Here is a 72,089-nt window from a genome sequence, read left to right on the forward strand (position 1 = left end):
AGCCTATATTTAAACCCTAGGTATGATTCCTAACCATTTGCTTAAGTAAATAAAATATGGATAAATAATCAATAAATCAAGCAAAGATGAACACTAAGATTTTTACGTGAAAAAACTCACAAACAGATAAAAAAAAATCACATATTCAAATTCAGATCAAACAAATCACTAATAAATCGTAACGGTTTACAAGCCTAACTTATAGATAATCCATCAATCCCCATGACTTTATCTGACACAATCTTGATTGCTAGACCCCACGATTCAATGATTCTCATGATTGATTTTCAATCTCGGTAACCCTCAAGATTGATCTTTTGTCTTAGTAACTCTTAAAGCGAATACTTTCATGTGTAGAAGATGTTCAAAAGTTCTATCAGTGAAAAATATTGTTTCTTAAAGAAAGCTTCTTCTTAAACTAATAATTGACGACCTCTAGGGTTAAAGGATCCTAACCCTTATATACCTTATGAAGATAAGACCAAATCCTTGTCAAATCAAGTCTCACGGATTCCTAGATTTTTTTTAAAATTCTCGACCCCATTCGAATGACCTAACTTGAGTCTTTATCTTTGAACAACTTTGAACGATAGTTAGGATGCATTCAAACGGCCAAAACTATGTCTATGTAAATTCAAACGACTTCGAATCACAGCTAAAGTATATTCAAACGACCAAAATTGTGCCTCTTTGACTTTGAACGTCTTCTAGGGCACGTTTGAATGCACTTCGAATGTCACGACTTATTTACTTCAAAGTTTGAAAATCTTCAAACCAATCTTACCAACACTTGTATATATATTTATATGTGTGTATAAAAATACTTAGAATATTTTGTACACATTTATCACACTTAAAAACCTAAGAGTAATTAATGTTGCTCTTATATTTAAATGATATTATTTTAGGTGGCATTTGGTTCATGCATAAGATACATTTATTCATGAATTATGATTCTATTAAATATATTCTACAACAAAACACTTACATATATATATTTTGATCAGACTTTGTATAAGGTAAGTCATGTAATAAATTATATATAAAATATTATCACAATTAGAGGGTGTAATAATATTATGCATATTTTCTAAGCAAGATTTCTATTACAATCATACTTATTCATACTTAGTAACTAAATATAAATTCTTGCATAAACTTATTCAAATAATTATAATGTTTTACAATTAAATAATAAAATATAAATAAATTTATAAATATACTTAATTTATATTTAAGATGTGTATATAAAGTTATTATTAAAAAACTTTATGCACTAATCAAACAAAATCTTAATGTACGAGACTCGCACAGGATAGGGAACAAGACGTATGCAGCTTTACATATCAGAGCCACATTCATCCAGGGGAAGCCATGGCCCCCAATAGCTATAATTATCTTCTCTTTTTTAAACTTAGAGCCTCTATTTATTAGAATTATACTTTATAACTTGAGACGGGCCCTACTAGTAATAAGTTGTGGCTCAGTCAGCCTTAGCCTTATTCGTTATCCCCATTTCTGGCATGTTATCAAGTCTTACTATCATACTGAGTGTTGCCATTAATCCCTTGTAAGATTATGCTGGTATTAATTACGGAAGAAAAAGGAATAAAAAGATTATGCTGGTATTAATTACGGAAGAAAAAAGATTAAAAAGATTATGCTGTTAGTTTGATTTTAGTAAATCTACTGCTGCCTACTTATGGGTAACTTTGGTCTGTCCTTTTGAATATTATGAGTTATGACCCACTGGTCAAAGTTCCAGGCTTTTTTCTTTTCTTTTCTTTTCTTTTTTTTTTTTTTTTTTTTTGACCATGTAAAGTTTTCTGTTCATGTACAAGATGTTAGCACAAATCACTCTGTGCTTCATACCTGAGAAATTCAAAAGGCAATGACTCTGTTGCTCCTCCAGCAGTTGCTCTCATTGTCTCATAAACCCCCTTATATTTCTCAGTTCCTCACCCTCTCGCTGTCATCATATTCGCTGTACTAAAAGGCAGGTGAAAAGCATACCCTTAATTAGATCTTTTTGCGTATGGTTTACTGTGCTCATCTTTACATGCTCTCAGCTAACCCTAGCTTTTGTCCACTCTTCCTCTTTTTGTGGGTGTCACATGGATGGTGGGAACTACCATTTGTACCCTTCTTTGGATGGCTTTCAAGTTTCAAGGGGGAGACACTGCTGACATCCCTCCATCTCTCTAACCTGGAACCTTGTTGACTAGAGAAAGAAGAAAATTTTACTCTTAAATGGGACTTCTTAAAAAGGAATGGCATCTTGGTTTGATCATGGCTTCCTAATCCTTGTCCCCTGTAGTTCTTTTCCAGCCACTTTGGGAACTGTGGATCTGCACCATCCCAGTAAGTTGACCATTTTTAGGTAAATAAAGTTGCAGGTGTGCATGTTTGTTGTATCTTTGTTTAGTTATATTTGAAAACATTTTTACGCAAATTAATCTACTCATAAACTCCATTATTTTGGCTCTGCACTCCTCTTTGTCATTTTATTCTAGAACACTTGTCTCGGGAATTGTGCACTCTAAAGAAAATATCCATCCCCTTTACCAAATTCCCAAAAGTAAATAATGTCCATATGTGATATTGCCAGCTACCCACTCGTATGTCATGATTTCCCTTGGATAATTGTGCTGGACAAAGTCAGTCAGTATGGTAGTAATCCAATGTTGACTAGCACTTCTGACCAACTTTTTTCAGGGTTAATTTATCACATTCACCTTTCTAATTCACATGGGGATGGTAATTAGAGCTCATAGAGGTCCACAAGCACGGACACCCAAACCCCTATAAAACCAATACTAGTCAATGAAAACAAAGACAGTGGAAAACACAAGATAAGTATTACATATAAAGATGTTTGATCACTGTTTGGGATAAATATCCAAGATTGCCTCAGTTTCAAACACCACCATAAAGTCAACACACATTCATAGGATCCCCCCCTTAATAAGAATTACCAAACAACAGTTAAAAGGAAAAGGTAGCACTAGCAACAACTCTAAAGAGTCTTTTTATCCTTTTACATCACTACACAACTATTGGTGTTCTCATCACTGAAAAGATGGGCACCATAGTCACCATTCTCTGACTGGTGGTTGTAATAGTAAGGACTTGGGTAGCAGGGGTAGTAACCAGTATAAGGGGTGATCTGAGGGGACCTATTATACATCACCTGAGGTTGCATGTATCTACTGTCATGCATCATCATGTTAGTGCTCAGTCCCCTTATGTTATTCATCATGGATGATGGATGGGTCTGGTACCCATGCATGTTCATCATCATGGGTTGTGGTTGTTGCTGTCCGCCTCCATATCCACCAGCATTTGATGGGAAGCTTGTGCCTGTGTACCCAGGGAAGGCATTTGCTGGAAATCCCCCACCATTGTTCCCTCCATGGCCATGAAGGCCCATCATGCCGTTGATGCCATTCACCCTTTTACCATCCCCTGCACTTTGGTTGCCAACCCCCAAATGTGCCCCATTGGGCATCTTACTGTTAGCTGCAACATTAATGCATTTCTGCTCTGACCCATTAGGATTCTTCATCTGGTTTTGGTTTCCTCCCACCTTCTTCCCAGCTCCTCCATTGTTGCCATTTCCACCAGCATTTCCATTGCCATTGCCATTCCCATTGTTTATTTTCTTAGCATTATTTGCCTGCCTTAGGAGATTCAATTGGTTCATCTTATTGTCGAGAAATCGCAGCTCATCATCTTCTTCTTCATCATCATAATCATCATCAAAGTCTTCCTCATCAGAACTCAATGGAGGAAGCTTGTTGTGCTGGCTTTTGAAGGCTTTGAGACCTTCCATGAGGCCTTGCTTGCCCTGGTCCTTGTTATTCTTGTTGCCATCTTTAATGGGTTGGGCTGGTTGCTTCTGTTGTTTTTGTTGGTTTGGCTTGTGTTGATTTTGGTTGCTGCTCTTCTGAGACCAGAGCTCTGCATGCTTGCCTGATCTGGCCAGCTTCCTGATCAGAGTCTCAGAGTCCACATTTCCAGTGACTTGCACCTTGTGGTGCTCAACATCTAGGCTTACTAAGTAGACGCCTGGATCAAAATAACAAAATTAAAATTTGTAAGAATGACAGATAAACTGAGATGGTAACATCACAAGGATAAGAAGTCAGTGATCAGATTTTTCTGCAATCTGCAAAGTTATGGATACCTTGACCTGATACAAGTTACAACTATAAGACTAGCTAAAATCAGTGGTCAGATTTATCTGCTGTCTCACTGAGTCTTATATATCTTCTGGCCGCAAATCTCAGAGGTGCTCAATGAGTTGAAAGGGAAATGTCCGTAGTTTAGGAAAGTAAGTAAAAAGGTGAAGTTTAGATACAACTTGGGAGGGTAATTCCACAAGAAAAGAAATCAGTGGTCAGATTTGTCTTCTGTCTCACTTACTCCTACACTCTTGGATGAAAATTTCAGTGTGGCCCAAAGCGCTGAAAAAGAAATGGGCATTATTCAGAAAAACAAAGAAGAAAACTATTAATTGGTTGGTTTTAGCCTTTGAAGGAAAAGTTAACCAGAAGGAAGAATGACACAAAGTAAAAAGGGGCTTCACAGGGCAGATGTTCCGCTTTGAAGAAGAGCCCTCAGGACCTTTCTATACAGATTAAGCTGCCAAAAAGCTGTATATAACATGCATGCAACTGAGCAAATTTCTTGCTTCTATGAAGTGCACACTAGCAAAGAGGGAGAAGTAGAAGGGGTTCTAAAAGACACAATTAAAGAGAAGGAAAACCATATCAAGCAAAGTCAATAAGACCCCACAAGAGGAGGAGAAATCAAGCTAGTTAAGTACCTTCGATTCTCTGGAGCAGCTTCTTTACTTTCAATTTGCAACCATCACAGTCTATGTTCACCTTGAGAATGTGGGTCTGCAAAGATACAAGTAGCTCTTTGAAGCTACATCATGAGATGGATGACCAGAGAGAGAGAAAGAGAGAGTGATACCTGGATCTTGAGGAGCTTAAAGTCTTCGTCTTTAGTCATGTCTGGTACTGTTTGCCGTTGCTGTTTGAAGGATCAAAAAGGAACAGGAACAAGTTTATCTCTCTGCACAGAGTAAGAGAGTGAGAGGACTAAGATAGAGATGGTAGTGAGGGAGACTAGAGTTTTATATGGGAGACCTCTCACCGGCATTAAAATCTACCTCCTCTCTGTCCCTCTATAAATCTCTTCCAACCCCCCACATTAGTGTGCTTTCCTCTCTTCTGCTCAAGTAGTAAATATATATGATATACTCACACTCCTTTCTTTCACTGCAGCCAGAATAGTAGAATAAACACCTCTTTATAGAGAGGAGAGTACTTTTGAATCCCAGTAAGAAAAGATACCATATATCCATCCAACGGCCAAAAGGGAAGACTTGGGATGTGAGAGAAGTTAAGAGAGAGAGAGAGAGAGAGAGAGAGAGAGAGAATGGTGGGGGGGACGATGATGTTGACGTTTAATACTGAGGAGAATTTAATAACGGGACAAGGCTAACAGCGACTTGACATGACATCTACCCTTTCCTCTTCTTCTTTGGTGTAGGCATAGGTTTATAGACTCGTACATCTTGCCATTTGCCACACGGTACTTCATCTACCCTTCACTATCTTTGCTTTGAGATGGAAATTTTGTAAAGGCTTTTAAGATCAATAAGAAGTGTTGCTACTCTATTTTGTTGGCACATGAATGCGCGTGCAATGGATTTGTTTCATGGACAATGCTTTCTACTATTTTTCATTTTAGAGAAATGTCAATATATTATGACGTTAGAGACACAATTACAGAGCTTAATATATGAAAATAGATCTAACTGAATATTTCTCAGGATGAAAGTCTCTATAAGAGCCAAAAAAAATATAAAAAATAGCCCAATTAAAAACCTTTTGATGGTTACACTGCTTTAGCATATGCTCAAGCTCTAACCGAAATGAGGACCATGGCAAGAAGGCTAGCACTAGGTGTAAACGTGCTGAGCTGAGCGAGTCAAATTTAGCTCAGGCTCGGCTGAAAATTAATTTTGAGCCTAGTTTGTTGTTCAGGTTTGGCTCAACTCAAATTGAGTCGAGCCCAAGTTTGAGCCAACTCGAGCTTGAGCCTAAGTTCGAGCTTGATTGGAGAAGGCGTCAGCGACGACGACAGCTTACCAAAAGAGGAGGAAGAGGTCGATGGAGGCAGCGGCTACGGCGACTTGCCAAGGGAGTTGGTGGTGGTGGTGGTGACGGCTTGCCAAAGGAGGAAGAGATGGAGGTAACGACTATGGTGAAAAAAACTCTAGACACAAGTATGTATCTAAATACTAGGCAATGATATCACTCGTTCGCTTAAGTAAAAGTCCGTAGAAATATTAAGAACGAAAGCAGAGATGAACGCCAAGATTTTAACGTGGAAAAATCCAAACGGGAAAAAATCACGAATTCAAACTCGGATCAAAACCAATCACTAGAATAGTAGCAGTTATAAGACTGACTCACAAAACAACCCCTCGATCCAAACGACTTTGTTCCTCTCAATCTTGCTCACTAGAACCCACGATTCACTACTTTCTCGTGATTGAATTCCAACCTCAGTAACCCTCAAGATTGATCTTTCGTCTAGATAACCCTTAAGACGAGAGATTAAGTTTTGTAGATAAGTGAAACCTTGTTGGTTGAAGAACCGATGTAACCTCAAGAAGTCTCCTTCAATAATGCTTCTTCAACCTCCCTCAAGATAGGGCATCACAATCCTTATATATGATCTCCAAGATAGAACCAAATCCAAGTTTTATCCGTACTCACGAAAATCCAATTTTATCAAACTTTGTTGGTGCGTTCGAATGCGGCCTAGGTGCGTTCGAACGGGATGACTTGAACTCAGGTGCGTTCGAACGGGTCCGAGTGCGTTCGAACGCGACAACTTGAATTCTTTAGGTTGCGTTCAAATGCGTTTGTGAACGCAGTACCCGCATTTGAACGCGTTTGTAAATATGGCTCTTTGTCTGTGTGAACGCAATACCTGCGTTCGAACGCGGTGTGAACTCGACGGCTTTTACTCCAATAATCTTGCAATTCTTCAAACCAGAGATATTCTAGACTTGTGTAAAGCTCATATACATGAAAAAATACACTTAGAATATTTTGTACACAATTGCCAACAAATAAAAACCTAACAATCTCCCCCTTTGGCAATTTGTGACAAAACACCTAGGTTACAAGATATTACAAAGACTTCAAATTGAGCAATCAACAAGGCTAGAATATTTTGCACATCAATCCCTGCAAATAAACATATACCAATCCAAGATCAAGTGAAAATAATTTGAAATGAATAAACAATCCAAACACAAGTTATCAATGGAGCATAAGTTCAAAAGTACTTAAACATACAAAGTTCACAATTTCTCTAAGCAAAGTTATAAGTAAGATTAGAAAGACAGAAAAACTCTAATAAACTCCCCCTATTGCCATGCTCCCCCTATACACCTAGACACCTAGACACTCTCCCCCTTTTTGCCACAAATACCAAAGACTAGGAACTTGGAGGAAACTGACGCTGAAGAATCGTCAACATAGAGTCAAGGGACAGTCCCCGATGAGCTTGCTCAGCTCGTAAATCATTCACGGCCGAATGCAGATCCTGCACTTGAGTATTAAGCTGACCAAAACGGTTAGAGTACTATGGTAACTCCCCCTCAGAGTGAGATGTGTCACCGTCAGAGCTATCATCAGAACTATCGAGGTGCGAGGAGCGACCAGCGGCGGAAGAGGACGGCTTGAGAGGAGACGACTGGTCGTGAGCTTGACTCCGCTTAAGAGTAATCCGATCCAACGGCTTGTGCAAAGTAAGAGAAGGTTCTAAAGCATCCACACGCACCCCACTCTGAGTGCACAAATTTGTAATAAAGATGTCAAATGGTAACCTCTCACGAGGTGCTTCTTTCTAAACAGCTGTGAGAATTGAATCATAGATCACCGCAGCCAAATCAATAGAAACTCCAGTTAATATTGCATGAAGAAGGAATGCACGATCCAGACTAATACTAGAATGTCGAGTCTTAAGGGTGACGTTGTACATACAAAATAGGTGAAGCATGCGAGCCACTGGTGTTAGCTTCGCATGAGGCATCATGTTTCCCTTCCAACGTTCCCCTTTGATTAGTGCAGTGCCAACATATTCATCGACATCAGGAAGTGGAGCAAACGTGGGGTACTGGAACTCACCATCAGGAAGACGAAGTTCAGCGCAAATAACATCTGAGTCCAAGTATACAGACACCCCACGAACAGTAGAACGAATACAGCGTTCTAAAACTGTGGCATTACAAAAAAATTCTTGAACAACTTCCACATAAGCAGTCCCGCTCATCCGACACACCAATAACCATCCTCGCTCAATAAATATCTGTTCTATCCCCAAAGTAGAAAATCAGAAATGACCACGGGTCGTTCACAGATAACAGGACGGGTGCAAAAATTATGTTTGTATCGCCCTGCAGCCGTTGAAGTAAAAAACTTTGGAGCCGAAGTAGGTGAGGAAGGCGGCCTAGGTTTCTTGGAAACTGTAGCTTTTCTAGGCATTCTTGAGAAAGAAACAAGATGCAAGTTCAATACATGCCCAAAGCAACCAAAAAACAATAGCAAGAAATCCAAAAAAAAATTCAAGAAACCATGAAGGCCCTAAATGAAATCCATCTTTCACTTGAAAACTCTAAGATATCACGTTCAATCACATAAGAAACATCAAGATAGTAACTTTAACGTGATCAAAACTCGAAAACGCACGAAATCAATCCAGATCAAAAGACTTAATTGAATAAAAAAATTGAAAAATTGATGCATGATCATACCTTGAAAAGGTGAAGAAAAACTCAGAAATTCGGCCGAAGGACGCTAGATCCGGAGGAGAACTACCCTCTAAAAGGGTTTGTAGTGAGAAATTTGATAAAAAATACCAAGATCTTGAAGATTTGAGAGGGAGAAAATGAAAGGTTTCTAGGGTTTGAAAGATGGAAGATGAAAATCCTTGGGTTTGGACGCAATATATAAAGAATCCTCGAGTGCGTTCGAACGCACCAGTCTGCGCGTTCGAACACACCAAGTCACGCGTTCGAACTCAAAAATTTGCGTTCGAATGCTCCTCCTTTTTTTTTAAGTAAAAAAATCTAAGAAAAAAATAAAAAATCTTTTTGAAGATGCACCTCTAAAAATTCAAAATAAATTCAAGACATAGAATATGACAATCGAATGAAATAAGTTATACACAGATCAATCAGATCATCAAAAGCATATTATAATCAATTCTAATGCATCACTCAAAATTAAATTAATCTTGATTGATCATAACAATATACATATGCAAGGTGAGCATAGATAACATGAAACATTCTTCTTAAATAAACTTTCCTATTTAAACAATGATACAACACAGTAGTCAAACCGACTTAGTATTTAAATTTTTACTTTTCGACTTATTCTCCATAACCAAACAAGAATTTTTCTTGTAATATTTTTTATACATAAACCATATAGGTGCAATGAAGGCTTTCACACATGAGTAGGTAGCCCTTTTCTTGTAGTACATATCGAACAATGTGCAATAAGATATTCACAAACATCAAAAAATTTATTTAATTTGCAAGCAATGTACTGAGTCAAACTGGACTCTAAATAAGATGGCTTTCACACAAACTCATTGTAGCTCTTTTCATTGATCTTTTATGAACACATTTGTGATGACTAAGCATGAGGTCAAACTGTGCAAATCAACGTCAATAGTGAGCTATTTAAAAAAAATTCACGATGTCATGCTCACTCAAGAATATACACACATTATGAGTGCATTAATTTCAATATAATTATCATAGAAGTCGAGAGAGTGAATAAATCAGAAATGATACAATATACTACAAGATGACAAAATTGACTATAATAACTCATAATCAAGAGAAAAATTATATTTATATGTCAAGAGTATATTATTGAATCTAGGAGTGCATCATATTTATATGGACAACCGTATTGTAGGGTGGCTGCTGGAGGTAGGAGGTGGCTAGGGTTTGGATGTTTGAAAGGGATCTACGGTTATGATCTACTCCTATAAAGATAAAGACAATCTAACGGCTAAGGTAAAAAGATAAGGACGAAAATAATAATTAGCTAAACTCAGATTTCTACCAATGATAATTATCAATACATATCCACCTTATTTATAGGAGTAAAATTCATAACGCATCGGATCCACATGCGGATCATCTAATTTATTTAAAATTCATAACAATAAGATAAAGCTAAGTAACTAACTTAACTCGACTTAACCCCGGTCAGATCATAATACTCCACTATTGGCTTTGCTAGCAAAAGCTAGCAGGGCCATGGTGGGGGAACATAACAAAGGAGGGTTACTATAACACCTTGCCCGGTGGCCATATGCCCGTTCACGTGCCAACACGGCATAATGATGCACGTGACTAGGTGGACGGGGTCACCACATAGAGATAAACTAGGTGGACGGGGTCACCACACAGAGATAAACATGTACTCAAGATAATTTATCTTAAAGATCATACTACAATCCACATAAATACATTAGCATATAAATATCCCAATTCATAGTAACAATACTAGACTATTACATAATTTAGCAAGACCAACACAAACCACAACAAACTATCAAATTAATACTAATACATGGGTAAAATATAATTCAACATGTATTAGATAAATCACCGTCTAATACAATGGAATGTAAATATATATAATATCTGTACAACTTAGTTTCTAAATAAGTTATCTTCTATACTATCTCACATCTAGCTCACGTGATATTTGCTCTAAAATATTTCTTCACGATGCCTCAAATAAAGAGAATCATGAGTTAAAGGCTTAGTGAATAAATCTTATCCTGAATCTTTGATGTCAAATGAAGAGTAAATCATATTACTAAATAATATAAATCAGAAATGAGCATCATGTCATGCATGAATATGTAAATATATCATCAATTATATATATATATATATATATATATATATATATATATAGTGATACAACCATACTATAACTTCCTCATATGTATCAATGATGCATGCCGACTAAGACCATGCTTTGATAATTCCAAATACAACCACAAGTGATGCATAATGACCACTCGATAATCAAATATATTAACATATGAAAGAATCAATGCATTTCTCATTATCTCAATCTTCAATATCATCTACGAATGACACAATCAAACTAGAGCATTATGCATGGCCCATATAGTTACAGACCATATTTGGACTAATCTGGAAGTAAAAAAATTAAAAAAATTTAAGTGATGGTAGCCTCACGAGATAGGGTCTAATGGCTATTGTTTCAAGCCGATTAGATGCCCAGATGAACATATATAATTAAAATAGTAAAGCAATGTCAGAATATGGCAAAACGATAAATATTCGATGTTACAACGGTCGTCGGAGGGTGGCGGACGACCAAGGGTGGTGGTGGACAGTCATAGGGTAGGGTGGCTGTTGGAGGTGATGGTGGCTATAAGTTGGAGATAGAATTTGAGTTTCTAACTTAAATCTACTCCTAGGAAAAGAAAGACGATCTAAAGGCTATGATAAAAATGGTAAACGTGAGAATAAAAAAATTACTAAACTCAATTAATTCCCAATGCTTGAATGCTTGGATGATTAAAGTCTAGCCCCTCTATATATAGAGGTTGGGTACAATGAGTTCTACTCAAACTAGGACTTGCCTTAGAGGCTTACGTAACTTAATTGAACTTACCTTAGAGATTTACATGACTTAATTGAACTTGCCTTAGTAGCTTATATGACTTAACAAAACTTGCTTTAAAGGCTTACATAAGAGATAAACACGAATCAATTAAAAAATAAATAGACTCGACGCATCAAGCCTAATGTCCTCATGATACGATCCGATCTGACCCAATTTGCATCACATACCTAGTACGGAGTCTTATTATCATGCCCGAAGGCTCAAAACTTACCCTATATTTTTATTCAATCGCCAATCTAAATATTAGGGTTCAAGAACTTATATAGGTTTGCACATAGACAAGAAAATCAAAGTCAATCCTAAACTTATGTTTTTCATAGAGCCGTTTGAATGCCCATAATAAGTTGGATCAATAGCAAATGTCATTTGAATGCGTACAACAAATGTCATTCTTACGTTTGGATCAATTCAGATCTGATTCGTAACAGTATTATCATAGTCGATGTTCCTTGATCGATGGTTAGCACGAGATCGAAGAAGATGAACGAGGAAAGAGCAACCATGGAAGATTATGAACACATCTCTAGATCGACTGGGTTTTCTTCGACACCATCACCACCACCGGCCCCGTCGACAACGAGCTACTGGCATGGGAAAAGGCATTATTCAAAGAACTTTCGACCAATTTGAAGGTGATGCAAACCTTCCTCACGGACTCAATCCAAGCCTTGATGGCCATTCTCCCAGCCCAACATGGCCACCCCGTGCTGCTAGCACCGTCGGCCATGGCAGAAATCGGCCAGCCACGGCGGCTAGAGGATTCCACTCGTGAGGGAGGTGGCAGAGAGTCCCAAACTACAGCCAAAACTCCCCCTCCAGCCGTGGTCGAGACCCTCCCACCACCACAAACACAAACCGCCACCAAAGCAATGCTAGAGGAGCAAGCCGAGGAGGGGACGAGGTCATCTTCTCCACCTGCAATGGAAGCTAGGTCGAAAGCCCTAGCTTTCCACTAACAATTTATCCAATTGCTCCCGACCCCCGCCGCCATGACCGGTCCCTTCCACGAGACTCCCGCACCCGAGTGAGGCCACTAGCAGCCACAATATAAAGTTAGAAGAGCACCGTTGACAACTCTCTTCGCTACAGCAAAATCGTGGCTCGTAGCCACGGGTTCAGCATTTCATCGATGACCGACGACCACGGTCGGCCTTGTAAAGCTAACTGACATCCAACGGTGGCCATCATTGTAGCTAGAGACCACCACATGGCCAAACCTGACGGCCACAATCGTGAGGAGTTTTCCCGAGCCAAGCCACATTAGGGACGCTTCGCTGAGTGTATCCATCGCTGGGGCTCCATGGTAGTAGGACTACAACCACCAACCATAGCTACTAGGGCCATGGGACCCGCCGGTTTGATGCACCATGGCAGCCACTGCTTTAATTGGAGCCTAATGCAAACTGGGTTAGATCGGATCACATCAAGGGAAATTGAATGGAATGAATATTGAGTTAAGTTAAGTTAAGTTTATTTACCTTGCATTACTTATCAACCTTATCTTTTACAATAGTTGCTAGATTGTCATTATCTTTCTAGAAGTATATCTAAGTTAGAAACCTTAATTCTACCTCCAACCCAAAGCCACCCTATCCTACAGCCGTCCACCACCACCCTAGGCCATCCGCCACCCTTCGACGACCGTCGCAACGTCAGATATTTCATATTATGTCCCGTTCTGACCTTGCTCCATTATTTTAGTTATATCTTTCCATCCAGACATCCGATTGACGTGAAACTAAATCCATTAAAACCCTATCTTGTGAGGTATACCATGTAAATTTTCATAATTATTCTACAGACAGATCATTCCAGATCTGGTCCGTAACATTGGTATTAGAGTCGACATTCCTTGAACAATTGTAAACACATGATCCAAAGCTAACCCAGGGGAGATCGCGGCCAAGGAGGACTAAGAACTCATCTTAATCCCTGTGGAGGTTTCCTCAGCACCACCAATAGTAGATAATGAGCCATTGGCGTGGGCGAAGGCATTTTTTAAAGATCTTTCTAACGAGGTCACTAGATCCATCACGGAGGCTATTCAAGCCTTAGCGACGACCCTCCTAACTTAGCACGGTCACCTCGCGCTGCCACCACCGCCGGCCACTATGAAACTTGCGCCACCTCCACCTTCAAGTACTAATAATGGTGAAACGGTGAAGACCATCCAAACTGTGGCAACCATCCATTCTCTAGTTGTGGTGGAGCACCCTCTATCCTTGTAGATCGAGCCCTCCATCATAGCAACACCAGAGCAGCCCCTAGCAACGGTTGTGATATCGTCTTCCCCACTCGCGGTGGAAGTTGGGGATAAAAATTCTAACTTCCCATTAGTGATTATCCAAGCACTTTCAGTCCAAACCATCACCGTTAGCACCTTCCTTGGACCAGCAGCACCCGAGCCATGGCCTAAACAGCATGTGCTAAGACTTGGGCTCGAACCACTTGTGGCGAGGATTTGGCCCGACTCACCCATGGCTAGGGCAGGCTATAGCTTGAATAAGTGGATCTTAGAGCAGAACCTATCATGGGGCCCCCTTCCTCATGGTAAACGAGGTCCACACGAAAATCGAAGACATGTAATTCAGGAGCATCGGAGGGTATGGAAATCACCATGGACACCTTGAGGACAAGGTGGTCGAAAGCATGGTGGATTGATGCGAACTAGGTCAGATCGGATCACATCAAGGGAAATTGAATGAAATGAATACTCAGTTAAGTTAAGTTAAGTTTAGTTACCTTGCATTACTTATTGACCTTATCTTTTACTGTAGCCATTAAATTGTCGTTATATTTCTAGAAGTAGATCTAAGTTAGAAACCCTAATTCTACCTCCAACCTATAGCCACCATCACCTCCAGTAGCCACCCTATCCTATGGCCATTCACCACCCACCGATGACCGTTGCAATGTCGGATATTTACTATTCTACCCCATTCTAATATTTCTACAATATTTTAGTTATATATTTCCATCCAAACATCTGATTATCATAAACCCAAAGCCATTAAAACCCTATCTTATGAGCTACTATCATCTAAATTTTCATAATCATCCTACGGATGGATCGTTCCAAATCTGATCAGTAACAAAGGCCAAGCTTGATAATGAACTTCCTCCATAGCTCGTCATCGCTCCGCCGCCGCATGGACCCACCGGACGCCGACTACCAGCAGCCAACAACCTTGCCCAACTACCGCCAGTGTCCATGCTGCCCACAATGGGGTCAAAAAATATTTTTAGCCCTACTGTTTGCTTTTTAGCTATTGAATGGAAGTGATGAAGTGCATGTATCTTGAGGAATGCTAAATGTTCGCGGTCCAGCTTGGCCACCTCTCGTGAATAGGGGTGTAAATGAGCCGAGCTTGAGCGAGTTGGAAAACCTCATCTTGGCTTGATCTCTAGCTCGATTCATTGGAAAAGCACAGCTCAACTCGGCTCGTCTCCACAGCTCGTAAGCAATCCACACCACATGATGCAACTCGATCCACAAAGCCATTGCCTAGCCTAAAGCTGAGCTACACCTAATCCGCCCACCCTCATCGGTTTCCTCAGCCTCACTCATTTGTCTAGAGAGGGAACAATCTAATGACTGGATCAAGCTCAACATCAACGGCGAGCTTTTCGAGAAGCTTCTTGCCCTGACTAGCTTCTAGTTACACAATGGCAGCAAAAAATTCACCCCAGCTTCGCATGCCACTCACCACCTCCCTAGCACCAGCAGAAGCAACTTAACTACACCCTTTGTGAAGCTTAGAGATTCGGGCCAAACGCTAGTGTCTAGGACCCCAACGATGACATCGCGTGATGCGGATCGATGGCCTCGTCTTAGAAGGCAAGGAAAGAAGGGGAGATCTCGCCGACGAAGCGACTGTGGGTGTAAGGACACAACGAACGTCCCGTCGGCAAAAGGCTCGGCGGAGGAGGGTTTAAGTGGTGACTGGTGAAGATGGGAACAATGGTAAATGGTGATTTTCGGTGGTGAAGAGGGTTTGGCTAATGGGACTGGGGACTTTGAGGGAAATGAAGGTTGGCTTGGGTTTTTTTTCTTTACTTATACATATCATACTAACTGTTGGATCTAAGATCCTACGGTTCTAAACATATGATATATATATATATATATATATATATATATATATATATAATACTATATGAGCCTAATTAAGCCGAGCTTGAGCTAGCTAGTGTTGGCTTGGCCCAGCTCAATAGTTTTTTCGAGCCTAATATCTCAGCTCGGCTCAGCTTATTTAGAGCTTCACCTGAGCCCGCTAGCCTCACAAGCCCACAAGATGGGCCCTACTCATGAACTAGTTTGAGACTTATATGCATAACCCCGAGCCCGAGGACGACTAGTAGAATGACTCGGTGGACCTGCATTAGTTGACTAAGCCAAACTTGCATGCAGACCTATGGGCCCATGAGCATGACATGAGCTAGAAGGTCCAACTCGCATACTAATCACTTTGAGGACAAGGTGTCGAAAGCGTGGTGGATTATTACGATCGACCATGTGGGTTAAGTAAGTCGAGTCAGTTGAGTTGAGTCTATTTATTTTTTAATTGATTCATGTTTATCTCTTATGTAAGCCACTAAGGTAAATTCAATTAACCTATGTCAACCTATAAGGTAAGTTCAATTTAGTCATGTAAGCCTCAAAGGCAAATCTTAGTTTAAGTTTTATAAGCCTTTAGGGCTAAGTCTGAGTAGGACTCATTATATCCGATCTCTATATATAAAAGTGTTGGGCTTCTTTGTTCAAGAATCCAAGCATTCAAGCATTGAGAATTAATTAACTTTAGTTATATTCTTATTATCGTATTTACTATTTTATCATAGTCATCAGATCGTCTTTATCTTTCTATGAGCAGGTCATAGTCGTAGAACCTCAAAAGCTTCTAAATCCTAGCCCTCACCTTCCTTTAGCAGCCATCCTACTATACGATCGTCCACCACCACCCTCGGTCTTCCCCTCCCATCTTCTCTTCGACAACTGCCACAACATTGGATATTTATCAATCTGTCATGTTCTGAACTTCCTTTACTATTTTATTTATATCTTTCTGTCCTGACCTATGATTTATGTAAAAGTATAACTATTAGAACCCTAACTTCTGGGGTACCACTATCTAAAGTTTTATAATTTTCTTATGTCCGGATTTGTCCAGATCTAATTCGTAACATTCCATGATGATTTGAATCGTTTCAAACACTTTGACTTTAAAATCAATCTTCCAATTTAATATTCTTCATCAAATATCTCATAACTTGTCATAACTTGTACATATGCTCATATATAAAATTTAAACACATTAATAAATAAAAATTATATTTTGAAATATAATTTATTAATTATATAAGTACAAATAAAACCTAACATATGTCAACTTCTACTTCAACTTAGGATACAAATTTCTATTTTGATTTTAGAATTAATTGTATGTGCTTGTTTTGTCATGAGAGGTAGTAACTGCCTCGTTATTGGTTTGTGACATGCAAAGGAAAGTTCTTATTATGAATTTGGTTCTTTTATTATATTAGGTTTTGAATAAAATACTAAGACTTCCTGTACTTTAAGGTACTCTTGAGATATATGGCTGATTATAATTTTAAAATTAGGTCATAAAATAATATCTTTTTTTATTAAAAGGAGCTGCAAAGGCAGTTATGGATTAATTAAGTGCTTCATGGGGATTCCCATTTGCGTCAAACTGCATGATATAGACCATCGCTGGTGGCAACAAAGAGTGCTCAACACCCGAGGTCACAAAAGGATGCTGCTTTCCAAAATGGGCAGCCCAATCAGCTGCCCTATTACAAATTCAGCTAGCATGAACAACAGAGTAAGTAGAAAAACTAAGCAGTAAAAGTTTACATCGATATATAACATCTCAGATAACCCATGGAGGGTCTTCAGATTTGTTAATTATATCAATAACTATACTAGAGTCTCCTTTGAATATGATATGCGTATAATTGTTGTTGGCAGTAGTAGTGATGGCATGCAAAACCATAAGACCCTATGCCTCAAGTGCTGAATTAACCGTTATCGTTTTGGCCGAGATAAGTAGCACTTCAGCTTGATTGTTTCTAGCGACGACTCCAACTCCACCAGTTTTGTCCAGTGAGTCCCAAGCCCCATCAAAATTTATTTTGATAAAGCCATCAATTGGTCTCCCCCAGTGCTGAACCGCTTGTGTATTCTTCATATTCGGAGGTTTAGCCCTCCTCTCATAGTATTCTATGGTCATGTGGATCGCCATCCACATTGTATGCTCTAGTTTATTACACCTATTTTTGAAGCAGGTCTTGTTTGGGGCCTTCCAAACCATCCATATAGTGGTTGCCACAGTAGCTAGGAATTTCTCCTGCTCACCCCCAAGGTGTCTCCAATTGTAGTTGATCCAGTTAGCATCAAGAGAAAACGCGGCGCCAAGGTAGTAGGCAATGACCTCCCATACCTCAAATGCATAGCGGCAAGTATAGAAAAGGTGTTCTATTGTCTCTTCCCATAGGCCACACATTGGTCATAGATCTGTCTGCCTAATGTGTAGGCTATGGAGGAGAACTTTAGTAAGCACTCTTCCCCAAAAGAGTTTCCAAACAAAGGACTTAACTCTTGGATTAACTTTAAATTTCCATAAAATCTTCCATTCAGGCTCATTACTTTCATATTTGGGCCTTAGGTGGGAGTATAAGGTTTTGGTAGTGACCTTCCCTTTTGAGTTAGGCCACCAAATCCACCTATTTTCCAAAGGCTTAGTTCTAAGGCCCAAAATAGCATTTCTAAGGTAGGGGCCAAAGCCATTTTCTATCAAAGCAACATCCCATCAGTCATTTTCCATATGATCCACAGCCATCATATCAAGCCTTATAGTATTTAAATTCACATAGGACGGCTTATACGCCATGGGTTCAGAGGTGATCTAGGTGTCCCTCAAAATATTGATATTTTTGCCATTACTCAGAAGGTGCCTTATACCATTTTTTATGTTGTTTGCTGCAGCCCATAAAGCCCTCCAGGCCCAAGAGGAGTCTTTTGTCGATTGGTATTCCCAGTAATCAAAGGAGCCATACTTTTGTCTCATAATTGTAACCCCAAAAGGCAGCATTATTATTTAGGAATTTAAAAACATATTTTTCAATCATAACAGTTTTTGCTAACCGTAATTCCCTAATAGCTAGACCACCCTTAGATTTAGGTCTAGCAATTTTAGACCAGCTAACCAAATGAAGCTTTTCCTATCTTTGCCCTTTTCCCAAAGGAATCCTTTAGCAAGCTTGGTAACCTAATCTAACGTGGAATCTAAAACCCAAGTGGATGCTAGCCGTCTCTTCTAGCCAGCTAGCTTGCTAGCAATTCTATTGGTAAGGTCCTTTTGGTTAGCAACTAGAATGCGATTAGGGGAGATTTTTGCCCCTAAGCAAACAAAGGAAAATTTACCCAAACTAATGCTTAGGATACTCAACATGCTGTTTTGGATGGACTGGGGAATGGCTGAACCAAAGTACATACTAGACTTGTTGCTATTGACTCATTGGTTAGTCAAGGAACACTATTTAACAAGAACCAGCTTAACTGCCCTAACAAAAGCTTTAGTGGCTTCAGAAATGATCAAAACATTATCTGCATAGAGAAGATGGTCAAGAAGCTCCGGGCCCATAAGAAAACCCCTTAAATTCCCTAGGGCACATTGTTCATTAAGCAGAGAAGAGAGAATCTGGGAACAAATGATGAATAAGTAGGGCAACAAGGGGTCTCCTTGGCGAATGCCATAATGGGGCTGAATCCACTCAGTAGTAATTCCGTTGATTAGGAGAGCAAACTTGGGAGACTCAATACACGCTTTGACCTAGCCACACCACTTAGTAGGAAAACCCATGGAACTAAGGGCAAACATAATGGACTTCCAACTTAGTCTGTCATAAGCCTTCTCCATATCAATTTTAACAATCATCATGAGGTGGTTCTTCCTAGCTTTAGCAATGGAGTGGGTCAGCTCTTGGGCGACTAAAATATTGTCACTAATACTTCTACCAGCCACAAAGGCGACTTGCTCCTTGCTAATAAGTGAGGGTAGAACAGGTTTCAAACGGTTGGCCAAAACTTTAGCTATAATTTTATAAAAATCATTACATAAAGCAATAGGTCTAAAATCTTTAACATACAATAGGTTTTCTGTTTTTGAAATAAGCATATAAGCCCCCACTAAGCAGGGAGAGCGACAAGCTAAAAAAAAATACATAACAGCTTTAGTGATGCTAGGACCAATAATGTCCTAATAAAAATGATAGATATCAACCTAAAAATTGTCGGGCCCGGCACCTTGTTTCCCGGCATATCCCAAACAGCTCCCTTAATTTCATCACTACTTATTGGTTGAATAATAGACAAGGCATTGGCTTGGGTGATGTGCGGAAGGTTAGGCCAATCAGAAGGCTCACTGAGGTCACCCACATCCCTAGTCCAAAGGTCACTGTAGAAGGAGGAAAATAAAGACTTAACCTGGTCAACATCCTCAACCCAAACACCTCTCTCATCTCTAATGCCCTTGATATGGTTTCTCCTATATCTAATGGTGGCCGAAAGGTGAAAAAATATGGTGTTTAAATCCCCATTATCAACCCATTTCACTCTAGACCTCTGACACAAAAGGGTATTAAAATCATCAGATAAGAAAGCATTAAAATCCTCAATAGATAAGAAAGCATTAAAATCACCAGCAATAAGCCAAGGTAAACCTAAGTTAGAGAATTTACCAAGTTCGTCCCATAGCTCCCGCTGTTCCTCCGCGTGGTTGCTAGCATATACGATTGTCCACAACCAAGGCTTGCCTTCTGGCGGGGTATAATGATGTGGGCTACTTGCCGAGATTCATAAATAACTGAAACCTCTCCCTCCCTACTTCTTCTGGCTACGATAATACCTCCCGAGGCACTGATCGTCAGGATGCAGTGGTGGTTCCAATCCCTTCCAAGTCTGCAAATGCAAAATAAGCCTTTGGTATATAGGCATGAGTTTCTAGTAACACTATAAACCCAGGGTTAAAACATCTAATATAATCCATGCATCTTTCATGAACTTCTTTCCTACTGCACCCTCTACAATTCCAAATGATTGTATTTAACATTGACAAACTATGAGAGATAAGGAAGAGGACTTAGCTACACAAGTCTTCCTCTTTTCACCGTAAAGGTGTGCTCCACCTCCATCAAGTCTATGAGCTCCTCAGGTGCAGTGCCTTTAATAACCTTGCCTTTCCCTTTAGGATCATAGACCATCAAAGAGGAGGCCGCATCAACCACTCCCTCCATTGGTTCCTCGCCTGATTGAGAGGCTGGCCCGATCTTGGTTCAACCGGTCTCCATGGTCCCTTAGGGTCCTTTCCAAAGAAGGCGGTTGGCTGCACACCACCATCCCTCCTCCTCCGTTGCATAGTGACCCAAGGGCCATATGTACTACTATCACCCACATCTTGCCCAATCTTTGGCATGCCATGATCGCCATGATTAACCCCTTCAGGAACCTCCATTATACTCTTTCCAGATTGGGGTCCTTGGGTTTCCTAGCTCGTCGGCGCCACTCTTCTCCCCGGTGGGGTTAGAGGGCACTGGTCCAGCCGGTGCCCAACAACTCCACATCTGTAGCAGAGTATAGGGATACTCTCATATATAGCTCTCTGATGAACTCTCCGATTTTTATGCCCTAGCCACACAACCCTCTTAATAGGTTTAACTAGATTGATTTCAATGCATACCCGAGAAAATCTACTACGCGATTTATCCAGGGTGGTCTCATCCATTCTCAACGGCCTGCCAAATTTAGCGGCAACCAAAATGAGGGCTTCGAGCTCCCACCATTCCATAGGCAAGTCATAAAGTTGGATCCAAACAGGAGTGACCTAAAAGACTTTTAGCATTGGCCGAAAATCATCCTTCCAACGGATCAAGTTAAGGACTTGACCATTGATGGTCCAGGGTCCTTCAGTGAGGATATAGGATAGGCCCTCATCTTTGAAGAACCTAAAAATGTAATAGCCTTCGACCATGTCCGAGATAGAAAAGATCTCTATTCCTGACCATTGTTTGGCCAAAACAGTTCTAAGGTTTTCAAGCGAAAGAGACTTACCTAGAAATCGGTCGAAGAGAGTTAGTTTCCAGCGAGCACGACATCTTGCCATCACCTCCGGCTCCACAATAACATAGTCTTCAGTCTCCTCCATGATCATTTGGAGGAAATCATCCGGGATGTTTCCCATGCCACCATTCATCTTACCCTTTGCTCTACTAACCATGGATGCCCAACTCTTAGCATGAGATTATCCTTTGGGTATCTGGTTGAGGTCTGGGAGATCTTCTTGCCTTTCAGACTTGTCAGCTTCGGCTCTAAAGATTTCTTGCCAGCCTCATCCACCTTTTGTTTCTGCCCAAGCGGATCATCCCCTCCTCTAGGCCATCAAGGACTCCATAGGAAGCAGCAGTCACTTTCGCTCCTTTATCGCCAAAGGAAGCAGTCATATTTTTCAAAGCACTCACTAGCTTATAAATTGTTATAATATCTTACAAATGTTTTTTAGCAACCCCAATAGCAGTTGTTGGCCGTAGACTTTGGACTTTCTATTTTGATTTGGATTATCACATCTAAACCATCAACAATTATCCATTATTGATCAAACGATGTGGTTTTCTAAGAATCTATGTCATTGTAGAGCTTTTTCGGCAACCTTAGTGATCAATTTTTGGCTTTGGACTTCTAACTTTTGACTTTCAAATCTTGCTTTGGATTATCACATCTAAGCCTATTAGCTGACTGATTTGTATGAAAAAGCTTCGTAGTTATAGTATTGATAATATTGGTCTCTTTAGTTTTTTTATAGTAAATTTGGGGTTTTTTTTTACTCATTTAGTCCTTATTAAAAGTGTACATTTAGATGTATATCTTAGTAAAATGAAATCATATATTTTCTATACTCTTTGCATATAATACATAAATAAGGCGAGCCATTTTATTTTTAGATTTAATGTGCACCTTAGCAAAGTTAAAAGCATATATTTTATATAGCTTTTGCGTATGATTTAGGATATAATAATATTTTTTAATTTTGTTAGGCTAAATGGGTAAAAAAAGATTCGAAAGTGTAATTCAAAAATTGATAAAGCACAAAACTACTGAAACTATAACTAAAGTACATTTTCACGCAAAATGCCTCCCCATTGGCCACATGATGTGATTTTGTAAATCTCTCTATTATTATAAATCCACTTAAGCAACCTTGACAATATCTGCTTTCGACTAAAAATTTGAGACTTTTGACTTTTTTTTAATTTAGATTATTATATCTAAGTCGTTGGAGATAGTGTGCATGAATTTGAATCTTATGGATCCTCTCTCTCTCTCTCTCTCTCTCTCTCTCTCTCTCTCTCTCTCTCTCTCTCTCTCTCTCTCTCTCTATATATATATATATATATATCTTGATGATTTAGAATTCAAGTTCTCTTTCTTGTGCTTAAATATTCAATAAAATTATTTAGGGGGAGAGCAAATATTGTAACATATCATGACCAATCATGTTATATACTTTGGTATCACATTAATATTTTTTACTTGCTACTTCTTTTTCTTGATTTCAAAATGAGGAAAAATAAATAATTCATGCAAAGGGATGATATTTGAAAATAAAATATAATTTTACATTTATTGTTTGTCATCATAAAAGAGGGGGAGATTGTTAGCTCAATGATTTTAATAGTTTACTACTTAATTTTGAATAAATGAGTTAGCCACATTATTTTGATGATACCAAATAAATTAAAATAGAATTATCAATTGAAAAGTATGTTCTCTGTAATGTAAAAATTGAATGAATTCTGATTATGTGTTATTATTCCAGGCATAACTTTTAATTGATATATCATATCAATGTGATTAATTCATTTTGATTTAAAAAAAAACTTATTTACATGTTTATTATAATATATAATTTTTATTTCTATGGTTTTATTTTTTTACACTTATGTCATAATTTAGAGATTACAAAGCAATATTTCTAACAAATAAATTCTTGACATATGTCTAGTTTTTTATTTTAAATTTTTTTAACAGTGATCTAATAAATATGATACTTTATATATAAAAAAGTACACTTAATATTCGATAATTTTTATATACAAATATATTTTAAATTCGGACGTTATTTATGTTCAATAAGGCCTATAAATTAACTAGTTGTAGTTATTTTTCAGACTAACATCTTCTGGATATAGGTTTATTCTTTTAGTTTATTTTTCTCAAATGTTATTTGATATAATTTTTGTTAGGTTAGAAAGAAAACTCAAATATGTTCAACTTAGCTTCTAATCACAAAGTGCAATTTGATCGTTATAGCTATCAAAAAGATACTGCAAGTTAGAGAAAAAATATGACTAGAATATGCATACATTAAATGCTTTGCAAGATGGTGTCATTTTTAAAACTATTTAAAGTGAAAAAGGCCTTTCTTAACTATATAAATGGAGGTTTATACCTCATGTTAAAATAAAAATAGCAACCCATTGAGCATTCTTCATTACATATGTCGTCTTCATTTAACGCAGTGTGATAAAATATCAATACTGATAATACTTCAAATTCTTTAGGAGGGCATTTCAAAGGCAAATCAAAAAATATAAAAGAAAGCAATCTAGTTCAGCATATTGAAAAAGAAGAGAAGTTTTGTTTGATAAGTTTTTTTTTCTTGCTTCTTTCTTTTTCTTATTGAGATTTATTTATAAAACAACTCCTTGGAAGTGATTACACATAGGGTGTGTTTGTGGTGTGGTTCTAATTTTATTTGTGAAAGAGATGGAAAAACTTTCGTGGTTTGTGGTGAGAGATCGAGTAGATCTCTTGGAAGAAGAAGGTGAACTTCTTGACTCAAAACAAATATTATTTTGAAAGAAGATAATTTTTAAAAAAAAATCTCTTGTGTAAAGGTTGCTAGCTCCGTAGAAACTAATGGTATATACATTTTAGTGCATAATAAATTTTTAAGAATGTAACCTTGAGAAATGAACGTAGTTATTCACAAAATCACTATAGATCTTAATGTCATATTCCTTCTTTCTTTTATTTGCTTATCTCATTTAAGTTTTCATAGCATAATCATATACAGAAGTATATAATTATCTATTTGTATTTTCTTAATTCTCATGAAGTTTTAAATTGTTTATTATCATTGCAATTTGCACAAACACGAACACTTGCATAGTTGGTTTATTTTATCTTCATATTTAGTTTGTAAGTTCAATTCAAATACCCCCTTCCCTCTAGGATGTCAAGTGGAGCCAATATGAACATCAAATAACTAATCATATATATAAGGTGTGTTTGGTTGATAAGAAGTAAAGGGAGAAAAAGTAATAAAAAATTTTAGCCAAGTTACTTATAGTAAGTAGTCATTGTTTGGCAAGTGTTTAATTGCTAAAAAGTGGAAAAAAAGTAGTGCTTTCTGAAATTTCTCTACTTTTGATATTTGATTGTAGAAATAAATTAAACAACTAATTTTGTTTTACCTAACTAAAATAGCTCCACTTCTTGATTGAACTTTACAAAAGTCCAATCACTTAATTAAACTTCACTTTCAACAACCAAAAACACTTTTTATTAGTGTTTGGTATGACTTTGAATTGTCTAGTGAAAATGAATATATTTGGCATTTATTGATATGCAATATATAAAAAGCTTAGAAAAGTGTTACTCTATTTCTTTAGAAGATAAAGTTAAACAAGCCAAAATTATAAAAGTTTCTTAAGTTTAAGAAAACGAAACGACTCACTATCTACCTCCAATTTCTTCATCCAAACACCGCAATGTGATTAAACATTTAGAAAATTATCACTTTCATTTCCAACTTTCCATCGTTTAAATACACCCTAAATGCATTGGTGAATTTGTCTAAATTGATTTGAGCATTAATATGTATTTATCAGATTAATACGTTAGTAGATTATAACAATGACTTTAAATTTTGGAAAATTATCGGATTTATCTACAAGTCTAAATTGAACAAAATTTTAACCAAATTATTGGAACTTGGAGAGTAACATTAAAAAAGATTTGTAATTTTTAGAATGCTATATTTGGTTCTTATGTATATTTAAATATAAGAATTATATATATATATATAATTGAAAATTTTAGAAAACTAAAAAGCTATTTCAATTGAATAAAGTGATAGAAATAATAATAAAGATGCTCAGCCTTTGTATGATCATCTTTATGCATTAATTTTTTCACATAGATGGATGGGTTATGTTTAATAAAAACAACTTAATTAGAGGTTGTTTCTTTTTAATGTTCATTAAAAAGAATCATTTATGTCCATTTGGTTGCTCTGTAAGGAAATTTGGGATAGGGATAAGATGGACACTTATCACACGGGTCATAAATGGATTATTGAGTGGCACAAATATTCAAATTTTTATAAATTATTTGATATATAAACATGTTTATTCGAGTTCTATAGGGGTTTATTCGTATTATTCATAAATGGGTCAGTCAAGTTAGAGACAAGTCCGTTGGGTCATAAATAGGTTATTGTATTATAAAAGGATTAGCAAGTTGAGTTATAAATGGATTAGCAAGTTAGGTTATAAACGGATTAATCAAGTTTAGGTAATGCAGACAAATACGATCGTTTAATAATCAGGTGAGACAAGTTGACCTATTTATAACTCGAACTTGATTAGACTAAATTCAAAACCATTTAAAAGTTTGGTTACCGTATTGAATTATTGAGTCAGATCAATTTTTTGCCACCCCTAATTATCTATGCATGGTTATTTTTGAAATTCTTGCCTAAAAAGTAATTTGATTGAATTAAACATATACTATCACAATAATACCACAGAAGGGCATCCCATATTAAATATTTTTATAATGTATATATATATATATATATATATATATATATATATATTATAAAAATTAATTTTATAGTCTTACAGCGTTACTATGTTCAACATTTATCTAACTTTCAGAGTGTGTTATAATACATCACCATAAATAGTATATGAATAGACGTTGCTATGCATACAAACACTCTACAAATGTTCTATAAAAAAGTGATGCCTAGCGCTCACAACTCTTATTTTCTCTCTCTCTATTTAGTAACTCATAATTAATACTCAGAAGAAGTTGGATAAAGGATGACCTAGTGAGATAACAGGGTTAGATCAATGAGTTAGCCTTCATCAATATGTAAGTTGAAAATTTTGGTTAACCCTCTAAAAAATATGCCATAACGATGCATATAGTGCTTCAACAAAAAAGAACACATATTTGATAAGCAACCACTGTAGCTCAGTGGTTGAGTTTTACCATCCTATGGCAAAGATCATAAATTCGATTTTCTTACATTTGAGTTAATATTTGATAAAGTTTTTCATCTGTTGACATAATTTGAGCTTGTTATGGCTTTTTCTTGGAAGAGATAATATAGTTGTCTAATCTTTATATCGGAAAGAGGTAACCTCTTTGTCTATTCTATTATTGGCCTACTCATTCATAATCTAACCAAAAAAAGCACTTACTTGATAAACTACTACTATAGCTCAGTAGTTGTGTTTTATGAGCCTATAATAGATGTTATGAGTTCAATTTTTTGTAGGCACTTAGGTTGATATATGGTGACTTTTTCACTAGAATACTATGTGCGCATAATTTAAAATCTTTATCTCTTAATTGTCAATTTGAATTGCTCCGCTTTCTTATACACAAGATATATAAGATATATTGATAAACAAGTTTAATAGACTTTGTGTCCTTATTAATAACTATATTTAAATATTTTTTATCGATCACGAGCCCATAGATTATAGACTAGACAAAATATTTTTCTCTCTTTAATATATAGGTTGAACAATTAGGCTAGCCCTCCAAAGAAATGTACCACAACGGGCCTAAACCATATGCCTATAGAGCTAATTAAATAGAAAAAAATATATTTACTAGATGGACCATCACTTAATGGTTGAGTTATAGCGGCCTATGGCAGAGGTCATGGGTTTAATTTTTCTCTAAACATTTGGGTTGATATTTGATGGGCTTTTCATCGGAGCACTATGTACTCATAGTTTAAACTCGTTCTTATGTACATATAGTGTAAGCTTGTTATAGTCTATATTTTAGAAAATGTGACATAGTTGTCCAATTTATATATTGAGAATAAATAGCCTCTTTGTCTAGCCCATTATTAAAAGATAATTTTCTTTTCTACCAATAACTCCCTAAACTTTTTCTTGAACATATTGACCCCTAAAATTTTGTAATATTTTATGTTGTCATTATGTACTAAAAAAAATTCAAATAGTTATTGTAGAAAATGATCCTAATTTAGGGTGTGAAAAGAAAAGTATCCCTATTATTAATTATATAGTCTACTGGCTCATGATTTAATAAAAAACACCTACTTGGTTCAATTACAAGAATAAGTAAGAATAAAATATTTTTATCCCACTTAAAAAGAGTTGTTAGACTGGCCTCTCTGAGTTCTCATATTTTGTGATAGCAGTCAAAAGAAAACTTGCCCTTGGTTTGTCCGTCAATACTGGAGCCACATTTGACATATCCAGAAGAGCATTCCAATATTTTATACTACTAACATTAATTTATTCAACCAGGCCTCTCTATGACTAATAGGCCTTTCTTCTCCAAAAAGAAAAACAAAAAGAAAATCTAGAAGGCCACCTAATTTTTCTTCTTAATCATGTCCTGGAAAAAATAAGCCGAATTCTTTGGATATCTCTTGAGAGTGTCCCAGTCCACGTACACCAGGCCGAACCTTGATGTGTACCCTAACCTCCACTCGAAGTTATCAAGCAAAGACCAAGCAAAGTAACCAATGACATTAGCACCATCATCAATGGCCTTCTTGAGTTGGGTGATGTATCTCTTGTAGTAATTGATCCTTATGGAGTCATTCAAGGCCCCAGGAAGGGTCACATTGCCAGGTTGATCCATGCCTGTCATCAAGTAAGTGTGCCAATTAAATTTTAGATCAGAATACAAGTTGAAGTTTGCATCTATGATTTCATGCAATATGAATTGCTTAGGACCTACCATTTTCAGATAGAAACATGGTAGGACTACCATAGTTCTCCTTGACATAGGTCACAGCCTTGTAGAGTCCCCATGGTACAATGTAAAGCCAATCAGAGTGTGCCTGCAAAAAAGATGGTAGCTTGTTCTCATGCCATTTGACTTGCTATTTTTTTTACAAGTATAGGCAAAATAAATTATATATATATATATATATATATATATATATATATATATACCCTCTTGTAGTTGGGCCAAATTTGAAAGTGCTTCCAAGACTAATGGTAGTTCATTAAAACTATCAAATTTTTGCCCTTTAAATTGTATCTTTTTAGAATATTTGCAATGTCCAAAATATAAAAGTGAAAAAGATTAAGCATAAGACAAGGGTTTCTATAAACAAAATTATTTTTCAATTAAATGTTATAAAATTAAATGGAGGCATTTTGGTCTGTTTGTATTAAAATTAATATCAAGCAGCTGCATATATATATATATATTAGAACTAAAAAGGGCTGAGTGACACAAATAAAAATTTGAGAGAGAAGGTTTTAATTTTGGCCGATCAGAGGTGTAAATTATATTTTTCACAAATTTATTATCTACACACAGAGATATAAAGGAGGTTGTTAGTAAATAAGTAAGTAAAGAGTGTAATTTTAGTGTTACAACTATTAATTACCCGTGGTCCAATTGCCACGCCATTACGAGCATCTGCATGGTTTAAGGAAACAACACAAGCAAAGAGGTTATATGGCAACAAATAAATGATAATTTTAACCTCAATTACTTCTTATAGTCAAGGCCTCACATTCAAATCCAACTTGCCAATCGTTCGAGTAGCTAATCGCGGTAGTGTTTACAGAGTTCTTCACATAGTAAGTGGTGTATTGATTAACTCCAATAAAATCAGAAGAGCCTTTGACCATCTTCACCTCTTCACAAGTGAATTTGGGTAGCCTCTCCTTGACAATCTTTTGCATTGATTCAGGGTAGTGACCATATGTTATAGGATGAAGGAACCTGCAAGCAATTAAAGGATCAATATTTCAAATCAAAACTTAGTGAAGATATCAATGTTAACTAGTAGAGTTGTCACATAGATACTAGATTGATTAATTACCAGCCAATATGAAAGTCCCTAGCTCTACCAGCTGCTGCTTGGTCTGCAGTTGAGTTAGTTAGACCCTCATACCATACAAAATCCATCAGTATCCCTATCCTGCCCTTTTGAGAAGCCTGAGAAGCATATAAGTTCAAAAGTGTATATAAATATATATAGATTAAAAAGAAAACTAAGAACTATGCATGAAAGAATGAATTCTGAAGACATCTTACCTGATACTTTTCGCGGTATCGCTTGACTGCTGCGGCATGAGATAGTATGAGATGATGAGCCACAATATAGGGTTCGGTCGCGGAGTCTCCTCCGGCCGGGCAACCGGTACATCTCCCCGGGGCATGAAAGCCGTCGTCGTACCCGAGTGCGGCCACCACCCTAGGCTCATTGAATGTGAACCAGTTCTTCACTCTATCGCCGAACATCTTGAAGCAAAACTCCGCGTAGTTGGCAAAATCTTCCCTGCAGTATGTTCATCATGTAACTTGTTCACTGCAAAGGACTAACTCTTACAAAGTAGAATACCAGACATCATCGATATCTATTTTAGATAGTCTTGTATATTAATTCATCAGCTAATCTAAAAGCTTAACTTGACGGACAACGATAATTTTTTTTTTTATGCTCTGACATTATATAACTGCAAAAAAAAAATTGAATGAAATTTAAGGATTATACTTACACCACTTTGGGGCCTAACAAGCCAAGATACTCGTGTTCCAGTGCCAATGGTAGGTCATAGTGATACAGATTTGCATACGGAGTAATGCCTGGGTGCAGAAAGAATGCATCAACTTATATCTTTTCAAGTTAACGTTAGATTATATAAATTTCATGATTATAAGGGGGTTTTAGCCCAACAAGAAGTGCAGTACCTTTCTCGAGTAAATAATCGATGAGCCCGTTGTAGTACTTCACACCTTCCCAATTGACCTCCCCCTTACCCTCTGCATGATACAAAACCCTCTATAAGATCCAACACTCTTTCAATATTCTTCTCATGCCCTTCTTGAAAAAATTTATTAATAAGTTATCAGAAGAAACATTGCATTGCATACGTGGGAAAATCCGAGACCAGGAGATGGAGAAACGATAAGCATCAAACCCCATCCGTTTCATTATGTCAACATCTTCCTGCACCCCAAGAACTTACCAAGATTTATATATATTTATTGACATCAAATTCAATAACTTTTCTCATACCTTATAGTGATGGTACTCATCCACCGTTACATCCGCCGTGGCATTATTCGGAATAAGTCCTGCAATGTACGTACGTATAAATTTTTTTTACTAGATTCGTTGTAAAACAAAGAATTATTCAACATAAGAAGTATACATAATATACCTGGAATCTTCACAAAGGCATCCCAAATGCAAGGTCCTCTGCCACCCTTAAGAGCCATTCCCTCGACTTGGTACGCCGATGCCGCCGTCCCGAATACAAACCCTTTTGGAAATCTATCACGGCTAAGCCTCTCGCACTCACCGAAAGGAATGTGAAATGAGAGAAAGAGGAAGAGAGAAGAGAAGAATAGAGACTTCATTTTGGAAGAAGTGGTGAGGATAAAGGTGGTGTCATGTACTCTTATATATAGAAGGAAAGGATGGGCATGAGAATAATTGGAAGTTATCCGACTTTTGTTTGGATAAGAGAGTAACAGATTTTTGTTATAACTGATAGTGTCTGACATAATACATGACACTACCAATTTGATTCTTCCTTTACTTGAACTGATCACCTATTATTTTGAGCAAGTTGTGGGTAGTTGAGGAGACATCTTCCTGGGCTGTTAGGTTAGACTTTGAACAAGCCATGAAACTAACAATGGCTTCTAATTATACATATGTGATTAATTTTTAGAGCTAACCTAATCGGCTTCCATATTCGTGGTTGATGCTTCCTCCTTTTTTTTTCTTTTTCTTTTTTTCTTTTTCTTTTTCTTTTCCTTTTTCTTTTTCATTTTTTCTTTTCTTTTCTTCTTCTTTTCCTTTTTCTTTTTTCTCTCATTTCTTTCTTTCTTTCTTTCTTTCTTTCTTTCTTTCTTTCTTTCGATTTTTTTTCTTTTTGCTTCTTTAGTCCGGATGAATGTTTACATTTGGACTCTTATGTGAATATACTTGTCTATATCTGAGTAATCCTTGTCTGTTAAATGTGTTTATTATGTTCAGTTCGTAGATATTTTATAAAGGTTTCAATATAAGAAGGGTAAAGTACGTAACAGATATATTTGCATGAATCCCTCATTCATCAATTTCTACGTATTCTTCTTATGCTCCTAATTAATCCCTATCTGTACGGAGTTAATGTACTTTTTTTAATGTACACATTTTAGATTGATTACTTATCCGATAATTGTATGACTATATATATATATATCATGATAAAGTCACCTAGAGGTCCAAGTAGCAGCAACTCGTCAAAGCATGTAGATTAAGATATCTTTCTGTCCATTACTCAGTTTGAAAAAAATTCCAATGAAACTATGTATTCTAGTGATGAATATCTTCTTCACAATTCAGTTGCAGAAGAATCCACTGAAACAAATATACTGGTTTTGTTATCGTCATCCAAACTTTTTCCCATGCAATATGAATGTAAAAACTAGAGCTGGTGTTCAAGTTGCCTAGAATAGATTAACTCCATTCTAAATGTTTACAAATCCAAGCCCGTACAATTAAAAATAAGAGAATTTTATAAATCACATCTCATATTTTTCTCTATTTTATTATTAGCACTCCATTTTTGGAAATTTTGGAGTCCAATCTTTTTTTTCAATAATTTATATCATTACTAACGTTACTTTGGCTAATTGACATTAATCCTGCTATATATTTTATGTAACACTACTGATCAAATTACTAAATTAGCCTTAAAAAATTCTGATCTCGCCCACTCCGGCTAAATCAAAATCATCTTCCCTAAAAGTAAACTCTACGTCACTAAATCTAATCTTCTTCCCCAAAAGTAAATTTATCTGACTAAATCTAAATCTAGTTCGCCAAAACTAAACTTTATCGCACTAAATCTAAATCATCTTCTCCAAAACTAAAACTTACCATATAAAATTAAACTCCCCTTAGCCAAATTAAACTCTCTTTCCCAAAGGGTAATTTAAGTACTTTATAAACTACTCGGTGTATTTTAACAAAATATTATTTTGCTGATGCTCTTCTATTTAATAATTATTATAGTTATGTTTTTTTTTAAAGAAGAGCTATATTAGCTGTTGGCACTAACCCTAGATAGAGTAGGGAAAGTGTCAAAAATTAGAAGATTACACAACGCTGGGGATAGGGTCTTTTGTCCCTAACCCACCTCGAGAGACTACACCCCTCCCTTGGGCAGCTACTCAGTCAGCTGCCCTATTGCTCTCTCTACATACATGCACGATCTTACAAGCCCTGAAGCATCCTATCAGCTCCACACATTCTTCCTCTAGATTTTTGACTTTCCACGGGCTAGAAGCTTGCCCAGACACAAGGCGAACCACTTCTAAGCAGTCCGACTCTAGAACAAGCTTGCAGGTCTTCTTGGCTACGTTGAGGCCCAGCCGCATCACCCATATTTCCACACGCAGGCGCAAAAATTGAAGGGCAGGTTCCCAAGTGACTAATTCTAGTCCACCTTCCTCATTTTTTAGCACTGCCCCAACTCCTCCATAGACTGCCGCCTCAACAAACACCCCATCCGTATTCAACTTCGTCCATCCTTCCCCTGGTTTTCTCCATATGTCTGGTTCTTGCCTAGATTGGCTGGGCTTTTGGATCGTGACCCCCCTGTAGTCCATTGCAAGCTGGATGGCCGTGTGCATTAGTGCATTTGGCTTGTCAAGCACCCCGCCAAACACCTTGGAATTTCTTTGTTTTCATAGCAGCCAGAGTGTGGATGCTATCAGACCTTTAGTATTCAGGTCTTGGTCTCGCTCCACATGCCATATTCTAGATATCTAGCTCGAGCCCACTTGTCGGTCCCGGAGGTCACCATTTCATTGTAGCTCCTCCCAAAGGTTCAGGTTATACCTACAGGAGAAGAAAAGGTGTTTGACAATTTCATTGTGGATATCACAGAGAGTGCAAATTTCCTCTAGTGAAAATCTGAGTCCATGGAGGTAAGCTCTAGTTTGGAGCATGTTCCACATTAGCTTCAAGCATAATGTTTGGATTCTGGGCACAACGGGGAGCTTCCATAGCTCTGTCCATCCTACCTAGTTCTCCACCTTTGGGTGCGGCCACCAGATCCAAGAATCAGCAGTGGTCGCAGTACCCAAAGGTAGCGTCACAATTTCGAAGGCCAATCTGATTTCGCCTTCCCTCACAAGCCTGTCTTCGTTCCACTATCCACCCCACACGAGGTCATCAACCAGCAGGTTCTCCTCCAACAACACTAGATTGATGATGCACAATTGTCTAACCATGGCACATTCGAAAGCCAAGGCTCTGAAGCAGCTTTGATGGCGCATCCATTGCCTACTAGCTTTCTGTAGCTGGTCTTCAGATTGGTTGCCGTCTGATGGAGTGTGCGCCATACCCAGGAGGCGGGGTCAAGGCCCCCATACTTCTCAAGCATAATGTTGACCCACGGTACATTGTGTTTGTTACGGACTTTGAAAAGAAACTTCCCTAGGTGTGCGTCCCTAGCTTATTTCAACCTTCTGATGGCGAGTCCGCCTTCTTCCTTTAGTTGGTGATAGTGTTCCAATCGATTAGGTGTAAGCCTTTGCCACCTCCTTTTATCCCAAAGGAAGGACCGAGCCTTCTGAGACATAGCATCGAGCACTATACCTGGCAACCAGGTGTTACTGAGCCAATAGGAGGGGATGGTATGGAGAGTGGAGTTGATCAGGGTGCGCCTCCTCACTGTGGAGAACATGCTCCTCTTCCACTCGGCGAGTTTTTTCTCCACCCTCTCCAAGAGGGCTTTGTGGTCTTTTACTCTAACCCTTCGGTCTGAGATGAGGACACATAAGTAGACAAATGGCATTATTGTCGTGTGGAGGTTGAGGACCTCACACAGCTGGGCAGTCAACTCCGATTGTACCCACTTTGGGAGGAAGAGCTCTCGGACTTGTGGAAATTCTCCTTTTGGTTGGAGATCTTTGAGTAGTGCCATAAACAAGTCATGATACTCTCCGTTTTGACCTTTGTTGCTACGTCAGTGATCATTAGATCGTCCACATAGAGAAGATGTGAGAGTTGAGTTTCTCCCACCTTGAAGCCTTGCAGCTCCCCGTACCTCAACCTTAGAGTTAAGGAGGCTTGGCAGCAGCTGAGACAACAGGATAAAGAGGTAGGGCGAGAGCAAGACGCCCTGCCTTAGGCCATAGTGGGGCAAAATCCAATTATTAGCTTTGCCATTTATGAGAATGGCGAACCTCAGGGATGTGATGCAAGCTCGGATCTAGGTACACCATCCTATCGAGAAGCCCATACGAGAGAGGGTACCAACCACTGCCTCCCACCAAACTCTAACAAACGCCTTCTCCATATGGAGCTTGATCATCATTCATGCTTGTCCTTTTCGGCCTAAACTCATAGAGTGTGCAACTTCCTGCGCCGCGAGGGTGTTGTCTGTGTTGCTTCGCTCTACAACAAAAGCCGCTTGTTCCGGCCTCACTAGCCGCCCAACCAACACCTTAGCTATGACCTTGTAAGCAACATTACAAAGAGCGATTAGTCGATAATCCTGGACCCTTGCCGGATGCTCCTTCTTTGGGATAAGGGTGATATATGTGCTTCCCCAACTTTTTTGGCAGCTAAGCACCAGAGAAGAAGTGCAAGATGGCTTCGCATAAGCTCACTCCCATCGAACACTAGTATTTGATGTACATATCCGCTTGTAACTCGTTTGGACTCGTAGTTTTACCATGCGGCAAGCTCTAGAGGGCCTCTTTAATTTCTTCAAGGATGATTGAGTTCATTAGCTCCTGGGCTTCCTCCTCTAAGATAGATGGAAGATCAGGCCAGTGCAGAGTCAAGGCTCTATGTTCCACAAAGGGACCCCTCAATTGTTAGTAGAAGTTTGAGAATAATTTGCTCACTTCTACTGGGTCTTCGGTCCAAGTGTCGCCATCCTTTCATAGTCCAGAGATATGGTTTCTTTGCTGATGGATAGTTGTCGTAATATAGAAGAATTTGGTGTTGTGGTCATCGTCATGCACCCAATTCAAGTGAGATCTTTGGTGCCACTTGATGTTGATCTCACGACTCAGAACTAACTTGCATTTATATAGTGTCTTTAGATTGAGGATGACACTAGTGTCTAGCTGACCTTGTGCGTCCGCCTCTTCCAAGCATAGGATTTCCTCGATGGTGCATTTTAGGCGTTGCTTAATGCTGCCTACAATTTGCTTGTGCCAACTCCTCGGTGCCCTCTAAAAAGCATTGACCTTGTGCATGAAATCATGCAATAGGTTGCCCTAGCATGCACGTTCCCAAATAGTGCTCACCATGTGCTTGCATTCCGGGTATTCACACCAAAGTAGCTCAAATTGGAAATGCCAGGAGATCTTTTATTTGGTGATAGGAACTGTGAACAAGAGATGTGTGTGATCCGAGGCCAAACGGTCAAGGTGGCAAACCTAGGCTGAGGGGAAGTCATTTAGCCAAGAAGTATTTCCAAGGACTCGGTCTAGCTTGAGCCAAATTCAGTGGTTGCCACTCTAGTTGTTACACCAAGTGAAGGGAGGGCCTTAGTAGCCAAGGTCCAACAACCCCACCTCCTCTACGAAGGCCGCGAACGCTTTGCATTTCGGCCCTAGCTCCACAGAACTTCTGCTTCTCTTCTCCTCAGGGGATAAGAACGCATTGAAGTCTCCCGCAATGATCCATGGAGTGTTGATAGTTGATAGGCTAGCTAACTCTTCCCATAGTTCTTTCTGATCTTGAAGATGGTTGCTCACATAGACCGCCGACCATAGCCAAGTGTGTCCCTCACGATTAGTGATCATTAGATGGATCGCATACCGCGTTGCTGCCACCACATTGACCCATCCAAGCTCCATCTTCCACAACACAATGATGCCTCCCAACCAACCCATGGCCGGAACCGCAAACCAAGACCAACTTTTGCTGGGAGCTTTCCCTACCAGTCTGCAACTTCCCAGCTTGCATGGGACTCTAACAGCGCCAACACTTCCAGGTTGCGATCTCTGTTTAGGTCACGGTAGCGATCTAGTACCTTTCCCCCCTCCCCCCACTACAATTATAAAAAGATTGCTTTAAACATAAATTCAACCGATTAGGAGAAAGGGAGGGCAAGGTCATCTAGTCCTCCCCCGCTTAGAGGAGGGAGCACAGCTTCTAGTAGCCCCTCGAGTAGCATTTGAGCTTTTAGCTTCCATATCCACAGCTTCATGGTCATTGGAATAATTAAATTCAACTAACACCGGTAGCTCCTGGTCTTGGTCAACCTCCATAGCGCTATGCCCCACTGGCCCCATCTCCAACAGGAAGGCCTGTTTGAGCGCTCCCACTGTCTCACTATGTTTGGCAGGTGGGCTTTTGGATGAGGTGGCTAAGGTCTTCCCTAAGACTGTTCTAGTAGAGGCTAACCCCTCATGGAGCACCTCTATTGGGTAAAGGTAGGGTTCTACATGTTTTTCATGCATTTTCTTATTCTTAGTAATTTTGACATAGGCGGAGCGCGCCAATCGACGCACTTTGATACCCAAGTGGATTGACAGCCCACTGATGACAGCGACCCCATTTGGTGGGATCGAGACTTCTTCCTCTTGCGATTGAGGGTGGACATCTTCAGTTTGCATGCTGGGCTTTAAATGCACCTCTGAGTTGTCGATCGGGGGTTGACTAGGTGTACCTTTATCCCTTATAGGCCTAGTTTCATTGTAGGTTTCTTAGCAGGTCTGAGATTTATCTTGTATGGTGGTCCATGGAGCGCCCTTCGATGACTCTCTGAAAGAGGGCTGCTATACCTCTACCACCTTACCCTTCCCTTTGTCTTGCGTGGCCTTGGGTGTTTTAGGCTGAGGCTTTTGGGGAGGTGATTTTTTTGGTTCGTAGGGCAGGCTAGTATTGGGTGATGATGGTCTCCCCTATTGATGAGTCCCCTCACCATGTTGTCGGTACTGCATGCCTAGTCTATCTTCCTTGTATGAGCTCCGCCCTTTTTGAGTGGCACCACCACCTTGGCCGCCCTCCGTCCGATTTTGCCGGTCATTTGTCCTCCTAGCATTAGCCAAAGGAAGGGTGCTGCCTCCTTTTGATCTAAAGGGCACTGGCGCTGGGGTCCTCCTCACTCAACACTGGACAGTGAACCGGGGGCCATAGGTTAACTCATGTCCAAAGCTTTTGTTAGCATCATCCTTTTCAGATTTGCTATGTTGGTCATTTTCCATATCAGTGCTTTCTTCTCTTCTTGCCATTAGGCAGATTTCCTCCTTGTGTCCAATTCTACCACATAGATAGCACAGTGCTAGGAGGCTTTTGTAAACCGTTGTTTGTTCAAGGTCGTCCGCTTTATCGCTCAGCCACACCACAATTTTTAGAGGTTGTTTGAGGTTTACCTTAATGTATACCCTTGCAAATCTGCTCTGAGTTTGATCCATTATTGTTTCATCTACTCTCAGCCATTTTCCAAAGTAAGTCGCCACCTAGATTAGGGCTTCCAGCTCCCAGTACTCTTTCGGGAGGTTGTGGAGTTGTATACACACAGGAGCAGTGGAGAAAGCTTCCGATGATGGCCAGAAATTATCTCTCCAAGGTATGAGTTCAGTATCCTTCCAATGATTGTCTAGGGCCCATTGGAGAAGGCGTAGATGAGGTCTTCTTCCTTCTCGAATCCGAACACATAAAATCCTTCTTGCATGTCGGATACCAAGAAGCCCTCTATGTTGCTCCATAGCTTTGCTAAGCTATTCTTAATCGTTCTAGAGGAATACCTTTCCTTAGGAACCTACGAAACAGGGGTTAGCTTCCATCGGCCCTACATCGCTTAAGGATCTCCGGGTCAAGAACCACACTGTCTTCAGTTTGTGCTTTTAGCTTGGCTAGAATTTCCTCGGGTATACGTCCCACAGGGGCATTTGCGCTTTGGGATCCAGCTACTGCAACTGAGGCCCAAGACCTCTACTTTCTTTCAGGTTGTTGTTTTGGCTGCTTGGAGGAGTCCCTAGGCGAGTTGTGGTCTCCTACTCCCTCCGATGCCTCTTTTACCTCCGGTGTTGGTGGCTCTTTGCCTGCCGACGTAGGAGGTTCTTTTCCTTCAAACGCTAGAGCCATCCAATATTTGTTAGCCCAATTATTATAGTTATGTTAGTTGCCTCAATGTATTTATGAAAATTATAGAGAAAAATAAGGGGTTAAGGAATACTAATCAAGATATATATATATATATAATGTGATTTGTAAAATCAGAAGGGACTCATCAAGAATCCATTCCGTTATTTTAGCTCTATGACCAAAGTTCAAATTTTTGACTAATTTGCTATTTTTGGGCAATATAATATAGAAAAATATTTTATATATACATACACACACCAAAGTATTATAGTTTAATGTCATGTAAATGGCACGTCAGCAAAGTAAATTAATATTGATTTATGTAGTCTTTTGGTGAAAGTTTAGATATCCCAAGAAAGTTGTCCTAAATAAATGTAAGCTGCTAATAGAGAGAGCAACTTCATAAACCACTTTCTCCGAGAGTAATTTACTTCGAAAAAGATTGTCCCTACTTACTTGACAAAAACTCTATAGAGTTTGATATCTAGTTTTAGAAGTATAGGAGAGAGGTGATAGGTTTTAGCAGTAATAGCAAATTGGACAAAAACTCACCGTAGTCGTATTACTTGTATCATTTATCGATCTTTTTCTTTATTGAAATGGTCTGATCTACTGGTTGTCTAGCATTAACAGGTCAACAACAATTTATGGTTTAATGGGAACTATACAAGTTTCCGCCAAACTTCCTAGTTTCGGTCAATCCCAATCTTGGCTGAAATTAGCCAGTTGGCTAGGCTGATCCTGCCCAAAACGGGTAGGAATAGGTTGCATCTGACCCGGATCCAACCCGAGGGGCATCAATAATTGATGCCCCGCCCACCAGCCCTCTATCTCTCTTTCCTCTCTATTCTCTCTCTCTCTCTCTCTCTCTCTCTCTCTCTCTCTCTCTCTCTCTCTCTCTTCTTCATCTTGCTCTTTCTCACATCTTCCACCAGCAAGTACATCTTCGGTGATCTCGACTTCTGGAGATCTTTTTCGACGAAGATCCAACAATCTCGACCTCTGGTGATTTCGGATGAGTTTTTTATTTTATTTTTTCAGCCTAATTCCACTCTCATTCCCTCTCTCTTTCTCTTGCTGCTGCTATGCACCTATATTTGGACCAACCATTGAGAGTTAATACATTTTTTAGTAAGTTAATTGTTGCAATCGCCCTCGAGGAAGATTATTGTTGTTCTGAGTTGCCATTCTGGATAGAATTGAACACGAAATTTTTTGAAGAGAATAGGGATCGATCTAATTGTCAAATAATATGAGATTCAAATATGTTATTCCTCTAGAAGTTAGGAATCCAATGCAAGTAGAATCTCATCGATTGGATAGGTAGATCAAAAGATATGGAGGAAATAATAATAAAATTGGGAGACGGCGGGATGAACGTGGATGATAGAAGTTAATGATGTAATTAGGGTTATGGAATGAAATTGGCTAAGATGGATTTAATATTATCTTGAATAAGATGAAGGGGAAAAGGGAGCTTCTAGGTATGGCTGGTCACTAGAGTGAGGAGGGAGAAGTGATTGAGGATTAACCTTGGTCGTAGAAGAAAGCTCGAGATAGATACTGCGAGGAAGTTGGCTCAAGCCTAAATGAAAAACAAAAGTTCTAATAATTAATCATTGCAAAGTGGCTACTATTCCACATATTTAGAAGCTAGCCAATCGTTTAAAAATTATAAACAAATCCTAATACAAAACAACTTAACTGACGGGCGTTCAAATGCCCCTCGACCCCATTTGAACCACCAAAACAGTGCCCTATATATGCAAACGTTGTGTAGGCATTCGAACGACCTTTCCTGGCATTCGACCGCACCAGGTAGAATTTCTTATTTGTTCAAAACAAATACAAAAATGATCCGATTCAAGGCTAATTGGTCATGTCCAATATGTATCATAATCAAGAACCACAATATTAATACATTTTTTAAGTTTTTAGACTTCATATATAAGTAATTTTTATTTTCTTATTTTTCTGTCATTTTTTTCTAAATTTTTCTGTATTTTTAGATAATATTTAAATTTTACATAATTAAAAAATAGTCTGATTCGATACGAGCAGCCGATACGTATCGTTTTTTTCGTGATACTAATCCTGATCTCAATATTGGGATCCTTAGTTTCCACTCTCTCAAGACATAAATTGATACGCTTTTAATTGCGTCTAGCCTTTCTTTTTTTGCATCAGTCTATGTACTACTTCTTTGTATTGTTCATAAAAAGATAAATTACAATATTAAAAAATAACAGACTTTCAATATTATAATAATTAAAAAAACAATAAGCAGTAGAAATTTTATTGTAATAAACATGGGCCCTAAGTCACTTTGTTATATCAATCTTTATGGTCTTATTGAATTTCATGTGTTATTTAATCAATTATGCATTGTACTGTTCTTTCTTAGTGGACTAATGCTAGCGAATTTAGTCAACAAAAAAAATCTATTGTTGTGACCTAATTAACTCTTAACCTATTCTTATCTAATATGTCAGTTTCATTAAAGAGATAATTCTTTTTTCACGTATCATCATTTTTCATAATGGCTTCTTAACTTTTTTTTGTCACACAATAACTCCCCGAACTAGAAATATCTACCCTCTTGGTGCCATAGACGAAATTAGAAAATTGACAAACTTACCCCTTCCATTTATAATAATTGGATAGTCAGGTGGTTTAACTAATATAAAAAAATTAATTTCTTTTAAAATTCTTTCATTGCCCTACCATTCCTCCCACGCATCGCCTTCCTAAACTATTAGAAATACCCACCCATTGACTTCACGGAAAAAATTGTAAAATTAACCAAATTACACTTTCCACTTATAATAATGGGATAGTTAAGTGGTTTAACTAATAAAAAAATATTTTTTCTTAAAATTCCTTCATTGCCCTCCCATTCTTCTCACACATTGCCTTCTCATTCCTCCTCCAATCAAACACCCCTCCGATCACCCACCCTAGGGATTACTTCGTCAATCGGGAGTAATAGTAGTCGAAGAGATGGAACCACTTGTCGATGCTCTAGTCATCTAAGGATTCACAAATCAAGTGGGATTACTAGTATCGGAGCAATGAGGCCGGCGAGGAGTTCTTAGATAACCCCCATGGCAACACGAACGTCCCAATAGTGGTAGGCATCGAGGTCGATGAGGTCAACGCACCCTCTACCTCGATTGTGTCTTCTTCCACTTCCTCATCTCTGACCTTGGACCCGGCTCCATCATCCACTCCACCTTTCTCCACTCCCTTTTCCCACCTTCCTATTGCCACTGAAATTTGTCTCGACTCGCCGAATTACTTTAGGGCATTGCTTTGCCTCCAAGAAATTCGAGACCTAAACCACCTCGAGATTGCTTGATTACTAGATCTCCTCGTCTCCTCCGTTGCTCGCCTCGTTGATTTCTTCAAGTTCAAGACTTGACGCCGTCCTAAATGCAAGCTCGTCGACCAAAGACTAGCAATGTTGTGGGTGATGCATCTCCCTAACTTCCTATCCGCCACCATGGGAGAAGAGAAAGACAAGGAGCGAGAATGGGGATTCCTAGAGTAGGAGTATTGTTAGATAGGAAAGATATATTTTCAATATATTATTATCACGTGTAACTATTATATGATAACTTATAGACGAGAATAAGTAATATAACTTTAACGGAAGAGTTAAGTAAAGTATTTCTAATAGTTACATGGATCATTGTGTACCCAAAAAATAGCGATAGTGAGGGCAAAGGGAATTATCCCTAGAATCTTTACTTCCTAAATTGACCAATTTTAAAGCCAACCCCTCTATTCTGTGACACATCTGCAGGTTATGGATACTTCACTCATTGTAATAACCCAACCTAAAAAAAAAAAATTGTTCTACATGGGCACGACATGGCCGCCCTCGTGCCCATGCAGCTGGGCATGGCATGGGGGTGCCACGCACCCCCTAGCGTGGCCACAGCCGAGTTGGCTGCGGCGGGCCCCAGCGCCGCCAACCACCCCCCCCCCCATCGCCTCTCTCTCTCTCTCTCTCTCTTTCTCTTTTCTTACCTTGGGCTCGGGCCCGTCGGAGCCGAGCTGCCGGCGAGAGGCCGGCAGCTGACTGGCCACCAGCTGCCGGTGCCCTTCCCGCAGGCCGGGTCCGCACCTCCCTCCCCTCCTCCTTGTTCTTCTTCGTCTTCTTCTTCTTTCTTTCTTTCTCTCTTTTTCTCTTCCCTCCTCAGCTTCCACTTCTTCTTTTTTCGCACGTCCGGGCTCGGCCCGCCCAAGATCGTAGCAGCGTGTGGGCCGAGCCCACTACAGAGTGATGTTTTAATTATTTATTTATTTATTTGATGTTATTTATTTAGGTTTTTCCTTCTTAATTAATGCAAATAGATTATTTAGACATTAATTATTTTAATAATAATATATTCTTCAATATGATTAGTATTAATTGTAATTTGTATAATCAATGATTAATTAGGTATAAATATAAGTAATACTCATTTTTATTTATTTATATCTCTATTTGATTAATATATAGATTTATAAATTATAATTATCAAATTTATATACCAATATTTTTATGAGATACATTTTAAATAATTCTAATAATTTATTATACATTATTATTTTGTAACAAATAAGATAATGACTACATAGTCCCTAATTAATCAAGATATAATTTAATTATAATTAGGTTTTTATCTATATTTATATTTTATTTATAATAAAAATCTAGCCAATTATAAAATTAAGTAGAAATTCTAAAATCTAATAAATCATCATATTTTACTCGAACGGATTATAATGGGATAAACAACTAACTTTATGTTACTTAAACATTTTCAGATTCGGAACCCCTTATTTGAAACCCCGTGGACTTTGCTAGCAATGAGTGTCACTCGGTTAACTGATGGGCGTGAGAGATGCATGGTTTGTGTCCTCTGATAAGACTGTGAGTAGTCTTATCTCCTAGACGCCTTTCTTAAATTAAGATATATTATATCTTATGTACACGCATATTTTGACCTCCAACATGATTATATGATTTTATCTAGAGATAATTACAGTCGAGCATATTTTATCATACATTCGATTATGCTGATTTGGGATATGAGTACATTGGTGATATATATAGAGATGATTAGAGATGATTCTACTGTTATGATTATTTACCGAGTTGATATGTAGCATGAGTATGCATATGTTGACGATATAGTTAGAGATTACATTGCATCATTTTCTCTTGATTCCTATTCCACCTAAATTCCTGTTATGCTTTGACTTGTTATCATACTGGATATATGCATTCAATCTAACATTTAGCAGGAAAGCATGAAATGTGATTGATAGGATAGCTAATAGAAAGCATGAGGATACCCGAGTAGGCGCCAGGGTTAGGGGTGCCTGGAGTGATGATTATGGTCGCTGATATGCGATATCTCGTGGCCCATGCCCGAGGTCAGTTAAGTCTGTGCGCACAGACAATCGGACACATGCCGTTCGCGAGGGCATATGTGGCGAGTTATCCTCACGAGGTTTCTATCAACTATGTAGGGTGCTCGGTCCGGATGGATGTTGATACCCCTAGCGGATGGTAGGGTATGGTTATATTTGAGATACTCCTTGCGGATAGCAGAGTATGCTCTGAGCCTTCGGGCATGATGTTGAGACCGGGTACCGGGTGTTGACTGTGCACAGTGGTCTAGTATGTCAATATTATACTGAGATATTGGTGATGATTATGATGTTGAGAAATGCATATGATTTCATTATCATTTGATTACCTAATTATCGAGTGATCAATATTCATCATATATGATTACATTTGATATTATAACGTGGTCATGGTTGGCATGCATCATGCGTCATATTTGAGAGAGAGTTATGATGATAGTATGATATGGAGATTTGTTTACTCATGGTCGAGAATTATATATTTTTATCAGTTATGACATGTTATCTACTTTTCATTTATATATTATTGATGATACATTCATATACTCATTCATGACATGATACTCTTTCTGATTCATATTATCCAGTACATGATTTACTCTCTATTTGGCATCACTGATTCGGGGTAAGGTCTATTCACTAAGCCTTTTGCTCATGACTCTCTTTATTTCTTTTCTAAACCCCCTCAGATATGTGGTACGTGATAGCGACTTGAGAAGATATTTTAGAGCGATGATGAGGTGAGCTATAGATGCGAGATGGTATAGATGATAGTTTATATAGAAATTGAGTTGTACTAGTATTTGATATTTGTACTCTTTTGTATTAAACGATGATTTGTATAATACAGGTCGAATCATAGTGTACTCTTGTATTAATTATTTTAGTTATATCTTGATAGTTTGTTGTGGCCGGTGTAGGTCCTACCATATTATGTAGCGGTCTAGTGTATATTATTGTGAACTTGAATATTCATATGATAGTATGATGTATTTGGTGATGGATTATGTGATCATGGATAGGTTAACAAGTTTTATTTGATGATGTCATGATTATATATGCACAGAAAAGTATCTATGCATGACAGGCCCCGCCCGACCTGTCGCGTGCGTCGCGCGTGCCGTGTGGGCATGCACGTGTCTTGCCGGGCGGGGGCATTACACTCATAGTACTCTTCCTCGTAGAAACAGGATTTAAGACAAATTTCTAAGCACAATTGGCATATACATATAGATGTCCCAATACGGTTCCCACTTTAGTAATGCTCACAAAGAAATAGGTCAATAATCCTAATGAAGCCTCATAAAATCTTATAAGTTAGCTCCATAAATAGCTCATGAAAGTTACAATATTTTGCCTTCGTTGCTACCACTATATATATTTTCGATGCTCTGTTAATACAAATGATATTTGCTACTGAAAAAAATTAGTTGAATTTTAAACAATAATTTAGCCAAGAGATCCAAAATTATAAATGTTTGAAGAACTTTAGTATGCCAGTTCTTTCATTTAGATTTCTCCGATCAGTTTTGGTTGTGGACTTCTTCAGAATCTTCTCTTTTCCAACTAAAACTTTCGTCCTCAGTTTGGAGTCCACACTTTCCTGCGACAATAATGGACATGATATGATGGATAGTTCCTCATTTTCCAGAACTGAAATTGACTGACTTATGTTCTGGATCTCCGACTTGTTTTCCAACTTCCTCTTCTTGAATGGATTGTTATCAGGAACCTCATTGTGTTCTGCTTCCTTCTCCATTAGTTGAGAACTTTGCGGCACAACCAATTTGCTGAGTGCAACAGCTTCCTTCATGTACTTTTGGCAATCTATCTCTTCAATAACTGTCAATATGTTATAATTTAGAACATTAACTTCTCATAGTAGATGAGTATATTTCAATGTTTACAGATGGATAACTTTGAAGGGTTGATACATATTTGATCACATGGAAAAAAGTAACATGTTGAAGCATGTGATTTAGAGGTAACTGAATGTAGATATAATTAGAATAGGTACTTGAATTTGCCGATCCTTCCATGAGGTATGCTTTAGATATAATTACCTATAATCTCTTCCTTCCTTGGTTGTGATAAGGAAATGGTGATTGAACTTTCTTCTGCTGACATTGTGTAAGAATCATGCCTCTCGCTACGATCAGAAGATGGGATTCCCACATAATATATGCAGCTTTCAGCTATAGGAAACTGGTCAAATGCTTCCATTGTAATAGGATTCAGGCGGCCCTCAGCAATGCCAGCAGCTATTGATGGTGGAAGTTCTCTTTAGCCATTAAGATGGTCAAGGAAAGAATGATTTTATATTATGTGATTGATTAACTTAACTGTTTTCAAGTATGCCTTTTTCTTGTAGAGGGTAGGAAAAGCTATCCAAAATCATTCAGTAGATTAAATAAATAAAAAACTACTAGAAAAGTTTTCTAACCAGATTACTAGTATATTAATCTATTGGGATCACTTATTTAGGATACGGTCCAAGCATATCTAATTCTCCGTTCAGACACTGCAGATGTTCATGTTCCAAAGGCTTCAAATGTCTTATTGACTTAGTTTCTGCATCATATCTGCATGGCGTAGAGAAAATAATCAAAGTTGTGGATGAAAGACATCAGACAAGAGGGATTTGACTAGAAAATCTTACACTCGAGCATGATGAAAGACAGCAAGAGCTTTTCTAAAAGAATCAGAGTAGTCTTCTGGCACTCGATACCTTTTATCAAGTTTCAAAGTTGATAAAACCTGCCAGAACAGCAATATAAGAAAACAAAAGGAAAAAAACCATGACATTCTTATATTAAAAAAAAAGTATGTAATAATTGACATGTAGGTGATCTAAAAAGTAGAAATTCTGAAGACGTTCTATTCACAGAATTTGGAAGCACATTATAGGATATCACAAGAAAAGCAAAGAGATGGATGTAAAGAATATTTGAAACATATAATATAAATCATGAGGTCATTTGGAATATGGCTACACGTGAAAACACAATTTAGTAGGATATTTGAACCATATTACTAGCATTGTTACCAAAATTTCTTTTCTACAACTAAATTTGGACAAGTGTAAGAAAGTAAATAGGCTTACACGATCTAAATTCTTATACTTCAACACCAAGGAGTAAGCTCTTTTAGTACCTATTCCAGGAATAGAAGGAAGGAAATCACAACCCGCTAGGACACACATGCCTGACAAAACATAAGTTGGTCACATGAAAGACTATTGATTATAGAAATAGTAAGAATAATAACTAAAATCTAAAAAGCTCTTTCTAGTAAATGATATATGAGATCACACGAATAAAAGTAAGCACATAAGTTCAAGAAAGACACAAGGGCACAAGAGAGAGGGGAAAGGAAGTCATTGATACCAACATAACCCATTAAACAGGTAATAGATGAACCTTTACAATATTGTATCCCTCTATCGTATCCCTGCGTATTAAGCCATATCCTCACAGTACCCAGTAACTGATTTAAGTTATTTCTAGTTCGGATACTCGATAACCATATCTAATATTTGTCGATGCGTATCTGAGTTGTATCCATACGTGATACGCATCAAATATGCATAAGAGAGGGTAAATGCCATATTAGTGTTTCATAGGATCTATCTCTTCATCACTGTTGCGGTAGTAATTCTACAAAACTAAGATAAAGAGAGAGATGGAGACAGAAATGGAGAACTAGAGTGATTGGATGGAGAGACACATAACCATATTATACTTCATGACAAAGATCGATCATCCGGCAAAGTCATCAACGACAATCAATCACAGTTCTATTATAGCTCATGCCAGCAAAGATTCTATTACAAGCAATCACAATCATCGAAAATCTCTCATGACCGTTGCCTCAATTATAGAAAAAGATAAGATAGAATTATTCATATAAGGAAACTTATGTAACCTCATTTCAAATATACTAGGACAGATTATACATTTCCTATATTTAGTTTTTTATTCCTTATCTTTATTATTTTTATAACTGCGCTCTTCATATATCTATTTATATTCAGGTGATACGTACACCTAATTATTGAAAAAATAAAGGCAATTACCTATTCTTTCTTATTTTCTTTAGAGACTAGACAGCATTTCGAATGAGAGGTTGTTAGAGAGAGATTAATTTTGATTAAAATTATTGTCTCACATTTTTGAATTATATTTGATCTTTGTTTAGGTTTAGTTTGTGCTGAAAATTAAAATGGCTCTATAATACAAACCCAGATACTGACATTAAGTGAAAACATTACAACACTATTGGTAAAATAAAATATGTATCAAATTTAACTAGTATGGAAAGAAAATTAATGACAGTGTCGGTTTCGAAACTCAGTATCTGGATCAGGATCGGCCGTCCGAAGAAACAATACGCCGTATCGAGTGTATCGACCGGTCGTATCGGATTGAACTATTTTTTAATTAAGTAAAATTCTAAATATTATTTAAAATTTCTAAAAATTTAGAGAAAATGACAAGAAAATAAAAATAACTCGTATACAAAGCCTAAAAATTTTTAAATTATATTTACTTAAAAAAAACTATCTCACTTTCTTAAAATTATATATACTTTCTTAAATCAAACATTCATGATGGTTAAAATATTTTTTTATTAATTTAGATGAAGGTTATCTCATTGATTGAGATAAAGGTTTTCTCATTAATTAAGATAAAAAATTTCTCATAAGATAAACATTTGTTTCAATATGGTAACTTATAGCCATGAAGCTTAATGAGAGCTAAACTATACATTGTGGATTTGGTGCCTAAGCTCATTCACTCAATTCAAAAAACTCACACCATCAATTTAGAGTGTTTGAAAGCATAGAAGAGCCAAAGCTAATGTGAAAAAAATCATAAAATTTGGGTCTGAACCCTGAACACTATTGGCCAAAGATATGATGATATTTTAGGTCTTTAGTTTTCGAACATTTATAAAGTTTAATTTCGTATTTTGGATCGTATGCTTTTATTCTTACATTTGGTGTTAGAGCAAGATTTACTCTCTGCCATGGTATTTATGAACAATATCTATATTGTTCTCTATTCGTAGTCAAGATTTTTGTCATAAATTAAAATTTATTTTTGAGTTGTTTTTTATGCAAAAATAAAATTAGAAATCCTTAAGATATTGATTTTCTAAATATTCTATGGTTAAAAAAAAGTTTTTATATCAAAACATTGAATTTAGCTCGAGTTTTGGTGCTGGAATTTTCTAGGTTTAAACTAGGGTTTGTGACTTGGATAAAGATTGAAGATAACCAAAATCTGCAAAAATGCCATTTTCTAATATAGTTTTGAAAAAATGTCATTTCCTATTATTTTGTGATAATACCATTTTTTGGCCACTTAGGAAAATGACAGTTTTGAGATTTCTATAATTGCAGAATTTAATTATTAAATTTTTATTTTATTATATTGCTTGCATATATTATCTATTTATGTTTAGAATAATATATGTAATTTTAAGATGAATTAAATTCTACAAATTGATTGATTATTTATGCTCTAAATTAATACATGCAATTTTGGGATGAGTTTTGAAATTACATAACATGCATAATATATGCAATATAGAAATATTATCCTAAAACTTTGAAATTTTCAGCATTAAAAAAAGTCTAGTTAGTGATTTATATGATTTTATTTAATTAAACAATAGCCACAGCATCTTTAATTAAATAAAATTATATATTATTGTTTTAAAGATCACATAAAGTAATTTTAGACATTAATTGTAATTAATTATTTGAATATAATAAATTTTATCTCACAAGAATTTTATTATATTTAAATAATTAATTAGAATAGAATATCAAATTATTCATAACTTACCCACAAGAATTATGAATTAAGTGATAATTTGATAGTTTTATCATAAAGTTTAATCAAAGATAGAAAATATCAAATTATTCTCATAATATACCTATAGAATTATGAATTAAGATAGTTTGAAAAACTCTACCATAAAGAATAATGAATCTTATTGAAATAAAATTTACACCATGAGCAAATTTTATGTCATATGATTCATTTTTTTAAGCATGATTTATATTGGTAAAACATAATATTATTTATGCCTCAATTTAACATAAGCATGTAATAGTGAATGCAACATCATGACCTGAGAATTTATTTAATATATGTTGTAATATTTCCGAATTAAAAAAGGATAAATATAATATATGGAAGAAGAGAGTTCTCTTTTATCTAGGATGGATGAGCATTGATTATGCAATAGAATAGATGAACCACTTGCAATCATTGCTACTAGCTATTCAATGAACATTACGCTTTATGAACGATAAGAGCGATCCAATTGTCTAAGTGCGGTATTCATTAAAACTAAAATATCTACTGGTATTCGTGGTTCAGTAAATCGACATGAAAATATATGAGACTTACTTAAGGACATTGATGACCATTTTGTCACTTCATAAAAGGCTTTAGCAAGCACTCTAATTATAAAATTCTCTTCTCTAAGGCTCACCAATATCAAAGGTATGCGTAAGCACATCATGTAGATGAGGGACATTGCGGCTCAACTCAAGAAGTTAGAGGTTGAGATATCTAAAACTTCCTGATGCACTATATCCTTAACACTCTCCCACAACAATATTGGCCTTTTAAAATCTCGTACAACAGACATAAAAAAAAAAAGTCAATCAATGAGTTAATGGCCATGTTAAAGAACAATACTGAGTACAATCCATAGGAAGGGAAAGACTCAAGCCAATCAAAAAGGAAAAGGTAAAACACCACCCCAAACTGATATCAAGAAAGAGGCCAACTATTTCTTCTGTTAAAAAAAAAGACACATGAAAAAAAATGTCAAATTTCAAAAATGGCTTGAGGATACCCTAATATCCACCCCACCCATCACCACCACCATCACCCACGTTATTCCGTGTTTTCATCCCCGTTGCAGTTCGAATCTACGAAGGGCATAAATACAAAAGTTGTAAATCAGAAAGTGACGAATCTAATCCAATTGATTTCGTAATTTTCTGACTACAGGAGAATATCTAACGAATATTTCCCCACAGTTGCGCAGACTGCTTTCTGCAATAAATTCAAATCTTAAAGGGATTATTCTGTAACCTATCTTTTAGTGCACGAACTCATCAATTTAGTATCAGAGCTTATCAGAAGCCTAATGTATGTTCAGATCTGTACAAGGCCTGACAATGAATTTACTGTAGAAATGTTGGGACGATATTAGAGTAATCAAAGTATGGACCATTAGAGAGCAGCAAGGAACGTGATAAGATATCTTTAAGGAACTAAAGACTACATGCTTATGTATAGATAGGGGTGTAAACGAGCCAAGCCTGAGCAAGCCGACTCTAGCTCAGGCTTGGCTCAAAATTACTTTCGAGCCTTATAATTCTGCTCAGGTTCAACTCAGCTCAACTCGAGCAGAGCTCGAGTCAAGCCAGACCGAGCCGAGCTAGAGCTTGAAATGAGAATATTATCAAGCCTCCGTCTCTCCTCCCTCTCTCGCTTCTCGCAACTTGTAGATATTATCAAGGCTTATCGAGCTGGATCCCGAGCCTAGTTTCAAGTCAAGCTCGACTCAACCTATTTTTGAGCCGAACTCAAGCCAGCTCAATTATTTTGATAGCCCTAATTGAGATTAGTCAAGAGATGAAATCAAATGAATTAAAAGTTGCAAACTAAATGTCATTCAGCAATTGAACGTTACCTGTAAACAGATGATTATCAAAATTCTTAAAAGATAGCCCATCTGAGACAACGCTGAAAACCTTATCCATTATAATTTCCTCACCATTCCCATATCGATCCATTTTAAATATAATCTACAAAGCAAGCATCACAAATAGGTATGGTTAAGTATGCCAATGGAGAACAAAAACTAACATATTTAGATTATGCATTTCTTACAGCTGGGCACCCATATGCTATCAAGTCGCTGTCTTCTGTTATGACAGCAGCAATTCCTCCTTGATCAGCATCAAGAGTAGACATATATGCCAATTGTGCATCAGCTTCATATGGAGCAACCAAGAAATCAATATTTTCTGACCTTAAAATCTGAAATGCAACAACCATATGTAACTCATGTTCTGTAATAGTAATTGTTCATTACATCAATTCTTAACATCTTTACCTGAATTAGTTGATGAGCCATTGATGGAGTAATTTGAATAGCTTTCTGCAACAGAAACAATTAAAAGAGGATTGGAAATAGGCATTTTTTTAGTTTGGATAAAGATATATAAAAAGAATTCAACATAAGTGGATGAAGATTTGGCTGAGAAACTATTTATAAAGCAACAAAATATAATACGACTACTAACTATGATGAGCATTACATAATTTGAAGATGAATTTCCAAAATTCCTAGGAAGTCTAGAAATACCCATGGTCGATAGTTGAAAGGAGTCGTTGTCACAAAACTTTGACAGAATATGGGATAATATGATCTGGACCAAAAATCAGCCTAAATCACCACTCTCAAGTCCAAGCGTTTGAACCCCTAGGCTGGACATTCGAACACCAAAACCCGAGAGCAAAAAACCATCACAGACGTTCGAACGCCTCTGATGCTTGTTTGAACGCCCAACGACAAATTCGATTTCGGACTTGTTTTCATGCTTTAGGATTCTTTAATTGTTTTAGCATGTGGGTTAGCCTATAAATAGGTGTTGAGGCAACCCATTTGGATTATACATTGATTATTTGAGGATTATTGATATTTATCTTATCTCTCTCTTTTTCTCTCTCATTTGACTAACTCTAAGTTTTGGCCAATCTAACTTTAATCTAGAAGCATCATTGCTTCCTTCCTCCTTGACTGATCGCACCCCTTGACCCTTAAAAGCAATCCAACTTCTCTCATCCTATCTTCTGTTTTACCAAGTTGTCATCACCTACATAATCTGCCCTAGTTTACCATGTAACCTTTAACCAAAGTTATTATCTATTAAACTATATCCTTTGCCCAAATCATCATCACCAACGCATTCCTCCCGTCTTTCACATCAATTTAGACTACTCATATGCCCAAATCCGTCACCGATTTGTATTCTATGGCTTGCCCTAGCCTACCTACCATAAAATCTAGAATTGAAATCTAGATCAATTAAAACCATGATACGTTCTTAATCGGAACGTACCAAAATGCCTAGTATCTCATTTTAGCTGGATACTTGAAATCTTGATCACAAACTGGGTTGTGCTTATGGAAAATTATCGAGGGAATCAATTGGATAACCACTTCCTGATTTCCATTCTCTGGTTCTGAATTATCAACAATCCCAGTTCAGCTTTCTGACTATTTTCTCATTGCCTTTCCAGGTCTGTCAAATGATCCATATGTGTTGCTGGCATGGAAATGCATTCTTGGAATTTGTATGCTTGGGAAAATCTAACTAAGGCGATCAGAAAATGACAACTTTTTACTCATATACCTCAGTTTCTGGTCTCAAGAGTACTTGTTCTAGAAAAGAGATCAATCTTGTTTCAATACCAGCAGTAAACTAGCTTCTACTAAAAATTTAACAGTGCATTTCCTCAATAATTTTGCAAAGATCAAAAACATCCAACTATGTTATGACTAAATCAGTTGTGGTATAATAGTATCTGAATAAAGAATCATCTCATCATCGAGAACCACCCAATGAGATCCACCAAGAACTTTGCTTTTTACTATCTGATAGTACCCTCACTATATTCTTGCAGCAAGTTAGCAAGTTAGTTCTAAATGGCCTTCTGATATAGCATTGGTTGAGAAATCTGTCAAATCAAATGGTTAAAATATGCTTCAACAACATGGAACAGGAAAACTTCTAAATGGAATAACTTTTGATGCAGATATTAGACTCCACTGATTCTGTAATCGTTGCAAAGATCTTTTTGAGAAGTAAAGCTCTTACTACATATTATTGGCCATTATCTAGTACTCTAGCATTCCAAAAAGTGGTAAAAACATCTTTATGTAATACGATTGCAAATTTAGGCTAATCATTGTGTACTCCATAGTTTAGGAATCTTTGGTTATGTCATGAGTTGGGACTTCCAAGTTTATCACAGTTTCTTTTGCTTACAATCTAGCATACAGCTTATTTAGAGTAGGACCAACAAGCCTAGCTAGAGAATGGCTTTTGAGTATGTTTATACCTCTAATATAAAAGAATAATGGAATTTTGAATTCTACATGAACTCCAAAAAAAGAAAAGAGCATTACTTGGAAGCACTCAACGGCAGCACTAACATTCCCTTCCTTGAGCTTTTCTTTTGCAAGCGCAAGATTCGTCTCCCTTCTCCTAAACAAGCGAAAAAAAAATCCATTATTTGATTTCAACATGAATTAATCTAGATGGGCCTCTATTCCTCACAGAGAATGAGCTGATGCAGAATAAAGGAATAATACTTGCCTATGGCGCACATTCTCCGTGGCCGCCTTACACGGCATGTTTCCACCATCAAAGACAACAACGGGGATGACCTTGTAATGCCGGAGGAGATTAATGTGATGCATAAAGTACTTCAAATAACGCCTCGCGGCATTACTCTGAGAGTTGAGACACAGCTCCATGCTGCAAGAATAAGCTACAAAAAGTAACGCACAATTTATCAAAATCCTACTTTTCTCAACTAGGCTTGTTGGAAATTGCTCAGGTTCGTAGGTTCTAAGCGCTCACCTCCCTTGTGAAGCCATGAATAGGCGTCAATCCCAACCTACCCACAGAGTAAAATTAGGGGGAAACCAATAAGAAAATTAAAAGAAATTGGGTATTTTAGAGTTTAACTTTACCCGTTCTCCGGCGTATTTCTTAATGTGGACGGGATCGATGAACGGCTTCATGAATCGGAGGAGATTTTGGATACCCATGTCTCGCGAAATGCAAATATTTTGAAGCTCTTTCTTACTCCTTTTTTTTTTAATCGTGCTTATTCCTGGGGCGGGAGCAGAGAAGAAGAGGTCCATAATTTGGGCGTGTTATGTGGAAAGGTTTGGAAAAGATTTTTCCCGCGCGTAGTGCTGCTTCTCCCGCGCTTTTTTTAATGGTATTTTTGGAACTTCCTATAAATGAGTTAAAAAAAAAAAAGCTTTTCAATCTGATACAGACTAATTGCTACATTATTATATATCATTTTCAACTAGTTACTTTAGTTAATAGCAGAAATCATATAATGAATTTAGGTCGCTTACAAGAAGAAAAAAAGGACAAGGCCCTCTTCTATCCACACCGCTAGCAATGTTTTTCAATCCAACAACCAAACAAACAAAAATGCTCAACCATTAGCATCATTAATATAGAAGCCCAAATGCACATTCATAGCATCATTAATCTATTATCATCTTTCATCTCCACCAGTTCTACTTTTCATTTCTTCCATCCTTCACAAGCAGCATGAGATTAATGATAAAAGCAACATAAATCTAAAATATAAAGATTGCAGCTCAAGTTAAATACTCAAGTTGAATCTGAAAAGCTCTCAGAATTTCAGATAAACTAACTATATAATAAGAATATATTACAACCGACCAAATCTCTACACAGGGATTAGGCTAGCTTGATTACAATCCAAACAACAAGCTGAGTGACCAATATCCAACAGCTTCCACAAGCATAGAAACTAGAAAGTACTATACGTAAAGCCACCAGCAATCAGAAACACAAACTTCCAAGTATTTCAAGCTAGATTCAATTTCCAGCAAAGATCACCAAAGGAGTCTCAATTTCATTCAGCATTCAAAAAAGGTTCCAGGAAGTAATGCTGGAAGCCAATCTTCGAAAGGAAGCAGTTGTGAAAACAGAGAATAGAATGAGAATGCCTTCAGAACCACTAAGAGAGGAACAAACAGCTTCGGGAAAGAGATGCATTGTTGCTAGTTGCAGAGAAGGTGCAACCAAGCCGGCTAGTGAGAAAAGTATACAGTAAAACCTTTTTTGCTGGCACTTAACTGACAATGGGAGGATTCCTCAGCACATTTTCCATTAAAAAAGAGCATTCATATGTGAATTTGACATTATTTTCAAACAATTTACAACACTTACAAAGCTGTGAATGTAAGATCAGTGTTAATTTACATCAACATCTTATATTCCGAATAATAATATTAAGTGTCATATGCCCAGAAGAATGGAAATCATTGGGCACCAAAAGAAAAGCATCTGTAGGGTGGATTCCTTTCCACTCCCTAGTATTTGTTACAGAAGCCTTCAACCTTACAGTGCTTCCATCATGGGATGTTGACTTAACTTCATAGGAGAATTTCCAACCCAAATCTCCAGGCCGGAGGCATACAATGGAGAGAGCATTCCCCATAGGCACAACACACTTGTTAAGGAGGAGGAAGAGATGGTCATCATGTCCTATTAGAGCTAAAAATGGCTCAGTTGCTCTTAAATTCACTTCAAAATATTGGCTGTAACTGAATCTCTTATAAGACATATTATGCTCCCTAATGAAGTGGTTTAACCACCATCCTGTGAAACCCTTGTAAGTGCAGTTGGGGCATGGGCAGGTGGATGAAGAATAGATGCATGCTTCTTCGTGTGCATGCCTTTCCGCATAAGAAATAGTTTTTAGGCAACCCCATTTGGCATATGAGCAGGAAACCTTGATTGACTCGACAATCTTCTCAAGAGCAATATTACGACTAGATTTAACTTCGCAAGAGCAAAGATGGCACCTATTATGAAGCTTGGACCAGCAAGAAGAACATGCTATGTGGCCATATTCACACTATAAAACAAATATATCAGTCTGGATGAAGCAGAAGTGCAGAAGTGCTAGAAACACCAACTTGAATTCAAATGAAGCAAAGTGCACTTTATTATACATTAGATTTAACGATGGAGAATCAGTTGATAAAATTCATGCAAAACCTCTATATAAGAACTCTAAGATAAAGAAACTCTCGCAAAGTACAGCCATCAAGGCTCCAAATTCTTAAAACCCTCAGTTCTCCAAACAAAATCACAAGGTATTGACTTTACCAACTTAATTCGATAAGGGCATCAAAGAGTTAGGCAACCAAACTAACCAGTTAGAGAGGAGGGCACAAGGGCTTGAAGCAAATAGAAAAATAAATAAATTTACAAGAGAACTAGTATAAGCTCAGTTTAGTTAATTTAACATAAGTACTTTGAGCATCAGAAACACTAATTTGCACCAGAAAGAAGCAGAAGCAGAACTTAAACAAATTTTGTGCAGAAATGATTGGCAAGACCTAATTGCTCTAAATGCGACAAAAATCAGCAAGAAACCGAGATCAAAGAAAGGTAATTACTGCAAACAACCAAATTAAAAAGGTTCACCAAGACCATCAAAATTGCGAAATAGTTAAAAACCTCAATTACCTAACCAAAATCACACCGTATCCAAATCAATTATTTCCAAATTCCAAAAAATCTCATCTTTCCCAACAATCTGATGATGGGGGCGAAATGACATTGAAATCGGAAATCAACGTCGGATCCTGGCTAGAAGAAAGAGGCATCAATCAAGGCAGCCAAACCTAGCTAAGAGAGGGATCGACGCAAATATAACAGCAACCTATCAAAGATCCCAAATCTTGAAATCCTCAATTCCCTAAACCAAGGTAACACCAAACCTAAGTACCCAATCCATTTTTTCCCCAAACCAAACAAGATCCAAGTTTTTTTTAAAAAAAAAAATCTCATCTTTACAAACAAATCGACGATGACCAACTTCACCAGAAGGAAATCAAAGAGGGGCAAAACACCAAACCTGATAGAGAGGTGGGCGCAAGGGCTCGAAGCAAATGGAGCAATCCAGAACATCTGGGTCTATTCTAGCGCTGATTCCATCGCCGTTCTCCTTCAGAGGAGAAGCATTCACTTCTTCGTACTCTTCCTCTTCTTCCCCTTCGCATTCTTCTTCTTCTCCTCCGTCGTCATATTCTTCTTCTTCGTCCTCGAGAATCTCTTGCTCCTCCTCCTTGCCTACTCGTTTGATCTTTAACTTTTTCCCCTTTTTTGAAGAATTCGCATCGATTTCTTCACCTCCACCCCTTACTTTTATGCGCTTCTTGCCTCTCATCTCTTCCTCTCCTTCCTCCAACGAGAATTTTGCCATGATCACAAAAGAACGAGAGTGTCAATGGTGGGGGCTTAGTTGCCGCCTTTATTCGAGGAGATCGGGACGTCTGCCACGCGTCGATGGGCGGTTATGGTATCACGCGAGTGGATGTCTTTTTTTTTAACCATCCAAGAGCTTGAAACGTTGACAAGAGTCGGACTAAAGAACCAAGTCACCAACCCTCCAAAAATTAGATGTATTTAGGCCCACTTAAAATTGAATGTTAAATATATCTACAAGTCATCGTTCTGCTAAGTTGTTATTCTAAATCCCCATATCACCGAGCCGAGTCAAGTCATTGAGCCAAACCATAAAATCTGCAAAATAATTTCTTCACAATAATTATTTGGGTTAAAGTCTAACTTTACGATCTCCTTGCTCATATGTGGTACCTACAAACTTTACAATAGTTAGTTGGTGCAGAATGGATAACTCTTTTTGTCTATTGAAATGGAGAGTTTCATTTAGCTTAACACCTTACCTAACCGGGAGTTAGAGAGTCGTCCAAATGAAGGATATTATAAAGATCATGGGGGTCCAAATGAAGGATATTATAGAGATCATGGGGGACCGAGCCTAATAGCCCAATCATAGTACAATCCAAACCTAATTGCCTAGTCACCTACTCGGTTTGCCTCACGAGACACGTGCTAAATACATACGGTCATGAATTCTTTTAAGAGATAGACACACTCATCTGCTAGATTCTTGATTCTCTAAGGGCTAGATAACTCATCCCGAAGTATCCTAGACGCCTCTAGAGAGTCTATTTCAATGATGACATCCACCACCAAATCCACAGCCCTAGACCCATCCTAATAGCCCAAATTTTTGGGAGGGCCGAGGCCTTAGGACATGGCTCCTAGGCTGCCCAAAATAATTCCCCCACTTCCTTCCTTGAGATCACGTTGGCGCTGCCTTAGTAAGGTTCCACTATTATCGTGTCATCCATATTATTTCTTTATTCACCCCAGATCTAGCACCATCCCCTTAGCATCCTCCCTAACATAAGTCATGGCAGGTTTCTTAGGACACCCTTCATATTTTCTAGCTAACTATTGAGCCAACTATGCCACCATCCTTGAGCTCACTAGAGTCTCGCTGAAAGCCGCCACATTCCATTACTTCCACACATACCACCACATTGTAATAATAAGATCTTTCGTCCGCATTGCATGGCTCGGTTCCCCATGCCATGCAAAAGTAAGCCAATCCTGGCCCATAGACAACCCAGACTCTTGCATGCTTTTTCATATAGGTGTTGCCATACTAGGCTGAATTTATAGGAGAAAAAGAGATGATTGCAAATCTCGCCGAAGAGACCACACAACATGCAACTCTCCACCAACTAAATATGCATGGCTTAGAGAGAGCTCCTCATCGGCAACCTGTTCCAAACGAGCTTCTAATAAAAAGTGTGAATCCTTAGCGTCCCCGACAACATCTTCCACCCATTCCACCGATCTAGGTGCGATGGTGCAAGGAAGGCTTAGATCGACTAAGTAATAGGTTTCCTCTTTGAGTGTGACGACCAGTCCCAAGATTTGATGGTGATGATAGCATCTACTAGGAGCGATGTCATATGCTATCTCAAATCCCTCCTCCCATAATAGCTGTTATGGCCGCCATTTGAGTTCATCGAAGAGGTTTGTCACCATTGGGTCTTTATCCAAAAGCTCCACATGCATGACCCAGGGTTATTTGCACCAAGGGACCGCTGACAACTAGGGGGGTAGCCGCCTTAGTTGTCTTATTATTACCAATCAAAACTCAACAATAGCTTAAGGTTCCCTATTGTCCTTGTTAAATCCCGCCACAAACAAGAGGCTGTAGTAAGCACTTTTGGTTCCCTTGGATCGAGGTTGCTATATTCGGCTAGTAGTTACACCTATGGTGTGCTGGCCTGGTTCAGCACTTTGAATACAATCTTGCCAAGCAAGGCCTACCTAGCCACCTTCAACGAGCCAATACTAGCTCAGCTTGACTCAATTATGTTTTCAAGCTTAAAATATCAACTCAACCTCAAGAGCCCACAGGCATTTTTAACAATCCTACTTGAGCATGTGGATGGCCAAGCCACCATCTTATTTAGTGCGACTGAGTCCTAATTGACAAGGTGTAGTTTGCAGGCATTACCATTGTTCCAAAGGAAAGCCTTCGCCTTGTTCGTGATTGTGTCGAGGATAAAATCTGGCAACCGTGTGCTAACTAGCCAGTAAGAAGGTATGGCTGACAGCATCACCTTCATGAGCATAGCCCTCCATGTCGTGGAGAGAAAGCTCTTCTTCCAGCCGGCCAGCTGCCGCTCTACTCTAGTAACCAAGGTATGGTGTTATATAACTTTGACATGTCTTCCAAAGATGAGGACTATGAGGTAGACTAAGGGCATGACTGCCACCATTAGCCCAAGCCCCTCCTCAAGTTGTGATGTAAGGTCCTGGTTGATCCATTACAAAAGATAGAGATCAGACTTTATGGAGCTAATCTTTCGATTAGTTAAGATCGAGCAGCTGTCCATGCAGGAGAGGATTCATTCAGCATTTGAGCAGGTAGCTAAGGTTGTGATTAAGAGGTCGTCGACATAGAGAAGGTGGGATAATTGGACTTCCCCCACCTTGAACCCTTGGAGATCGTCAGAGTTAACCTTAGCATTCAGAAGACTAGTGAGAACCTGGGATACAAGAATGAATAAATACGGGGACAATAATTCACCTTAGCATAGATTGCGGTGAGGCGAGAACCACTTTAAAAGACTATCGTTGATGAAGATTGTAAACTGTAACGATGTGATGCAAGCTCAAACATGCACATCATCGCTTTGAGAATCCCATGTGTGAGAGAGTATCCAGTATCGCCGCATAGTGACCTAGTAGTACGCCTTCTCCAACCGCATCCTTTTATGCAGGAATGTATTGCAATAGGGAAACTTGGTGCCTCTTGACCGGATAATAAATCCAGCGATCTAAATGCATGAAGTTCCTACAACTATATGCCTAAATAATGTTATGAACCAGATCTGAAATGATCTAGACGTAAGAAAATTATGATATTTTTATAGGAGGAATTCTAGGAAGTCAGGATCTAATAGGTTTAGTTTCACATGATTCCAAGGTCAGAGTGAAAAGATAAAATTAAAACAATGGAAGAAGGTTAGAATTGAATAGATTGGTAATTATTCGACGTTGCGGCTAATGGTGGTAGTGGACGGCCATAAGTTAGGGTGGCTCATGGAGGTGATTGTAGCTATGGTTTAGAGGTAGAATTATGATTTTAAGTTAGACCTACTCCTAAAAAAATAAACGGCTATGATTAGTTTCATTTCTACTTCTAGATTATCTTATTCTTAAACTCAAGGCTAAAATAATTTCTTAGTGTTTAGATATTTGGATAATTAAATAAAGGAGCCCAACCCCACTATATATAGAGTTCAAGTATAATGAGTCATACTAAAACTAGCCTTAAAAGCTATCACGACTCGAACTAGGACTTGTCTTATAGGCTTGCGTGACTTAAATAGACTTATCTTAGAGACTTACATGACTTAATTGGACTTGCTTTATAGGCTTACATGACTTAATTGGACTTATCTTCAGAGGCTTACATAACTTAACTAGACTTACTTTAATGACCTACATAAAAGATAAGCATAAATTAATTAAAAGATAAATAGATTTGATCCATTGAACTCAATGCCCTCATGATGCGATTCAATTTGATCTAGTTCGTATTAGATAAACACAACCTACTTATGTAGATGCATGAAATTCCTACAACTACACGTGCTAAAAAGCACACCCCTCATATGATACTATTTGGATTTTATCGATGTCGTTTCGAGCATGGATACACTTTAGGGATGTCTTTGTCTCTTGTTTTAGTGTTTAATTCTTAAAAAAATAAAATTTTATGTATGTTGCGTTCGAACGCAGATAGAGTGTGTTCGAACGCGCTTGTGAATGCTTGCATCAGGTTCGCACGTCCAGAGAGTGTGAATTGTGCATTTGAATGCCGCGTTCAAACGTGTCTGGTGAACACCGCATCGCGTTCGCACATCTAGAGAATTGCAAAATATGTGTGTTCGAACGTGATCGGGCGTGTTCGAACGTGGTCGGCGGAAATGCACTATTTAGGGTTAATAATTGTCATTTTTGAATTATTTGGTTAGCCTCTAAAAGTTGGATGGCAACCATGGAATCATTATTGATGAATTGAGTTTTTGCCCTACCTCCTTCGTCTTTTTCTCTCCTGTTCTCTCGTTCCCCAACGACGCCGCTTGTAACCTCCCTCGACCAGCCAATCACCCTAGTCCCTTAGGGGCGGCCCTCTCGTCCCCCTTCTTCCAATCTATCCATCACTTGCCCTATTCCTTCCATCACCCATAACCCTTCCATGGCCACTTACTCATCGATGCCACCCCATTAATGTCGGTCCACCATCATCCACCATCATCTTGTGCCTCCATCCATGGATCCTAAGACAGACTACCCGACGTTCGTCCACTAATTGAACAATATCTCAAGATCCCGACATCCGACTTGTTTGAAACTTGATTTGTTAGAAAGCTCTTTTCTAGGGACTACAACATACTAAACCTCACATCAATCTAACGGCGGCATTTTTCGAGATTTATTTTCAAAGTTTGTATCAGATCCTGTCCAGATCTGAAAATCAGAATAGATCGTGATACGATTCGGACTTCACCGACGTCGTCTCGAGCTTGGATTTACCTTAGGATAAGATTGAGTTTTAGGATAAGATTGAGTTTTAGGATAAGATTGTGTTTTAGGATAAGATTGAGTTTTAGGATAAGATTGTGTTTTAGGATAAGATTGAGTTGTTGGTTAGCCTATAAAAGTATGTGTAGGGCAACCAAAATTAGGAATTGATTATTGAGAATTGAGTTTGCCTTGCCTCCTTCGTCTTCTTCGCTCCCGTTCCCTCAATCTCCCCGGCGACGCCGCTTCTAATCTCCCTCGATAGGCCAATCACCCTAGTCCCTTAGGAGTGGCCCTCTTCTCCCCCTTCTTCCAATTTATCCATCGCTATCCCTAACCTTTCCATCATCCATAACCCTTCCACCATCACTTTTACACCGGTGCCACCCCATCAACACCGGCCCTCCACAATCCACCATTACCCAGGATTTCATGCCTTCATCCACGGAATCCAAAAACAGAGTATCCTGACGTTCGTCTACTAAACGAACGATATCTCGAGATCCCCAACTCCGATTCGCCTGAAACTAGATCCGTTGGAAAGCTCTTTTCCGGGCCTACAACATATCAAAATTTCACAGTGATCCAACGGCGGGATATTTCGGGATCTTATCTTAAAGTTCCGTGCAAGATCGTAACAATCTGGTATCAGAGCCATAGCACCAAAAGAGGGTTCGTATCAAGCTGGTATCAGAGCCTATAGCCGAGGAAGGATCGTAACAAGCTGGTATCAGAGCCTATAGCCGAGGAAGGATCGTACCAGATCGAGCCTTTGGCCAAAAGGTGAGATCGTATCAAGACCGGAGATCGTATCAAGCTAATATCAGAGCAGAGATCGTGTTAAGCTGGTATTAGAGCAGAGATCGTATCAAGCTGGTATCAGAGCCACTACTTCCTATGACGACAACTAGAGCCATGGCTGCACAATGAGATAAGGAAGAAGAGATTCTCCTAGTAGAGGAGGGGGAACGGTTGTAGGGACTTTCGCCCGCGGAACCACCAGACCAAATCAGAATACGAAAGAGCCTAGTCTTCAAGCCATATTGGGGTCTCTTTCCAAATAAATGGCCATCAACAATCAGATGATGATGGAGATGATGCGGGAATTACGGGCGACAAGGAAAGCCATGCGAACGAGAATGCACCATCGACCCCACGACGCGAGTCCACTCCCATGAACTCGCCGCCATCGATTCAGAATTTGCAATTACAAGAGTCGTTGATGCACCACCCTTTGGGCAGAGACAAGCAAGGATGGTTCCACCAAGCCCAATTGCATGTGAACCCATCTAACGAGCGAACCACTATGGAGATCACCTTGGAGATCTAGATTCGTGGGCAAATCGTGCGTCTCAAATTCCCAAAGTTCAAGGGTGGCGATCCGATCGATTGGTTGTATAGGGCGGAGCAATTCTTCGCATACTAAGGTACGGCGGAAGAATATAAGGTGACGCTTGCGAGCTTCCAATTTGAAGAGGCGGCACTTCATTTGTTTCGAGCAGCAAATGCCAATGAGGCTATCAAAACTTGGGCTGACTTTTGCGCCAATATCACGCGGCGATTTGGAGAGTCGGGGTATGAAGTTTCGATGCTCTCCTCTCAAAGATGGTGTAACAGACCACGGTTAGGGCATAGCAAGAAGAATTTGAGAAGATAAGTAGCCAATGCCAACCCCCATGGACGGATCAGCAACTTCGTAGCACCTTCATCTCCGGGCTGCGGGGAGACATACAAGCTGACGTGAAGGCTTTAAGGCATAGAACCTTAAAGAAGGCCTTCGAAGATACGGTGCTTATGGAAGACAAACATCAAGCCATGAAGTTATATCTGAAACAAAACTAGATGAGCCAAGGAAGCCGCAATCAAGCTCAACCAACCATAGCGGCAGGAAATATTATCGGAGTACCAAGAACCGCTGTTGCAATTGGGTCGCGTTCGAATGCCTTTGTGAATGTCTGCATCAGGTTCGCAAATACAGAGAACGCATATTGTGTGTTCGAACGCAGTTGGACGAGTTCGAACGCCTGCATCGCGTTCTCACATACAGAGAACGTCTTTTGTATGTTCGAACGCGATTGACGGGAATCCTCTAGAATTAGGGTTTCATATTATTTTAGAACTTATTGGCTAGCCTCTCTATGCTATTGGAATATTGATTTCTTGCCTCCTATCTTCTCTCTAGACTCTCTCCTTCCTCCCTCTTCACCATCTTTCCACATCTACCATTGGCAAGATTTCTCCTAACTTCTAATCTCCCTCAACTGTCGAGCCACCCCTCTTCTTTGGGATCCCGATCACTTCGTTCCATTCGTCTATATCCCTTAATCACATCCACTATCCATCTTCATCTCCATACCCATCCATAACCCTAACATCCACTCCACCCGTCATCACCACTATCACCCATGTTACTTTATGTTTTCGTTCCTCCTACAGTTTGAATCTGTGAAGTGCATAAATATAAAAGTTGTAGATCAGGAAGTATGGATCTAACACAATTAGGTTCATAATTTTCTGACTAAAGGATAATATCTGATGAATATTTTCCCACAGTTGTGCGGACTAATTCCTATAATGAATTCAAGGAATATGTTATGAACTAATTTGATTCATTATCTCTTCGACGGCGATCAGAGTTTCAAGAAGAACCAGCAGTGGGACCTCATCGAACTGATCCTCTCTTACCTATGCCTGCACATTATTCCCCATCTCCGTTGCAAAATCCAAGACCGGCGGTGGTGGAACCCGAGGGGCGTGCCGCACCAATGCGCTTCGTCGACGAGGAGGATTGGCATTATGAGGATGAGGTTGATCCCTATGGAGATGGTGATGGACGTGCTCGAAGATTTAGAGAGGGTGATCAACCTGCACAAAGGTTTAGACCTAAACCAAGGATCTTTCGCGAACCCGACAATACTATTCGGAGGAGAACCACATGCTTGGACTTTCCAAAATTCCAAGGCAGTGATCCAACATATTAGGTGTTTCAAGTTGAACAATATTTTGATTGTTAAGGTACAACGGAAGATGCAAAAGTCCAGATGGCAAGCTTTCACCTCCAAGGAATGACATTGCATTGGTATAGATCGGTTATTCGTGGTGGTGGATTTACCGGATAGGCTAATTTTTATAGGAGGATTACATGTAGATTTGGGATAGCGACATATGAAGATTTTGCTGCTACATTAAGCAAGACAGTTCAGAGGACAACCGTATTGGAGTACCAAGCTGAGTTTGCAAGAGTTAGTAGTCGTTGTGAGTCACCGTGACCCAAACAGACATTGATGAGTATATTTATTTCAAGACTGCGGGATGAGATACGAGCGAATGTTCGTTCTCTATATCCTACTACTCTTAAGGAGTGTAACGCCCCCGCCCGGCACGGGCACGTGCACGCCCACGTGCCCACACGGCACGCATGGCGCACGCGACAGGTCGGGCGGGGCCCGTCACACACAGATACTCTCCTGTATGCATATAATCATGACATCATCAAATAAAACATGCTAACCTATCCATGATCACATAATCCATCACCAAATAAATCATACTATTAACCAAATAAACCGGTTAACATATGAATATTCCAGTCCACAATAATATACATTAGACCACTACATAATCTGGCATGACCCACATAGGCCACAACAAACCATCAAGATACAACTAAAATAACTAATACAAGAGTACACTATGATTCGACATGTATTATACAATTCATCGTCTAATACAATAGAGTACAAATATCAAATACTGGTAAACTCAACTTTTATATAAACTATCATCTATACCGTCTCGCATCTATAGCTCACCTCATCATCGCTCTAAAATATCTTCTCAAGATATCTCAAGTCGCTATCACATACCACGTATCTGAGAGGGTTAGAAAATAAATAAAAAGAGTTATGAGCAAAAGGCTCAGTGAATAGACCTTACCCTAAATCAGTGATATCAAGTAGAGAGTAAATCATGTACTGGATAATATGAATCAGAAAGAGCATCATGTCATGAATGAGTATATGAATATTCCTCAATAATACATAAATGAAAAATAGATAACATGTCATGTCATAACTAATAGAATATATAATCCTCGACAATATATAAATAAATCTCCATGTCATACCATCATCATAACTCTCTCTCAAATATGACATATAATGCATGCCGACCATGACCATGCTATGATATCAAATGCAACCATATATAATGCATATTGATCACTCGATAATCAGGTAACCAAATGATAATGAAATCATATGCATTTATCAACATCACAATCATCAATCATCACCGACATCTCGGTATAATATCATCATACTAGACCACTATGCATAGTCAATACCCGGTACCCGGTCTCAACATCATGTCCAAAGGCTCGGATCATACTCCGCCACCCGCAAGAGTATCTATAATATAACTATACCCCGCCGCCCGCTAGGGTATCAACATCCAACCAGACCGGGCACCCACATAGTTGATAGAAACCTCGTGAGGATAACTCACCACATATGCCCTGGCAAACGGCATGTGTCCGAATGTCTGCTGCGCACACAGACTAACGACTTCAGACGTAAGGCTAACAGGATTGCAACTATGTCGAGCAATCAATTATCTCCAAGCACGCCCTAACCCTCGCGCCCACTCGGGCATCCTTACGCTTTCTATCAACTATCCTATCAATCACATTTCATGCTTTCCTTCTAAATGATAGATCATATGCATATATCCAGTATGATAACAAGTCAATGCATAACAGGAATTTAGGTGGAATAGGAATTAAGAGAAAAATGATGCAATGTAGTCTCCAACTATATAGTCAACACATGCATACTCATGCTAATCTATTATCTACATACCCATGCTACAGATCAACTGGACAAAACCTCACCACAGTATAATCATATCTCATCATCTCTATTTATTATCATCATACTCATATCCAAGATCAACCTAATTATATGCATGATAAAAATATGCTCGACTGTAATCATCTCTAGATAAAGTCATATAATCATGCTGGAGGCCAAAACATGCATGTACATAATATATAATATAATCTAATTTGAGAAAGGGATCTAGGGGATAAGACTACTCACATCTTATTAGAAGACTCAACACACGTATCCGTCAGGTCCATCAATCAATTGCCACTCGATGCTGGTGAGATCCTCGGGGTCTCAAATAAGGGGGTTTAGAGTCTGAAAATATTTAAGTAACATAAAGTTAGTTGTTTATCTGATTATAATTCGTTCGAGTAAAATATGATATTTTATTATGTTTAATATTGATTAGATTTATAGGATAAATTTAATTGTGGCAATATTAATATGCTATTTATATTTATTTAATAAAATCCTAATTTGATAATTATAGAAAATAAATATATAGTAATTTATCTCCTTTTTATAAATAACTAAGACGACTATATATATGATTTAATAAAAATATAATTATAGAATAATATTATTACTACTTATTTTGTAATACTTACTCTTATTTAACTAATCCTAGATTATACATAAAATAATCATTATCCTATTATACAAAAAAATAATCTGTAATTCTAGTATTCCATTTTATACAAACTATTAGACAATACTAATATACTAAAAATAGACATATATAATATAAGTTAAATATAAATATAAGACTACATATATTCACTAATAAATAATAATTAAAACTCTAAATAAATTTATAGGCAATATTTATAATTGTAATTAATAAATTATTATACTAAAATGCTTAGTAAAATTATATTAGTTATAAATTATCAAAATAATTAATTACCTAAATAGACTATGTTACTTATCATTAAGAAGTAATTCTATAAAAATAATAATAATAGTCCTCTTCCAACACTGTCTGCTACACAACAAGAGGAGGAGGAGGAGGGCCAAGAATGGAGAAGAAGAAGAGAGGAAGAAGAAGAGAAGGAAAGAAAGAAGAAAGAAGAAGAAGAAGAAGAGAAGGAGAAGGAATGGAGGCTCACCTAGGCTGCGGCGGTGGCAGCGGCGGCGGCGACAGTGGCAGCGGCGACTGGCGTTGATAAGAGAAGGGAGAGAGCTCAAGAGAGAGAGAGAGAGGAGGGTAAGAGAGAGAGAGAGAGAGAGAAGGTGGTGCGGCGACGACAACGGCGACAACGAGAAGCCGTAGGCGAGGAGAGAAAGATAGCGGTGCTAGAGAGAGAGAAAGAGAGGAGGGTAGAGAGAGAACGAGGGAGTTAGAGAGAGAGAAGGTGGTGAGAAAGGGAGAGGTGATAGAGAGAGAGAGAAAGAGATGAGGGTAAGAGAGTGAATGAGGGAGTTAGAGAAAGAGAAGGTGGTGCGGCGGCGACGACGGCGATGGCGGTGGTAGGCTGGTGTCGGCAAGGGAAGGAGAGAAAGAGAGAGCTCGAGAGCTCGAGAGAGATCGAAAGAGAGAGAGAGATTTAGAGGGAGAAAGAGAGGGCGGTGAGGGTGGTTGCTGCGACGGCGGTGGCAAGAAAATATGTAAGGAGAGAGAGAGAGAGAGAGAGAGAGAGAGAGAGAGAGAGAGAGAGAAAGAGAGATACATATATATAGAGAGAGAGGGAAGGCGGTGGAGAAGGGGGAAGGGCGGCGGCTGCGGCGGCGGCGGGGCTAGCCGCAGCCTAGCTGGTCGGCCCGGCGGTTGTGGGCACACGTGGCGCCCCCAACACGCGCCCACGTTGCATGGCACGAGCTCGTGGCATGCAACACCAATATTTTTTTTTATTTCTTTCTTTTTGTCTTTTTTTTTTAAATTTATACATTTATTATTATTTTATTATATTAATTATTACTATTATTATTTATTATTTATTATTATTATTATTATTATTTTTGGTTATTAGAAGGAGGCCTTTGAGAAGGCCGTGAGGATGGAACAAAAGCATAGGGCTCTAAAGATGGCAGCGAAAACCAATTGGGGCAACCGAGACAAGCAGTTTGCACCTAGAACGCTAGCGGCTATGAGTACTAGACCATGACCACTTTTAAGACCTTCTTCCGATGTTAGAGGAGGCACAAGACCCTCCGTTTGAACTCTCACACTTGCCTAGGTGGAGGAGCGAAAAGCGAATGGCCTTTGCTTTCAATATGATGACCGTTTCACCCCTGGTCATTAGTGTTCTAAACTGATTGGGAGTGTGATATTTATCGATGGTATTGAGGAGGATGATGAGGTTGTTTTTGATGGAGAGTGTCCAGAGGAAGTCCATGAGGAGACCGTTGAGGAGGGCGTGGAGGAAGATATCCAAGCTGAAATATCGATGTATGTATATTCGGGTACTTTCGCGCCGAGGACGTTACGAGTAGACGGACTCGTTAGAAAGCATTGTGTACACATCCCCATCGATTCGAGAAGTACACACAACTTTCTAAACGAGAGGTTAGTGAGGAGATTGGATTTGGATGCCGAATCGACCACGGGATTTGATGTTGCTATTGGAGCCGGCACGAAGTTTAAGGCAAAGAGCTTGTGTTGCCAAGTTGGTATACGGGTGCAAGGACACGACATCATTGTGGACTTGTATCCGTTGGCGTTGCGAGGAGCGGACATTGTCCTTGATACTCACTGGTTACAGAGTTTGGGACCCATCATATTTGATTTTCAGAGCATGTGGATGAAATTTAAACAAGGAAACAAAGATGTGCGACTGGATGGTGTTCGATTTTCGCCGATTCCTGCGATGCAGCCTATGATGGGGCTACCTTGTGCGTATAATTTGGCCTATCTTTTTCAGTTAGGACTAGCAGGAGATGAGCCTCAAATGAGTTCAGGTACTACCATTAAAATGTCTAATTTTTTAAATAACTTTTCTAGACTATTTGAGGAGCCACAGAAGTTGCCACCGAGAAGAGCAGCGGACCATCGCATAGAAATTATACCCAGGGCTGCACCGACAAATGTGAGGCCATATCGCTATCCACATATGCAAAAAGAAGTTATCTCAAAGATGGTAGCAGAGATATTAGAGCAAGGTCTCATTCAATTAAGTCATAGCTCATATTCATCCCTCGTGCTTTTGGTGCGAAAAAAAAGATGGAACATGCCGTTTTTGTGTTGACTATCGGGCACTAAATGCTATTACCATCGAGGAGTTGCTGGACGAGCTTGCACGGGTCACTATATTTAGTAAGCTTGACTTTAGGGCCGGGTATCATCAAATTAGAGTTCACCCGGCGGATGTGCGCAAAACTGCATTTCGGACTCTGAACGGGCATTACGAGTTCCGGGTGATGCCTTTTGGTCTCACCAATGCTCCAACTACCTTTTAAGGCCTCATCAATGATATATTTCGGCCTCTCTTGCAAAGGCATATCTTGATATTTTTTGATGACATTTTGGAGTATAGCATGACTATATTGGAGTATTGGCGGCATTTGGAGGATGTGCTGAATTTGTTGATGCAAAATCAATTGAAGATCAAGAAGTCCAAGTGCCTATGGGGAATACCACAAGTTGAGTATTTAAGCAACATCATTTCAGCGGATGGATTGCGGTAGAAATTGTTGGAGCACTTCCACCAAACTCTAGAGGTGGTCATGAGGGTGTCTTGACGACTTATAGGAGGATATCTCAGAGTTGCACGTGGCCAGGATTGAAGCGGGATGTGAGGAGTTTTGT

At 38.4% G+C, this 72,089-nt stretch overlaps 4 protein-coding genes across 7 annotated transcripts; all 4 read right to left on the minus strand.

The window, feature by feature from the left end:
• Positions 1-2,839: 2,839 nt before the first annotated feature.
• Positions 2,840-5,383, minus strand: LOC140781489 (uncharacterized). 3 transcript variants are annotated; one of them, XM_073127474.1, is made up of 4 exons: positions 5,164-5,383; positions 4,981-5,082; positions 4,829-4,904; positions 2,840-4,068 (listed from the first exon to the last, which is right to left on the minus strand). In XM_073127474.1, exons 2-4 carry the CDS (start codon positions 5,017-5,019, stop codon positions 3,038-3,040), a joined length of 1,146 nt encoding a protein of 381 aa, XP_072983575.1. In that variant the 5' UTR covers positions 5,020-5,082; positions 5,164-5,383; the 3' UTR covers positions 2,840-3,037. The 3 variants fall into 3 exon arrangements, with proteins under 3 accessions (XP_072983575.1, XP_072983576.1, XP_072983573.1); XM_073127475.1 differs by having other exon boundaries at positions 5,157-5,290; XM_073127472.1 differs by having other exon boundaries at positions 4,981-5,335.
• A 22,909-nt stretch (positions 5,384-28,292) lies between these two features.
• LOC140782582 (beta-glucosidase 1-like) lies at positions 28,293-31,794 on the minus strand. The gene is made up of 11 exons (XM_073129219.1): positions 31,332-31,794; positions 31,187-31,245; positions 31,042-31,117; positions 30,859-30,930; positions 30,666-30,753; positions 30,202-30,445; positions 29,987-30,102; positions 29,675-29,886; positions 29,546-29,577; positions 28,885-28,987; positions 28,293-28,787 (listed from the first exon to the last, which is right to left on the minus strand). The coding sequence occupies exons 1-11, from the start codon at positions 31,675-31,677 to the stop codon at positions 28,513-28,515; spliced, it is 1,623 nt and encodes a 540-aa protein (XP_072985320.1). The 5' UTR covers positions 31,678-31,794; the 3' UTR covers positions 28,293-28,512.
• A 14,137-nt stretch (positions 31,795-45,931) lies between these two features.
• On the minus strand, positions 45,932-55,709 carry LOC140782229 (exonuclease 1-like). 2 transcript variants are annotated; one of them, XM_073128699.1, is made up of 12 exons: positions 55,445-55,709; positions 55,332-55,368; positions 55,065-55,239; positions 54,875-54,953; positions 52,796-52,840; positions 52,570-52,719; positions 52,370-52,484; positions 47,751-47,800; positions 47,307-47,404; positions 47,137-47,229; positions 46,711-46,928; positions 45,932-46,489 (listed from the first exon to the last, which is right to left on the minus strand). In XM_073128699.1, the coding sequence occupies exons 1-12, from the start codon at positions 55,616-55,618 to the stop codon at positions 46,116-46,118; spliced, it is 1,608 nt and encodes a 535-aa protein (XP_072984800.1). In that variant the 5' UTR covers positions 55,619-55,709; the 3' UTR covers positions 45,932-46,115. The 2 variants fall into 2 exon arrangements, with proteins under 2 accessions (XP_072984800.1, XP_072984799.1); XM_073128698.1 differs by having other exon boundaries at positions 47,751-47,851.
• Positions 55,710-56,626: 917 nt separating this feature from the next.
• On the minus strand, positions 56,627-58,803 carry LOC140782612 (putative E3 ubiquitin-protein ligase SINA-like 9). Its single transcript, XM_073129273.1, has 2 exons — positions 58,393-58,803; positions 56,627-57,384 (listed from the first exon to the last, which is right to left on the minus strand). The coding sequence occupies exons 1-2, from the start codon at positions 58,738-58,740 to the stop codon at positions 56,728-56,730; spliced, it is 1,005 nt and encodes a 334-aa protein (XP_072985374.1). The 5' UTR covers positions 58,741-58,803; the 3' UTR covers positions 56,627-56,727.
• Between the last annotated feature and the right edge of the window lie 13,286 nt (positions 58,804-72,089).

The sequence above is a fragment of the Typha latifolia genome, chromosome 2, assembly GCF_019914945.1.
Source record: "Typha latifolia isolate L0001 chromosome 2, TyphaL0001v2, whole genome shotgun sequence".
NCBI classification, from domain to species: domain Eukaryota; kingdom Viridiplantae; phylum Streptophyta; class Magnoliopsida; order Poales; family Typhaceae; genus Typha; species Typha latifolia.

Coding starts and splice junctions, on each gene's coding strand:
- LOC140782612 (XM_073129273.1), bottom strand. CDS start 58,740: ATGGCAAAATTCTCGTTGGAGGAAGGAGAGGAAGAGATGAGAGGCAAG. Junction 57,385..58,392: donor TGCGCCCACCTCTCTATCAG/GTTTGGTGTTTT, acceptor TTTGTTTTATAG/TGTGAATATGGCCACATAGC.
- LOC140781489 (XM_073127474.1), bottom strand. CDS start 5,019: ATGACTAAAGACGAAGACTTTAAGCTCCTCAAGATCCAG. Junction 4,905..4,980: donor TTAAGCTCCTCAAGATCCAG/GTATCACTCTCT, acceptor GTATCTTTGCAG/ACCCACATTCTCAAGGTGAA. Junction 4,069..4,828: donor GCTGCTCCAGAGAATCGAAG/GTACTTAACTAG, acceptor ATTTTGATCCAG/GCGTCTACTTAGTAAGCCTA.
- LOC140782229 (XM_073128698.1), bottom strand. CDS start 55,618: ATGGACCTCTTCTTCTCTGCTCCCGCCCCAGGAATAAGCACGATTAAA. Junction 52,841..54,874: donor CTGCCGTTGAGTGCTTCCAA/GTAATGCTCTTT, acceptor TTTCTGTTGCAG/AAAGCTATTCAAATTACTCC. Junction 52,720..52,795: donor TGGCTCATCAACTAATTCAG/GTAAAGATGTTA, acceptor GTTGCATTTCAG/ATTTTAAGGTCAGAAAATAT.
- LOC140782582 (XM_073129219.1), bottom strand. CDS start 31,677: ATGTCAGACACTATCAGTTATAACAAAAATCTGTTACTCTCTTATCCA. Junction 31,246..31,331: donor TGCCTTTGTGAAGATTCCAG/GTATATTATGTA, acceptor CGTACATTGCAG/GACTTATTCCGAATAATGCC. Junction 29,887..29,986: donor AGGGACTTTCATATTGGCTG/GTAATTAATCAA, acceptor AATTGCTTGCAG/GTTCCTTCATCCTATAACAT.